This window comes from Lolium perenne, chromosome 4 (assembly GCF_019359855.2).
Source record: "Lolium perenne isolate Kyuss_39 chromosome 4, Kyuss_2.0, whole genome shotgun sequence".
Lineage (NCBI taxonomy): Eukaryota > Viridiplantae > Streptophyta > Magnoliopsida > Poales > Poaceae > Lolium > Lolium perenne.
In genome coordinates, this window is record NC_067247.2 from 237742089 (window position 1) to 237814177 (window position 72089).

Here is a 72089-nt window from a genome sequence, read left to right on the forward strand (position 1 = left end):
GCTTGCAATATGTTTTTATGTAAGTTTTGTTGTACCGGTTCATACTTGTGTTTGCTTCAAACAACCTTGCTAGCCTAAGCCTTGTATTGAGAGGGATTACTTCTCGTGCATCCAAAATCCTTGAGCCAAAAACTATGCCATTTGTGTCCACCATACCTACCTACTACATGGTATTTCTGTGCCAATCCAAAGGAAATTGCTTGAGTGCTACCTTGAAAATTCCATTCTTTGTCTTTGCAATATATAGCTCATGGGAAAAATAGCTTAAAAACTATTGTGGTATTGAATATGTCGCTTATGTATCTTATTTCTTATAAGTTGCTTGTTGAGCGGTAACCATGTTCCTGGGGATGCCATCAACTATTTCACCTTTGTTGAATATCATGTGAGTTGCTATGCATATTCGTCTTGTCTGGAGTAAGGGTGATTTATCATGATCAAATGGTTTGAGTATGCATATTGTTAGAGAAGAACATTGGGCCGCTAACTAAAGCCATGATCCATGGTGGAAGTTTCAGTTTGGACAACAATCCTCAATCTCTTATGAGAATATTATCTGTTGTTGAATGTGTAGGAATTCGTTGCATACAAAACAAAAAATTTCCTACCGCGAGAACGCAATCCAAGCCAAGATGCAATCTAGAAGATGGGAGCAACGAGGGGATGAACGAGACTAACCCTTGAAGATTTCCAAAGCCTATAAGAGTAGGCTCTTATTGCTGCGGTAGACGATCACTTGCCGCTTGCAAAAGCGCGTAGAAGATCTTGATCACGGTGCCACGATCGGGCAGCACCTCCGTACTCGGTCACACGTTCGGTGTTGATGACGACGTCCTTCTCCCTGTTCCAGCGGGCAGCGGAAGTAGTAGATCCTCCTCGGAATCCCGGCAGCACGACGGCGTGGTGGCGGTGTCGATGGAGATCTCCGGCGGAGCTTCGCTAAGCATATGCGGGAGAAGTAGTGGAGGAGGGGTGCTAGGGTTTGGGGAGAGGGGGTGCCATGGGCGCCGGCCTCAAGGGGGCAGGGGTGGTGCGGCCAAGCCATGGGCTGCCCCCTCCCTCTCCTCCTCATTATATAGGTGGAACCCCAAGGGTTTGCCCAAAGTCTTCGAATAAGACCCCAACAGAAAAACTGCCTTATGGACGAAACCTAGAGGGACAGGGACTCTCCCCTTCCCCCTTTTCTTGGCCGGCCAAGGAGGTGGAGTCCACCATGGACTCCACCCTCCCACTTGGTTGGCTGGTTAGGGTTTGTGGAGTCCCTCCGGGACTCCTCCTTCCATAGTAATTTATTTCCGGATAATTCTAGAAACCACCTTCCATAAATTCACCGGATCATTTCCAAACTTGGAAAGTGACTTCCTATATATGAATCTTATTCTCCGGACCATTCCGGAACTCCTCGTGATGTCCTGGATCCCATCCGAGACTCCGAACAAAACTTCGAACTCCATTCCATATTCCATATCTACTTAAACGACATCAAACCTTAAGTGTGTCACCCTACGGTTCGCGAACTATGTAGACATGGTTGAGACTTCTCTCCGACCAATAACCAATAGCGGGATCTGGAGATCCATAATGGCTCCCACATATTCAACGATGACTTTAGTGATCGAATGAAGCATGCACATACGATACCAATTCCCTTTGTCACGCGATATTTTACTTGTCTGAGGTTTGATCATCGGTATTACTCTATACCTTGTTCAACCTCGTCTCCTGACAAGTACTCTTTACTCGTACCGTGGTATGTGGTCTCTTATGAACTTATTCATATGCTTGCAAGACATTAGACGACATTCCACCGAGAGGGCCCAGAGTATATCTATCCGTCATCGGGATGGACAAATCCCACTGTTGATCCATATGCCTCAACTCATACTTTCCGGATACTTAATCCCACCTTTATAACCACCCATTTACGCAGTGGCGTTTGATGTAATCGAAGTACCTTTCCGGTATAAGTGATTTATATGATCTCATGGTCATAAGGACTAGGTAACTATGTATCGAAAGCTTATAGCAAATAACTTAATGACGTGATCTTATGCTACGCTTAATTGGGTGTGTCCATTATATCATTCACATAATGACATAACCTTGTTATTAATAACATCCAATGTTCATGATCATGAAACGATGATCATCTATTAATCAACAAGCTAGTTATACAAGAGGCTTACTAGGGACTCCTTGTTTGTTCACATAACACACATGTATCAATGTTTCGGTTAATACAATTATAGCATGGTATGTAAACATTATCATAAACTCAAAGATATTATAATAACCATTTTATTATTGCCTCTTGGGCATATCTCCAACAGAATGCTTATGCATTAAAGAGGCTTACTAGGGACTCATTATGCTCAGGTTCATAAACTTTATCAAGTTATATTGTCCTCCCACTCAAAATTTTTGCTAGAAACAATTTCTTGGAAATAAGAAACATTGACAAACACTTTTGTCTTTGTCTCCATAGTGGGAAGAATTCCCAATCAATTCTCTGGGATAACCAACAAAGACATTCATCCGATTTTGGTTGTAAACTTATTTACTTATGCTATGCATACCAAAATTTAAGAAAGGACTATTAGGGTTCATACCCATGCCATAACTCGTATGGTGTCATTTCTACGGATCATGATGATGCTCTATTCAGTGTAAAAGCGGTAGTCACTAAAGCATAATCCACAAAAATATAATGGCGTCATAATATTTTATCTCATCATTAATCCAACAAGGTTTGGATACATCTCTCGGATACTATATCATCATTATGATACTCCAAGAAATGTGAGTAGTAGAACAATTTCATGACTCTCTTAGATGTTTGCTAAAACTCGTAATTCAAATATTTTCACCATGATCCAATCATAGATATTTGACTTTTCTATTACGATGATTTCCACTTCATGCTAAAATTTATTTGAATACATTCAAATGTTTCAAACTTCTTCCTTATTGAATATATCCACATATATACTCAATTCATTGTTGAAAGTTTTCATGAAGTAGAAGAATCTCCCGCACACAACTATGCCCAGTGAACCACATATATCATTATGTATGTTTTCACTACGTTAGTTGCCCGTTCAACTCTTGGCCTATGAACGGTATTTCAGTCATTACCTTTTAGAAAAGATTTTGCAAGCGCCAAACGATTCAACAAATGACTCCAAAAATCCATTTTCATGGAGTTCCTTCATGCGTTCCTTTCTAATATAACCTAAATGGCGGTTCCACAAATAAGTGGAATTCAAATCATTTGCCTTATGGCATTTTAGCGTCAGTATTATGTGTGTGTGTTTCACCATTCAGATTTATAATAACTTATCCATCGTATAAGGAGTAATGTCATAATTTGAACAACTCATTGTTTTCATTTGACCAGAGCAAAATAACAATTATTAAGTTCTTTATTATAAATTCTAAGGGCTAGATATAATGCCAACGACGAACATAATAACACTTTATTTTTGTTCCAGACGTACATTCCTATCATATTCCTTGTCAGTCACTTAGGCCATTGTATTCTTGTATTTGTTTTGTATGACACTTCATACCAACCAATATGGTACAAATACCCAAGAATTTCATTGTGAGACCTAACTAGGAATACAACCATAACATGTATATCATTTATATACACCTGAGCTAGACATTCTAGTCTTTTCTTTCTTTCTGCCAATAATCTTTTGTAGTTTCTCTTTTAGCTTTCCTCATTATTCAGAAAAACACATCAACTTCAATAACTTCTTGGTTTGTTGGTCAAATACCAATAACCTTGAGGTTCTTACTTTGAAGTTGATCATCATATGTCAAGTGTTCCGGATTTCACTATTAGTAACCTTGTAATATGATGAACAATTTCACTCGTAATTTTATCCATTGTATCATGATGACTTTCTGAGACCATGTCTGTACATGCTAGGCTCATAAAGTTTTCACCTTGGTATTCGCATGTGCAAATCTGGCTTGCACTCGTTGTATGCACACGTAGAATCTATAACACCCGATCATCACGTGATGCTTCGATACGACGAGTCTTAGCAACGGTGCATACTAAGGATGATAACTTCATGGATATGCGAATATTGTTAGTGCCCCAATAGTTGGAGGATTGGGACGCCTTGCGTCTTCAACCTTCGTACATTCCCATAAAACTTATGAGTTTATGTAGTCTCACCAAATTATATTCTATCATCTTGCAATAAGGTCTTAGATATCACATATATCTCATACCTTGATTATTTCTGAAAACTAAATTTTCAGCTCCTTACTTTTCAAACAGATTTGAACTTCGAGTTTCACGGGGACAAGATAACTTTATGTACTAATTGAAACCATAGCTCTTTGAATCAACAATGTGAGGTTTACTAAAAGTTTGCAATAGGACTTAATCACTTCTTGATTCTTTAACAATACGGTACCAGTCCGTAAAGTTTTTTGTCAGATTTTAATAGTATTTCTATCTCAATAACAAGACTAGCGCATGGTAGAAAACGGATGCCAATACTACAAAATTAATTCAAAATACTACTTAGACTAAGTTCATGATAATTAGTTCATGTTTTAATCTAATTACTAATGAACTCCCACTTAATACAACATCCCTCATAGTTGTTAAGTGGTACACGATCCACATCCACTACACCAAAAACCGATCATCGCGTGAGATGATGTAGCTTCAATGGTGAACATCAACATGTTGATCATATCATCCATATGACTCGTGTTCAACCTTTCGGTTTTCGTTATCCCGAGGCCATGTCTCGTACATGCTAGGCTCGTCAAGCAAACCCAAGTATTCGCGTGTGCAACATGGCTTACACCCGTTGTATATGAACGTTGAATCTATCACATCCGATCATCACGAGATGCTTTGAAACGACGAACTTTGGCAACGGTGCATACGAGGGGAGAACACTTTATTATCTTGATATTAATGTGAGGGATCATCTTATAATGCTACCGTCGCGTTCTAAGCAAAATAAGATGCATAAAGGATTAACATCACATGCAATTCATATGTGATATGATATGGCCCTTTTGTCTTTGCGCCTTTGATCTTCATCTCCAAAACACGGACATGATCTCCATCATCAACGGGCATGATCTCCATCATCGTCGGCGTAGCGTCAAGGTCCATGGCGCCGTCTTCATGGTTGTTCACCTCATGTAGCAACTATTACAACTACTTTGAAATACTACTCAACATGAAAATTAAAGACAACCATAAGGCTCCTGCCGGTTGCCACAATACAATAATGATCATCTCATACATATTCATCATCACATTATGGCCATATCACATCACCAAACCCTGCAAAAACAAGTTAGACGTCTCTAATTTGGTTTGCATATTTTACGTGGTTTAGGGTTTTTGAAAGATCTAATCTACCTACGAACATGAACCACAACGGTGATACTAGTGTTGTCAATAGAAGAGTAAATTGAATCTTCACTATAGTAGGAGAGACAGACACCCGCAAAGCCTCTTATGCAATACAAGTTGCATGTCGAACGAGGAACAAGTCTCATGAACGCGGTCATGTAAAGTTAGTCCGAGCCGCTTCATCCCACTATGCCACAAAGATGCAAAGTACTCAAACTAAAGACAACAAGAGCATCAACGCCCACAAAAACATTGTGTTCTACTCGTGCAACCATCTATGCATAGACACGGCTTTGATACCACTGTAGGGATTCGTTGCATAGAAAACAAAAAAAATTCCTACCGCGAGAACGCAATCCAAGCCAAGATGCAATCTAGAAGATGGGAGCAACGAGGGGATGAACGAGACTAACCCTTGAAGATTTCCAAAGCCTATAAGAGTAGGCTCTTATTGCTGCGGTAGACGATCACTTGCCGCTTGCAAAAGCGCGTAGAAGATCTTGATCACGGTGCCACGATCGGGCAACACCTCCGTACTCGGTCACACGTTCGATGTTGATGACGACGTCCTTCTCCCCGTTCCAGCGGGCAGCGGAAGTAGCAGATCCTCCTCGGAATCTCGGCAGCATGACGGCGTGGTGGCGGTGTCGATGGAGATATCCGGCGGAGCTTCTCTAAGCATATGCGGGAGAAGTAGTGGAGGAGGGGTGCTAGGGTTTGGGGAGAGGGGGTGCCATGGGCGCCGGCCTCAAGGGGGCAGAGGTGGTGTGGTCAAGCCATGGGCTGCCCCCTCCCTCTCCTCCTCATTATATAGGTGGAACCCCAAGGGTTTGCCCAAAGTCTTCGAATAAGACCCCAACAGAAAAACTGCCTTATGGACGAAACCTAGAGGGACAGGGACTCTCCCCTTCCCCCTTTTCTTGGCCGGCCAAGGAGGTGGAGTCCACCATGGACTCCACCCTCCCACTTGGTTGGCTGGTTAGGGTTTGTGGAGTCCCTCCGGGACTCCTTCTTCCATAGTAATTTATTTCCGGATAATTCTAGAAACCACCTTCCATAAATTCACCGGATCATTTCCAAACTTGGAAAGTGACTTCCTATATATGAATCTTATTCTCCGGACCATTCCGGAACTCCTCGTGATGTCCTGGATCCCATCCGAGACTCCGAACAAAACTTCGAACTCCATTCCATATTCCATATCTACTTAAACGACATCAAACCTTAAGTGTGTCACCCTACGGTTCGCGAACTATGTAGACATGGTTGAGACTTCTCTCCGACCAATAACCAATAGCGGGATCTAGAGATCCATAATGGCTCCCACATATTCAACGATGACTTTAGTGATCGAATGAACCATTCACATACGATACCAATTCCCTTTGTCACGCGATATTTTACTTGTCCGAGGTTTGATCATCGGTATCACTCTATACCTTGTTCAACCTCGTCTCCTGACAAGTACTCTTTACTCGTACCGTGGTATGTGGTCTCTTATGAACTTATTCATATGCTTGCAAGACATTAGACGACATTCCACCGAGAGGGCCCAGAGTATATCTATCCGTCATCGGGATGGACAAATCCCACTGTTGATCCATATGCCTCAACTCATACTTTCCGGATACTTAATCCCACCTTTATAACCACCCATTTACGCAGTGGCGTTTGATGTAATCGAAGTACCTTTCCGGTATAAGTGATTTATATGATCTCATGGTCATAAGAACTAGGTAACTATGTATCGAAAGCTTATAGCAAATAACTTAATGACGTGATCTTATGCTACGCTTAATTGGGTGTGTCCATTATATCATTCACATAATGACATAACCTTGTTATTAATAACATCCAATGTTCATGATCATGAAACGATGATCATCTATTAATCAACAAGCTAGTTATACAAGAGGCTTACTAGGGACTCCTTGTTTGTTCACATAACACACATGTATCAATGTTTCGGTTAATACAATTATAGCATGGTATGTAAACATTATCATAAACTCAAAGATATTATAATAACCATTTTATTATTGCCTCTTGGGCATATCTCCAACAGTCTCCCACTTGCACTAGAGTCAATAATCTAGTTTACATTTGTAAAGATATAACACCTTGGCCTTCCGGTGCTTTATCATGTTTTGCTCACGAGAGAGGTTTCAGTCAACGGACCTGACATGCTCAGAACCGTATGTATTTTGTAATTCATTTGCGTCTCAACGCATCACTCATTTCCAAATGAGTCGGCATTAAATATGTTTGGTCTTCTGGTGGAACCTTAATTCCGCGGTCTGAAATATGTCACTAATATTGCCACACACAATATAGCTTCAAAGTTCTGACTCTGTCGGAACTACACCAAGTTCTAAAAGAACCTCTTGACTTAACATTCTTTGTCATTGTCAAAACAATGACATACTCTGCCTTCTTTTGTAGAATCCGTCACAATATTTAGAACTCTTCTAAATCTAGCATAGACAACTTCTAGCTCATTGTGCTACCTTTTAAACAACACTTAGTCTAATTTGAAATTGAAATTTTATTTTCATATGTGACAAAACAAATATCGGTGCAACACTTTACAGCGATTTGTTTGTCTTTTCTTCATACAAAAACTATATATATATATTCTTGGTTCTTCTTAAATACTCAAGAATATTCTTACTGTTTTTCAATGATCATCACATGAATCATTCTGGTATATGCTCCTAACTTTTTAGAGCATAGGACATCTGATTTTGTACATATTATTCGTGATCTAAAATCACTCATGTGTTTTTACTCATCGAGTGTCAGATACACTTAAGTCTTGTTAAAACTTCACATGATAAGAACATTTTCTTAATATTTCTATATTGAACTATTTCAATATCCATTCTATGTACTTTGACTTAAACATATTATGTGTTTCAATCTATCTTCATAGATCTTGACACAAAATTTGTTTCAGTCCATATCCTTTCATTGAAGTTTAATTTCTCAATGAAACCTTTTAATCAAGTATATAATTACATCATTTATAACCAACTATATGTCGTCTACATAAGTATTATAAATATGTCTCAGCGCTCCCACTTAATTTCTTGCAAATGCAAGCCTCTTCATCGTATCTGATGAAATCAAAAATTATTTGACTATTTTATCCGGTGAAGATTCCAACTCCACGATACTCACTTCATCAAATTGAAGTTTGTATATCTATCTAGTATTCCACGGATCAGCAAGACTCTTGGTTGTATCTTGTATACACCTTTAATACACACTTCTGATAAGTAATGTATTTTGCCATCCTACTAACATATCTCATAAAAGAAATATGTAGTGATTACTAGAATAATCCATATAGACTATAAGCATTGCTACGGAAGATCTAATCTTGTCGTAGTCAACTCTTTGAACTTTGTCGTAAACAACTTTTCGACAAGTCAAGCTTCTTCAATGATATTTCATCCAAGTCCATAAATTTTATAGATGCATTTACTTTCAAAAAGTATTCATCTATCTTGGATTTCATGGCGTATAGCCATTTTAACGGAGTCAGGGCCCATCATAACTTCTTTGTTTGTAGTTGGTTTATCATTGTTCAAAATCAATCCTTTGTCCACAAATCATTTATTTGATCACAAAGTAAACCATACCTACAAGGTTCAATATGTACTTCGATCTCCATGGCTAAAACACTTTGTAGTCATGGGAGCCATGATCGTCGTGGCCGCTTCCGGAACCAATTCCGATGCTGCGCTACTCTGATCATTATGCTCAGGTTCATAAACTTTATCAAGTTATATTGTCCTCCCACTCAAAATTTTTGCTAGAAACAATTTCTTGGAAATAAGAAACATTGACAAACACTTTTGTCTTTGTCTCCATAGTGGGAAGAATTCCCAATCAATTCTCTGGGATAACCAACAAAGACATTCATCCGATTTTGGTTGTAAACTTATTTACTTATGCTATGCATACCAAAATTTAAGAAAGGACTATTAGGGTTCATACCCATGCCATAACTCGTATGGTGTCATTTCTACGGATCATGATGATGCTCTATTCAGTGTAAAAGCGGTAGTCACTAAAGCATAATCCACAAAAATATAATGGCGTCATAATATTTTATCTCATCATTAATCCAACAAGGTTTGGATACATCTCTCGGATACTATATCATCATTATGATACTCCAAGAAATGTGAGTAGTAGAACAATTTCATGACTCTCTTAGATGTTTGCTAAAACTCGTAATTCAAATATTTTCACCATGATCCAATCATAGATATTTGACTTTTCTATTACGATGATTTCCACTTCATGCTAAAATTTATTTGAATACATTCAAATGTTTCAAACTTCTTCCTTATTGAATATATCCACATATATACTCAATTCATTGTTGAAAGTTTTCATGAAGTAGAAGAATCTCCCGCACACAACTATGCCCAGTGAACCACATATATCATTATGTATGTTTTCACTACGTTAGTTGCCCGTTCAACTCTTGGCCTATGAACGGTATTTCAGTCATTACCTTTTAGAAAAGATTTTGCAAGCGCCAAACGATTCAACAAATGACTCCAAAAATCCATTTTCATGGAGTTCCTTCATGCGTTCCTTTCTAATATAACCTAAATGGCGGTTCCACAAATAAGTGGAATTCAAATCATTTGCCTTATGGCATTTTAGCGTCAGTATTATGTGTGTGTGTTTCACCATTCAGATTTATAATAACTTATCCATCGTATAAGGAGTAATGTCATAATTTGAACAACTCATTGTTTTCATTTGACCAGAGCAAAATAACAATTATTAAGTTCTTTATTATAAATTCTAAGGGCTAGATATAATGCCAACGACGAACATAATAACACTTTATTTTTGTTCCAGACGTGCATTCCTATCATATTCCTTGTCAGTCACTTAGGCCATTGTATTCTTGTATTTGTTTTGTATGACACTTCATACCAACCAATATGGTACAAATACCCAAGAATTTCATTGTGAGACCTAACTAGGAATACAACCATAACATGTATATCATTTATATACACCTGAGCTAGACATTCTAGTCTTTTCTTTCTTTCTGCCAATAATCTTTTGTAGTTTCTCTTTTAGCTTTCCTCATTATTCAGAAAAACACATCAACTTCAATAACTTCTTGGTTTGTTGGTCAAATACCAATAACCTTGAGGTTCTTACTTTGAAGTTGATCATCATATGTCAAGTGTTCCGGATTTCACTATTAGTAACCTTGTAATATGATGAACAATTTCACTCGTAATTTTATCCATTGTATCATGATGACTTTCTGAGACCATGTCTGTACATGCTAGGCTCATAAAGTTTTCACCTTGGTATTCGCATGTGCAAATCTGGCTTGCACTCGTTGTATGCACACGTAGAATCTATAACACCCGATCATCACGTGATGCTTCGATACGACGAGTCTTAGCAACGGTGCATACTAAGGATGATAACTTCATGGATATGCGAATATTGTTAGTGCCCCAATAGTTGGAGGATTGGGACGCCTTGCGTCTTCAACCTTCGTACATTCCCATAAAACTTATGAGTTTATGTAGTCTCACCAAATTATATTCTATCATCTTGCAATAAGGTCTTAGATATCACATATATCTCATACCTTGATTATTTCTGAAAACTAAATTTTCAGCTCCTTACTTTTCAAACAGATTTGAACTTCGAGTTTCACGGGGACAAGATAACTTTATGTACTAATTGAAACCATAGCTCTTTGAATCAACAATGTGAGGTTTACTAAAAGTTTGCAATAGGACTTAATCACTTCTTGATTCTTTAACAATACGGTACCAGTCCGTAAAGTTTTTTGTCAGATTTTAATAGTATTTCTATCTCAATAACAAGACTAGCGCATGGTAGAAAACGGATGCCAATACTACAAAATTAATTCAAAATACTACTTAGACTAAGTTCATGATAATTAGTTCATGTTTTAATCTAATTACTAATGAACTCCCACTTAATACAACATCCCTCATAGTTGTTAAGTGGTACACGATCCACATCCACTACACCAAAAACCGATCATCGCGTGAGATGATGTAGCTTCAATGGTGAACATCAACATGTTGATCATATCATCCATATGACTCGTGTTCAACCTTTCGGTTTCTGTTATCCCGAGGCCATGTCTGTACATGCTAGGCTCGTCAAGCAAACCCAAGTATTCCGCGTGTGCAACATGGCTTACACCCGTTGTATATGAACGTTGAATCTATCACATCCGATCATCACGAGATGCTTTGAAACGACGAACTTTGGCAACGGTGCATACGAGGGGAGAACACTTTATTATCTTGATATTAATGTGAGGGATCATCTTATAATGCTACCGTCGCGTTCTAAGCAAAATAAGATGCATAAAGGATTAACATCACATGCAATTCATATGTGATATGATATGGCCCTTTTGTCTTTGCGCCTTTGATCTTCATCTCCAAAACACGGACATGATCTCCATCATCAACGGGCATGATCTCCATCATCGTCGGCGTAGCGTCAAGGTCCATGGCGCCGTCTTCATGGTTGTTCACCTCATGTAGCAACTATTACAACTACTTTGAAATACTACTCAACATGAAAATTAAAGACAACCATAAGGCTCCTGCCGGTTGCCACAATACAATAATGATCATCTCATACATATTCATCATCACATTATGGCCATATCACATCACCAAACCCTGCAAAAACAAGTTAGACGTCTCTAATTTGGTTTGCATATTTTACGTGGTTTAGGGTTTTCGAGAAAGATCTAATCTACCTACGAACATGAACCACAACGGTGATACTAGTGTTGTCAATAGAAGAGTAAATTGAATCTTCACTATAGTAGGAGAGACAGACACCCGCAAAGCCTCTTATGCAATACAAGTTGCATGTCGAACGAGGAACAAGTCTCATGAACGCGGTCATGTAAAGTTAGTCCGAGCCGCTTCATCCCACTATGCCACAAAGATGCAAAGTACTCAAACTAAAGACAACAAGAGCATCAACGCCCACAAAAACATTGTGTTCTACTCGTGCAACCATCTATGCATAGACACGGCTTTGATACCACTGTAGGGATTCGTTGCATAGAAAACAAAAAAAATTCCTACCGCGAGAACGCAATCCAAGCCAAGATGCAATCTAGAAGATGGGAGCAACGAGGGGATGAACGAGACTAACCCTTGAAGATTTCCAAAGCCTATAAGAGTAGGCTCTTATTGCTGCGGTAGACGATCACTTGCCGCTTGCAAAAGCGCGTAGAAGATCTTGATCACGGTGCCACGATCGGGCAACACCTCCGTACTCGGTCACACGTTCGATGTTGATGACGACGTCCTTCTCCCCGTTCCAGCGGGCAGCGGAAGTAGCAGATCCTCCTCGGAATCTCGGCAGCATGACGGCGTGGTGGCGGTGTCGATGGAGATATCCGGCGGAGCTTCTCTAAGCATATGCGGGAGAAGTAGTGGAGGAGGGGTGCTAGGGTTTGGGGAGAGGGGGTGCCATGGGCGCCGGCCTCAAGGGGGCAGAGGTGGTGTGGTCAAGCCATGGGCTGCCCCCTCCCTCTCCTCCTCATTATATAGGTGGAACCCCAAGGGTTTGCCCAAAGTCTTCGAATAAGACCCCAACAGAAAAACTGCCTTATGGACGAAACCTAGAGGGACAGGGACTCTCCCCTTCCCCCTTTTCTTGGCCGGCCAAGGAGGTGGAGTCCACCATGGACTCCACCCTCCCACTTGGTTGGCTGGTTAGGGTTTGTGGAGTCCCTCCGGGACTCCTTCTTCCATAGTAATTTATTTCCGGATAATTCTAGAAACCACCTTCCATAAATTCACCGGATCATTTCCAAACTTGGAAAGTGACTTCCTATATATGAATCTTATTCTCCGGACCATTCCGGAACTCCTCGTGATGTCCTGGATCCCATCCGAGACTCCGAACAAAACTTCGAACTCCATTCCATATTCCATATCTACTTAAACGACATCAAACCTTAAGTGTGTCACCCTACGGTTCGCGAACTATGTAGACATGGTTGAGACTTCTCTCCGACCAATAACCAATAGCGGGATCTAGAGATCCATAATGGCTCCCACATATTCAACGATGACTTTAGTGATCGAATGAACCATTCACATACGATACCAATTCCCTTTGTCACGCGATATTTTACTTGTCCGAGGTTTGATCATCGGTATCACTCTATACCTTGTTCAACCTCGTCTCCTGACAAGTACTCTTTACTCGTACCGTGGTATGTGGTCTCTTATGAACTTATTCATATGCTTGCAAGACATTAGACGACATTCCACCGAGAGGGCCCAGAGTATATCTATCCGTCATCGGGATGGACAAATCCCACTGTTGATCCATATGCCTCAACTCATACTTTCCGGATACTTAATCCCACCTTTATAACCACCCATTTACGCAGTGGCGTTTGATGTAATCGAAGTACCTTTCCGGTATAAGTGATTTATATGATCTCATGGTCATAAGGACTAGGTAACTATGTATCGAAAGCTTATAGCAAATAACTTAATGACGTGATCTTATGCTACGCTTAATTGGGTGTGTCCATTATATCATTCACATAATGACATAACCTTGTTATTAATAACATCCAATGTTCATGATCATGAAACGATGATCATCTATTAATCAACAAGCTAGTTATACAAGAGGCTTACTAGGGACTCCTTGTTTGTTCACATAACACACATGTATCAATGTTTCGGTTAATACAATTATAGCATGGTATGTAAACATTATCATAAACTCAAAGATATTATAATAACCATTTTATTATTGCCTCTTGGGCATATCTCCAACAGAATGCTTATGCATTAAAGAGGAGTCCATTATTTGTTGTCTATGTTGTCCCGGTATGGATGTCTAAGTTGAGAATAATCAAAAGTGAGAAATCCAATGCGAACTTTCTCCTTAGACCTTTGTGCAGGCGGCATAGAGGTACCCCTTTGTTATACTTGGTTGAAACATATGCTATGCAATGATAATCCATGTAAATCCAAGCTAATTAGGACAAGGTGCGGGCACTATTGGTATTCTATGCATGAGGCTTGCAACTTATAGGATGTCTTATACATAACATATATGAATTATTACTACCATTGACAAAATTGTTTCTATGTTTTCAAAATAAAAGCTCTAGCACAAATATAGCAATCCATGCTTCCCTCTGCGAAGGGCCATTCTTTTACTTTTATGTTGAGTCAGTTTACCTACTTCTTTCTGTCTTAGAAGCAAACACTTGTGTCAACTGTGTGCATTGATTCTTACATACTTGCTTATTTGCATTCATCATATTACTTTGTGTTGACAATTATCCATAAGATAAACATGTTGAAGTTGAAAGCAACTGCTGAAACTTATATCTTCCTTTGTGTTGCTTCAAAACTTTCTACTAAGAATCTATTGCTTTATGAGTTAACTCCTATGCAAGTCGTATTGATGCTTGTCTTGAAAGTACTATTCATGAAAAGTCTTTGCTATATGATTCAGTTGTTTATTCATTGTCTTTACCATTGCTTCGAATCACTTCATTCATCTCATATGCTTTACAATAGTATTGATCAAGATTATGATAGCATGTCACTTCAGAAATTATCCTTGTTATCGTTTACTTACTCGAGGGCGAGTAGGAACTAAGCTTGGGGATGCTTGATACGTCTCAAACGTATCTATAATTTCTTATGTTCCATGCTACTTTTATGATGATACTCACATGTTTTATACACACTTTATTTCATTATTATGCATTTTCCGGCACTAACCTATTGACGGGATGCCGAAGAGCCAGTTGTTGTTTTCCGCTGTTTTTGGTTTCAGAAATCCTACAAAGGAAATATTCTCGGAATTGGACGAAATCAACGCCTAGGGTCTTATTTTTCCACGAAGCTTCCAGAAGACCGAAGGGGATACGAAGTGGGGCCACAAGGGCCCGTACCCATAGGGCTGCGCGACCAGCATGGGGCCCGTGCCGGCCTATGGTGTGGGCCCCTCGTCAGCCCACCGACGCTGCCCTTCCGCCTACTTATAGCCTTCGTCGCGAAAACCCCTGTACCGAGAGCCACGATACGGAAAACCTTCCAGAGACGCCGCCGCCGCCAATCCCATCTCGGGGGATTCAGGAGATCACCTCCGGCACCCTGCCGGAGAGGGGAATCATCTCCCGGAGGACTCTTCATCGCCATGATCGCCTCCGGACTGATGTGTGAGTAGTTCACCCCTGGACTATGGGTCCATAGCAGTAGCTAGATGGTTATCTTCTCCTCATTGTGCCATCATGTTTAGATCTTGTGAGCTGCCTATCATGATCAAGATCATCTATTTGTAATGCTACATGTTGCGTTTGTTGGGATCCGATGAATATGGAATACTATGTCAAGTTGATTATCAATCTATCATATATGTGTTGTTTATGATCTTGCATGCTCTCCGTTGCTAGTAGAGGCTCTGGCCAAGTTGATAATTGTGACTCCAAGAGGGAGTATTTATGCTCGATAGTGGGTTCATGCCTCCATTAAATGCAGGACGATGTGAGAAAGTTCTAAGGTTGTGGATGTGGTGTTGCCACTAGGGATAAAACATCGATGCTTTGTCTAAGGATATTTGTGTTGATTACATTACGCACCATACTTAATGCAATTGTCTGTTGTTTGCAACTTAATACTGGAAGGGGTGCGGATGCTAACCCGAAGGTGGACTTTTTAGGCATAGATGCATGCTGGATAGCGGTATATGTACTTTGTCGTAATGCCCGATTGAATCTCACACTACTCATCATGATATGTATGTGCATTGTTATGCCTTCTTTATTTGTCAATTGCCCAACTGTAATTTGTTCACCCAACATGCTTTATCTTATTGGAGAGACACCACTAGTGAACTGTGGACCCCGGTCCATTCTTTTACATCTGAAATACAATCTACTGCAAACATTGTTCTTTACTGTTCTTTGCAAACAAATATCATTTTCCACACCATACATTTAATCCTTTGTTTACAGCAAGCCGGTGAGATTGACAACCTCACTGTTAAGTTGGGGCAAAGTATTTGGATTGTGTTGTGCAGGTTCCACGTTGGCGTCGGAATCCCTGGTGTTGCGCCGCACTACACTCCATCACCAACAACCTTCATGTGTTCCTTGACTCCTACTGGTTCGATAAACCTTGGTTTCTTACTGAGGGAAACTTGCTGCCGTACGCATCACACCTTCCACTTGGGGTTCCCAACGGGCGTGTGCTTTACGCGTCAACATGGCGCGGCTGCCTGTTCTACGCGCGCACTGGCGGGCGGCGGGTGGGCTTCTGCGCCGCCTTCAATGGCATCGTATCCCGCGCGCGGCCGCCCTTAATAACCGTCGCCGTTCAACCCCTTGGCTCCTCCTCCACAGCCGCAACCCTGGGCGCCTCCTCCACCACCGCCACAGCCGTATCCCTGGGCGCTTCCACCGCCGCCACAGCCGCAGCCCTGGGCGCCTCCACCTCCAGCACCGCCGGCGCGCCAGGTGTACGCTCCCCCGGATGGCAACTGGCCGTGGGTGATACCGGAGCTCATCGTGCTCGATAGTGACGATGAGCAGAAGTAGGCGTTAGGTTTTTTTTTTCATGTTTTAACTATGTAAATTATGTTTCATGTTTTAAAAAAATGATTCGGCCAAAAAATGTGTCGTGTCGCTGGAGCCACCCCCCGACGCAAACGGACGCGCGGTCGATTTCGACCATTTCGGCCGACGCAAACGGACGCGCGTGGGGCATCTCCAGCGGCGCGACGCAAACGAACGTTGAGCGACCATTTGTGTCCGCCGTGACCGGAAATGCGTCTGGCACTACCTCCAGCGGCGCGACGCATAGTGACCGGGCCTTCCGCGGAGACACAAAACTGGCCCAAATATGCGCCAGGTTTGCGTCTCTGCGGACGCTGAGCGGACGCGCAAAGTGTCCGCTCGGTCCTCGCACGGGCCCGCCTGACAGGGACACAACTACTTCGTCTTCTGCGGCATTACTTGCGGCCGGCGCGCTGCAGCCTTTGCAGGGCCACGTTAATGGCGTGTCTCGGCTTCCGCGAGCGTGCGCAGGTAGGCGGCGTTGCAGTGGCAGGCCATTGAAGGCGAGATGGTGTCCGAGTCTCTTAAAGGGACGCTGACGACGGCTATTTCCCCGACCAAACCATTGGCACATCCCACACTATCCACCCCACCGACGCCATGGGGAAGAAAATGTTGGACGTTCCGCAAGACCAAGAACGACCACGAGTCTAGTGGCTCGCGGTCCGGCAAGAAGGCACGGGTCGGCCGGTACATCCGCGTCAACTTCGCGCGGCAGCTATGGGAGGAAAACCTGCCGGTACCATGGCCGGACGCGAACTTGCCGGGAGGGGGCTGGTACCTCAACTCGAGGCGCATGCCGGTTCCCCCATGCCGCGCGAGGGCCGAGAGCGGCGGGACGAGGTGCGCCGCCGCCGAGCGATCTTGCCGCCGGATCTACGGGAGGATCCGGCGTACGCGCTGAACTCCTACAGCTGGATTTCATTCGGGTCGTGGGAGTTCGACGCGCGCCGCCGCGCTGGCTACCTCGGCGACGTAGACTACTTCGAGCGCGAGATCGCCGCAAAAGAAGAAGTGAACGATCAGGAGGACGCCGACGAGGACGAGGACGAGGACGAGGACGTGAACATGGCACACTACGACCACGACGACGGCGGGCCGGCGTGGGATCCGGAGACCCAGCCACCAGACATTTCCGAGGAGGAGGCCATTGTCATGGCACTAGCCAACAACGAGCAGGACGAGCTCAACGAGCTCGCTTTGTGGGACGGGCTCGCAATCCAGCTCCGCGAGTCAGCGCTCGCGCAGGGGATGCCGACGACTCCTCCGCCCACGCCGACGCGTTCCAACGACCGTGCTCCGCCTGCTACTTCGGCGTGGGATCCCTGGCCACAGCCTCCTGCCCATGGCGGTACCTCCTCCACCGCCGGCGTACAAGCTTCCATGGCCGACGCCGAAGTTCATTGACCTCTTCAGCGACAACGACCAGTAGGCAGCACCTACTTTTAGCACGCCTTTATGGCTTTTTTATGTTCTTTTACTAATGTAAATTATGGCTTCATGAATGAAAAAAAATGCGTCGTGCCATTGGAGCCACGTTTGGCGCAAACGAACACTCGGACGATTTTGACCATTTAAACCGACGCAAACGAACGCGACGCGTCTATTTGGACATTCGAAATGGGTCGCGCCGACCGGAGTAAAACATGCGAGCGCTGCTACCATCTGGCTGGCCTTGTGCGAGGGTGGCCGTGATTCATGGTCACATCGGCAGCAGTGTGCGTGAGCAGCCCGACAAATCAGGGATAGGGTATTTAAATCGGGGCAGGGCCAGGGCCAGTGGACAACTGTCAGCTGGGCTGGACGCCACCATCTCATCAAGCTAGACAGGGTCGATGGAATCGCTCCACTTGGCGGGCAACACATGTCCCAAGTACCATTGGTTGCCTCCCTGCAGCCAGTGGGGACACAGCCAAGACCAGCTGCAGCCTGCAGGTCTCCTCTCCATCACCCGGACCCGGCGGCCGTCTCTCTCTCTGGTCCATGGATCTGCTTCCGCAAATAGCAACAATTTGGTCCAGTTTAAAGAGCAAAACGAGCTCTTTGGCCAACAGCCGGACCTACCCGTACGAGAAGCCAATACAATAGCAATATACACCACGATCACATCTTGGTACAAGAGACGCTCTGGCCTAGTACCGGCCTCAGGTTTTTCGGTACACTTGTAAAATAAAATGGGGCAATCATCGTTCGTACAACGGCTCATGCCGCGGCCTGTTCACTTCCAAATCAATGCTATCCTCCAATCCGTACAGCTCTTCACCCAAACCTAATCGTTTGCTGCATAATTTCTTATTACTTGTGGACCTCCTGTGGATCTATTTATACTGTTGGTAATGATTATTAATAGATCAGCGGAAATTTCGTAAAAAAGAAGCTAGTCATTCGATGTTATATCACTCGTTGTACATACATCATGATTGTTGCAATACTAAACAGTTTATGGATGGGTTCAACGAAAAATCAGACATACATCTTGCAGAACCGTATATGGATCGAACTATATTGCAAACATAGAGATGTGCAACACATCCATGTTGGTTGGGAAATGCCACACAACAGTATTGTCGACACTGTTGTTGTCGTGATCACCCATGGTGATGAAGAGCACGTAGTCATGCCACGGTCCAGAGTCAAAGTGGACGAACAATCAATGATGATGTAGTCAAACGTGGGTCCAAGCCGACGAAGTATGGGGCCCATGTGAGAAACTCTATGACAGGCTCTATATCGCTAGAAAAATAAATCTCGGTAGGGTTTTAGATTTCTTCGCACGGAAATTCATTCAGAATATTCCGTTACCTTTGATACAACAGACAACAAACAAACAAAATCCACAATTGTACAAAACATTTATTGTGTTGTGGTGGTTGGCCACTCTTATTTAGGTCAACATGTCATGGGTTCAGCTCCGAAGTTTCCCATCTTTCTTCTCATAAATCGGTTATAACAGAAAAATTTGCTAAAAGTATAGCAATGCTAATTTTCAAACACATGTCTCCTTGGACGGGAAAGATGGACATACCATCACACAAACATGGAAGATATGAACAAATGATAGGAGTATGCACCTTTTATCCATCAGATAAATTTATTACTTTTTCACACTCAAACAAATTTCATCAATTTAGGGCCCCTAATGTGCCATGCACGGTTGCATAGGCTCCACTTGCACCGGGGACACTCCCAAAAAATCTTATCCTCCATCTCTCGTATAGGATCTCTAGCGACGGAGGAGGAGTGTCCATAAACCATTCTTTGTCCCACTCACCTAGTGGCAGGGGCGTAGCTTAGTGTAAGCCAGGGGGGCCACCGCCCCCCAGCTTTTTAGCAAACTATGAAGGGATCCTATTTTGGAGCAGCTTGGAAGAAAAAATTAGAGTTTTGCCCCCCAAATCCTCATATTTTGCATTTCGCCCCCTGCACTTTCTCCCAAGCTGCCGGCCGGTCCGCCCTATTGTTCGACAGCACCGAGTGCTGCACCGGCCAGCCCGATGGCACGCCCAGCACACCGGCTTCTTCGACAAAATGCTGAGCTGGACAAGTTGTCAACGGTCTGCAACGGCTAGATTTCAAGTGGACCTATAAATAACCCTTCTCCTACCTTAGAACGGTTAGGCACTACACTACAACTGGTCTTGAGCTTTCTCTCATACTCCATTGATAGAAACACCAAAAGCCTCAGATCTTCCTCCTCCTCCACCCAAACTCAAATCCCTCCGGGGAAAAACTAGAGGAGGTCTCAATCTATAGTTCCACCAAGCCAAATCATGTTCCCCCTTGTATTCATCAAGATACATGCTCTCTAGGGTTTCTTGAAAACCCTAGGTGGGCAAAAGCGTCCGGAAGCATCCGGGCTGTGGATTTGCTCCTGACAAGATTGTGAAGGTTTGGAGGCTGCCTCAAAGTCTACCACAAGTGAAAAAGAGCTATTCCTTCGTGGGATATGCTCAGGAGAAGAAGGTGAGCCTTCGTGGCGCTGGGGAATCCTTCGTGGGAACCCCACCTCTCCAAACGTGACGTACCTTCTTGCAAAGGAAGGGAACACAGGAATAAATCTCCGTCTCCGCGTGCTAACGGTTATCTCTAACCGAACTCTTTACTTGTGATATATATGCCTGTGAGAGCCTTCGTGCTCGAGTTACTTGTATCATCATATAGGGTGCCTCACCTAGTTTGCATTAGGCTCACCTTTATATTCCGTAAAGCCTAACTTGCAAAGAAATAATTAAAACTTGTAGTAACCTATTCACCCCCCTCTAGGTTTACCATCTCTGAACTTTCAGCGTGCTAAGCAAGCTCATGGAGAATGTGCTGCAGCTATGGGACTAATTATATCCTTCCAAATGTTCTTTTCTATTTGGTGACTCATGCCCAATTATTGTAAAAGAAGAAGTGAGGTTGCATTTAGATGTCCCATCATTGGTCTTTGAGGAGAACTATTTGTGGATAACAACACCTGATGGCCGCATGACCAGATGGAAGTTACATAATCTTCAAGCACAGCTCACAAAACGCATACTGGTGTGGGCGATGGTAATCTTGCACAAGTTGGACGAGAAGTTTTTATTAAAGCAGTAGCTCAGATCCTCCCTATATATATTATGGAAGTGTTTAAATTGCCGTTCTCAGTTTGTGACGAACTTAACAAAGCTAGCCCATGACTTTTATTGAGGAGCTAAGGATGGAAAAAGGAAGAGTCATTGGCGTGCCTCGGAGAAGTTGCAGAAACCGAAATGTCAAGGTGGTCTTCGCTTTAGGAATTTCCGTATGTTTAACCAAGAACTTCTTGCAAGACAAGCATGTCAGTTTCTTACTAAAATCTGATAGTTTGTGTGCGCTGGTTTTAAAAGCCAAATAATATCCTAATGGGAGACCGGAAGATACTGTTTTTAGCGGGAATGCATCTTCAACATGGAATACAATTTCTTATGGTCTTGAACTTCTAAAGAAACGTTTGATTTGGAGAGTATGTAATGGGCATAGTATACGTATATGGAGGGATCCATGGATCCCAACACATGTATCTTATATATTGGGGTCGACCAAAGGAAGGTGCAGATTAAGGATTGTCTCAGAACTTACTGATCAATTTGGGTCATGGCGCGCGTATAGTTTTGTTGAACCAATACTTTATATTGATGGACATTGTTGAAATTATGAGATTGAACAAGATTGTCTGTTGATCAACTTGCTTGGGTATGTGAGAAGCACGACTTATTCATTGTGAAGAGTGATTATCGTTTCACTATGGAAGTAATTTGGAGACCATCCATTGAATCCACAAGCTCGACTTCCGAGGGTACAAAGAAAATCTGGGATTTAATATGGGAAAAGAAACATACCACTAAAAGTACAACATTTTGCATGACCTCTTGCTACAAATTCACTTCCTACTTGGCGGAACAAGTGCCGTCGAACTTTGGAGGTTACCTGATCAATTCCCTTTGTTTAGTATGGAGGTTGAGGAAAATTTCCACCCCTTTATTCGATGTCCGCTATTGATCCAACTATGCCTATATGGCAGAGGTGTGGCGTCTTCCACCCATAGAGAAAATTGTGAATACATGGATCGAGTAGAAGTTGGGTCCTCAATCTAATAAGGGACTCTTCAAGCAATGAAATATGTATGATCTTGCTAATCCTATGGCGTATCTGTAATGTCCGCAATGAAGTTGTCCATGATAAACCGTTGCTACCATGAGCTATCTCGTCGTTTTTTAGTGAGCTATCTGGAGTCCTAATAAATATCAAGTGTCATGCAACCGTGGATATCATGAATGGCAACTATATCTTAGATCAGGATGAGCAACATTTTCATGAGCATGTATACAATATTAGTAAACCACCTGTGCATTGGTCGCCTCCACTAGTTGGGTGGTGTAAGCTCAATGTTGACGGACCATTCGATCCTACAGGAGATGCATGAGCAGGGATGATTGCACGAGATCATGGTGGTAACATTATCTTCTCGGCGTGTTTACAACTTCAGTCATGCAGAGATCCATTGGGTTCAGAATTACATACGATCATGGAAGGTTTATCGCTTAGCATGAATTGGTGTAACTTGCCTATCTTAGTTGAAACTAACTATCTTGAGATGGCGAAGATGTTGAGGTCTGAAGGTGTGGATCGGTCCGTTCACGCACCAATGGTAGAAGAGATCAAGTCTCTACTGAAAGTCCATCAGACTTATGTTACTCATGTTAATCATAGTGAGAATAGCTCTAGTCATTTTTTAGCCAGTAATGCTAGAACTTCTCGTACCGCTTTATGGCTTTACTCTGGCACAGATGGTTTAGCAAGTTTGTGCTACCAAGGTTGTAATCCCTGATTTGAGTAATATAAGTTTCAGTTCGCAAAAAAAGGATTTAGCTGTGCTTTAAAAGAATATACTGTATATGTGTTCCATGTTAAAAAAATCCTGGAAAAAAATCGGTCCGTTGCCGAACACAAATACTTCTGAGTTGGGCCGACGAGTGCTGGATTTCACGCAGCAACCTATTCGGACGTGATCCCGGTAACCCAACAGGCCCGGAAGTGTAGCATTGTTGTGGAGGGCTCCCGAACGGGCCCTAAGCCTAATTATCTAAGCCACCGGCGCTCGCGCCGCCGCCAGCAGGTCGCCTCGCCAGCGCCGGAGACGGAGAGGCTACCGAGATTTACTCCTTCTCCAGCGCCGCGCGAAATTGAGCCTGCAGCCGCCCCGCAGGCGTTCCCCCACGCCTGGAGTTGCAATCGTCGGAGTTAATAAGCAGCGGCTTGCCTCTGCCGGCGGAGGTGTCGGTGCTCACGAGCGACAGGTCGCGTGGCGCACGAATACTACGGTACAGTCGTCAGAATTTATACTGTTTTTAGCTTTGACTCCGACGTGATTTGGCACTAGTTCTATGCTGTAACATTTCAACTCGCTGATTATCTATGTTCTGCCGCTGATTGGGTTCATGTGTATGTTCTGTCCCAGGAGGTGCAGCGTAAGATAAATCATGCTACTGAATTCGCGGCCGTTTTGTCGCTCCTCATTTACCTGCGTGCACAACCACGGGGATGCTAGCAATGCTTCTAGTAAGAAAACTTTCTGGAAAGGCTGTTTCAAAGTTCGATAAGGTTGTTGTGCTGAAACCGCCTAAGAGGCCATCAGGATCTACCGCCGGTACAGCGTTGGGTTCTACTAGTAAGATAGGCGACATCGAAAAGTTTGCTCGGCTGGTCCAGAGCTGTGCTGATGTTTGGTCTCTGAAGAAGCTCCATGCTCGTGTTTTGGCTCATGGATTTGGCTGGGATGTGGCACTTGGCTCTAAGATTCTTGGCTCCTATGCACATTTAGGAGCCTTGCCAGATTCAAGGCTTGTTTTTCAGAGGACTGTAAATGATGATCTTGCACTATGGAATTCTGCCATGGTCGATTATTTCAGAGCTGGTTACTTGGAAGAAGTTATTGCTTTGTACAGGAGATTGAAGTTGCATCGGGTTTGTTTGGATGGAAAAACTATTACCTTTGGTTTGAAGAGCTGCACCGAGCTCAGGAATTTGTTTCTGGGACAAGGATTGCATGTAGATTCTCTGAAGCTTGGCCTGAGTGCGGATAAATTTGTAGGTTCCTCCCTCATTGGGTTGTACTCCAAGCTTGGGAAGATGGATGATTCACACAAAGTGTTCGAAGACATCTCCGACAAGGATATTGTTGCTTACACTTCGATGATCTCTGGTTATTCTGATGTTGTGGATTCGATTGCGTGGAGTGCATTCGAAATTGCCGGTGATATGATAAGGAATGGCCTGGAAGTAAACCGTGTGACACTGGTAAGCTTATTGCAAGTTGCTGGGAATTTGGAAGCAATCCGAGAGGGTAAATCAGTGCACTGTTATTCCATAAGGAGAGGAATTGGTGTCTCAGATGAAGTCCTAGAGACAAGCCTTGTTGACATGTATGCTCGATGTGAAGCTTATGATTTGGCATCTGCCCTCTTGAAGAATTCAAACGGATCGGTGGCTTCATGGAATGCTGTGCTTTCTGGTCTGATCAGAACTCAACAGAGTTGGGATGCAATCCAGCATTTTTCTGTAATGCTGCATGACCATAAAGTAACTCCAGATTCAGTAACCTTTGCAAGTGTTCTTTCTGCCTGTGCTGAGCTATGCTATTCTGGCTATGCAGCTAGTATTCATGCCTACTTGATGAAAAGAACTATACCTATGGATCTCGTTTTGACCACTGCTCTTATTGAGGTGTACTCCAAGTGCAAAAGAGTTGCAAGATCAAGGCATCTCTTTGATCAACTGACGGTTAAAGACACAGTCTCCTATAACGCGATGCTATATGGTTATCTGCAAAACGGCATGGCAGACGAGGCCACCGCATTACTCAATCACATGATGAAGGAATGCATGGCACCAAATTCTGCAACTGTTCTTTGCCTGGTTGCAGCTTTTGCTGATCAAAGAGATTTAGTTAGAGGGATGTGGATTCACGGGGTCGCAATTAGACATGGCTTTTCTTCAGATATGGGTATTGCAAATCAAATTCTACATATGTATTCAATCTGTAGAGAAATAGTCGCGGCAAAGATTGTATTTGATTCATTGGAAAAGAGAAACTTGGTTTCATGGACAGCCATGATGAAGGGATTCTTATCATTGGGCCAAGGAGATGAGGTGGTTCGCTTATACCAATTAATGCAACAACATGGGGAGAAGCCTGACTCCATCACTCTTACCTATGCAGTTCAGGCCGTTTCTCAGCTTGGGCATCTGAAGGGTGTAAAACAAATACATTGTTTTGTTTACCATGCCTTTATTGAGAAAGATGCAATTATCGCAAATTCTTTGATAACTGCATATGCTAAATGTGGAAGGTTGGATTTATCAGAAGCTTTGTTCTATAGTTTGGAGCACAAAAACCTAGATTCATGGAATACAATGATCAGTGCTTATGGGATGCATGGATATTATATTAAGGTTCTTGAAATGTTTAAGAAGATGGTAGAGAAAAAAATTAAGCCTGATGAGCTATCATTCTCTTCTGTGCTTTCTGCCTGCAGCCATGCTGGTCTTGTTAAAGAGGGTTGGTCTATTTTTCAGTCAATGACCTCAGTGTATTCAGTTCATCCCCAAGAAGAGCATTATGGTTGCATTGTTGACTTATTGGGTCGGGCAGGGCATTTAGAAGAAGGATACAAGTTTCTAAAGCTATCCTTGTTAACTGATAAATCCAGCATATATCTTGCTCTACTCTCTGCTTGCAGAACTCACGGAAATACACTGCTTGGACATATTATTAGCAAAGAGATCCTTGAGCATGGACCACATAACCCAGGTACTTATGCTTTGATTTCAGATGTGTATGCTCAGGAAGGACAGTGGAATGAATCTGCTAATTTACGGGCCAGCACTAACGGAAGTGGTTTAAAGAAACTTCCTGGTTCCAGTTTGATGGAATCAGTGTAGGAAGCAATCAACCTGGGCAGAAAAAGGTGCATCAGGAATTCAGGATTGCACGTTGCTGTTAATGTTTTTGCCTCTCTGACCGTTTGGTTTGTAAACAGACAGAAGAGTTATGTTATATGTTGTAAAGTCAATCTTTTTAACCTTGTATTACCACTTCGGTCACTTTTTATGCTGGATTAGAAGGTGCCAGGGTTTCTCAAAAGAAGGTTTATAGATTTTGGTCAAAGTCAAACAATGTAAAGATTGACCAGGTTTATAAAAAAACTATTAACATCATCAATGTCAAATCAGTATCATTAAATACATAATGAAATGCAATTTCATATTATATTTGCATAGTATTAGAGTTCTCAATAGTCTTTTCTACAAGGTTGGTCAAAGTTAACATTACTTGAGTATTCAGGAAAAAATATGCATGTTGTTTTTGCGAACGGAGTTAGTATAAGATATCTAAGCGTGAATTTAGATTCCAGTTGTATTTCTTCTCTTTATGTGAATTTTTGTGTGGTTTACCCATTTCTTCTGTATAAGCTGTTAATGACATTTTCCGTATTGAGTGTTCATTGTTAGATGTAGTAACACGGAAACTGAAACTACATAATTGTATAGATTGCATGTCACATTACCTTCCCTTAACCCATTTTTGCTAGTTTGAAGATATGCTCTGTTATCTGATATGCACTGGGGTCTGGCAGGATGTCTTCATTGTGCCATTAGCATTGAAAAGGGTTATTACTGTAGTGGCAGGGGCAAAAGGGTTAAAATGAAATGGTATTAGTTCAACCAAGAAGCATGTCATACTTCAATTAGTCACTTTTTCTGGGTAAGCTATTAATATAATTTTTGTATAACAATCAATTGTAGTAGTAACGAAATTGAAACGGTACGGTCATGTTATATATACTTTTTAACTGTATAGGCTGCAAACAAGAATGATCAGCTTTCATATCTTCTTTGCTATCTCGTGACAACCTGCAACTTCCTTTCCTTGATGCTCATTTGCTCAATCCATTTTAGTACTTTCAAGGTATGCTATGTTATCCGATAGCGCCTGCTGATGTTTCACATGCCATCATCATTGAGAAATTGGAACCTACTATTAATTCAATTAAGAAACATGTCATACATCAATTGATCGATCAAAACTTAACCACAAACCTATTCTTTCCTGGGTTAAACTTTTGGGAATTGTGTATTTCCTTCCATGCAGGTTTGTTTAAGAATTTGCAAGAGTAACCTATTCTTAGTGAGGCGAGTCACAATAAGGCACAGCAATTTGCATTTACTTTAATAACCACAATCTGTGTAGCCTTTGGTCAGTTGTGGGCTTGTCATACTTGCTCAGAGTATTGCTGATTTTCTTATCGAATTCCGCTAGTACCCTTGTGTGCAACTTGGATGATGCATTAAAGCTTCACAATGTCAACTCAGTGACACACGGAATTCTCAAATAATACCAGTCTTCCTTCCGAGCCTACTGCATTACACCCATGCATTGTGAATTTTCTGTGCTATTTTCACATCGTCACTTGTCCAGGATCAGGTTGTTGCATTAACATTCAAGTTTGGATACAAGCAGCATTCCTGAATCCTCACAGGCATATGTGGTTATCCAAGAGCTTAGGTAAAGTATTATTAGTTCAATTGATCTCTAGTATACCTTATTGCTGAGTTTTCTTCCCTATATTCCTTGCAGCGTACGGCTTAAAAGAGGCGCGACATTTGTTTTGTAACTCAACTTCTCATGTTATTGCAGAAGTGGCACGCCTGAAGTCAAACAGGAAAGAATAGCAGGAATCTACTTTATGGAGATCCTAAGAGGCTTACACTATAGGGTACTGATCTTATATTACATTGCCGAAATGCTACTTCCTGTATTAGTATTTTTTCCTTTCTAAACTGTACCTTCTCATAGGGAGTGCAAGCCTGAATCCAGCATTCTCTGTTGATTCTTTCAGAAGCAGTTTTTTCCTGCCACATCGTTGAATGCTGATTTTCGTTGCTACACCAGTCAATGGAGACATGACTTCTGTCCAGATTACCAAAGCCTCGGATGGCTCAAGCAGAACGTCCCTAGAGTCTTAATCATGGCTTTAACTGCAACATAAGCTGTCGATTTTGGTAAGGTACTAAAGCACTTCCCTCCTGTTAGCACCATATAAGCATTTCCCTCCCGTTGCCACTCTACAGCTTGGTACAGAAATCGTTAGCTCTAGTTTTGGATGGAATCCTGCTTATGTTTATATCCCTTTCTCCTCCATTGTGTGTACTGGTAAAATGCTGGACCATGCATCAATCTTGAACAATATCATGGGGGCATTTGACCGCAGGTGACATTCACACATCCGAAGGTTCTGCTACAATTGATTAGACGAAATCAAGACTTATTTCTTTCTCAAAAGGTGAGAATTGATACTACATGAAAATGATGTTTGAACCAAGTTTACTCGTCCAAATCTCTTATCTACATGTTTTGTTCTCCCCACCAGTAGATTCTAGCTACTCATAGTGGTAACGCTTGTCTTTTCATGCTTAGCATTTTCGCATATATGGAGCAGCAGACTCATATATTGCAAATAATTGCATGACTCTGCTGGCATTCAGAAGAATGGTATCTTGAAAGTTTCAAAAAAAAAAAAAGTGAATACATACACATGCTATCCACATATCTGCAGAGTTGTGCTAGATAATATGTTATTCCCTCCATTCCATAATTCTTGTCATGATTGTAGTTAAAGTTTGAACTAAAACAAACGACAGGAATTATGGAACGGAGGGAGTACTATATTGTAGGCTACACAAAAATCGTGGCTTTGGATAGACAAAAAATAACTCATCTTTCCTTACAAAACATTTGTCTTTTTTGTGCATATCACATATGAAAAGATATTTGGATGAAACTTTGGTTGTACAAACTATACGCTTGTCAGTTTTCTTATCAGAATATTTGGAGACCTAATTAGAATCAACTTTTCAAAATAAAATAAATAGAAAGCGAGATCAGTGGAGCTTGGGGGCTACAAATGATTTCAAAGATTGATGGACTAATTATTAAACAAATAGCAAAGGAACATAGTATTGGGGCAACTCATCTTAAAATGAATTGGAGTACATAGTTCAGATATATGAAAATGATGAACATTTATGTGTTATTACGGCTGGCTTGCGCACCAGTAGAGCTTTTGGGATGTTAGCTGCCATTTCTAAGACACAGACACTTCTGTAGATGGTGAGCTTCTGACCGCCTCTAGGCAGAGGCTGGACTTGGCGTGCAAGATGATCCCAAACACCTCGCTCATGTCCAGTGTCTCCGGGCCTGCCCCGGCCGGAATCGCCCAGTCAAAGTGGTACAAGAGGTTAGCCAGCACGAGCTCGATGGTGTTGGTGGCGAACAGGGCTCCGGGGCACTGCCTACGGCCTGCTCCAAACGGGATGAACTCCATCTGTGCCCCCTGCTTGTACTCCACGCTGGTGGCGCCTGTCTCCTCGAACCTCTCCGGCCTGAACTCCTCCGCGTCCTCCCCCCAGTGTGCCGGGTCCCTCCCTACCGCAAAGGCGTTTATGGTGACATGGGTGCCCTTTGGTATGGCGTAGCCCATGACCTCGCAATTTTGCAGGCTCGCCCGGTGGATCAGCGCCGCGGCGGGGTGCAGCCTTAGCGTCTCCTTGATAACCATCCTGAGGTAGCGGAGGTCGCGGAGGTCTGCATTCGTGACCGTGGATCTGCCCTTTCCCAGCCTCTCTTGGACTTCGAGTTTTGCCCTTGCCATCGTTTGCGGGTTGTGGATGAGCTCCGCCATGGCCCATTCTAATGTAGCAGCCGTGGTGTCGGTACCAGCTCCAAATATGTCCTGGAATCATGATACTGATATATATTCTGGGAGCTTCAATAGATATTCCAAAGTGGGAAATGCTCATCTGATCCCGAGCATAGCTGCTCCTGGAACGATGACCAATCACATCGCGTAGATCCTTGTATTTTTCTTTGTATCTGAGATAGCTGTGTGACATTTGGTACAGTGGCATGGCTCATGTCTGCCAAGAAATAAATGTAGGAGAGCGGAGATGCCGTCTCTCACGCCGTCAGCCTAAAGTTCATCTCATTCTTAGTCCCTGCCGCTGCCAATCACTTCAGCTACTCCCGTCTAGTAAGCCATACTCTCAAGCGCTCGTCGGCCCGTGCTATCTCATTCTCAGCCGGTATAAGTTTAGCCACAGGTCAAAAACAATTGCGCCGCATGTTAACACCGGTAGCCGGTTGGCAAAGCTGGAGTCGCCGACGGTCTGGGAGGCCTGCCGCTAGCTACCTGGTGCTCCCTTGCGTGTTGGGGTCCGCTCCAAGCTGGTTCTTGAGCTGAAGTGTTCTGTTGTGGTCTCCTGCACCTGGACAGATTGGAGCAAGAGCAGCTCGTTGAGGATGGATTTTATGGAGTCGATCGAGGTTAGATCGAAGCCTGCCATGGCAAATTCTGGGCACGCCCGACTGCTCTTGGAGGAGGATGAAAACGCTTGTTTGAGCCCCACTCGAATCTGCAGACCCAGGGTTGACTCTGCTGCCACCACAATCTCCTCCACGACAGCGGCCGTATGCACGCCGCACCATCCTGTCCAGTTCCATGGGAGCCAAGCTCTCTCCGGCGGTTTCGCAATCCGGGATCTTGCTACAGAATCGTCAGACAAGCTCCTAGAACATCTGCCCGAAACCAACCGCATAGCAAAATTGCAGCGCACATCAAGATACCTGGCTACTGGATTCAGAGGCAAATACATCTGCTTTCCCTCCCTCCGCGGCGTTCTCCAGATCGCCTCCTCCGCCAGCCGGAGCTAGGGGAACTTTCCCCTGTCGCTCCGATTCATTCTATGCAGAAAACCGACCATGGGACCCCGCCTCCACTAAGAATCCAGATTCTGTACCACGGGTCCATCATCCCAGCTCACTTGTACCACCCGAACAGATCAATCACGTCTATGCCCCGCTCCACTGTAGCCCATCGTAACCTACGCGTATCGTCCTGTCCCTCCCCTTTTCTCAGGGATGTATCTGACATTTTCTATGCCTGTAGGCACACATCTCCACAAGAATGGACGGTCCAAAAAACGTGTGCAGTTGAGCCCGGGACCAGAAACACCTCGTCCTTCCAAAGTGATACTATGAGGAATTGAGGAAGGGTTCGCTTACGAAGATGAGGGCGCCGATGATCTCCGACGTCAGGGGTAAGCGGAGAGTGTCTTCCTTCTGCAGCCTGAGGAGCACATCGAGCAGGTCTTCGTCGTCTCTTATGGCAGCGGTGCTTGGTTTCTTCTGCTTGCGCTCCTCGATGATGTCTCCTAGGATTCTGTGCACCCGGGTGTTGTGGATATACTTCATAGGTATACCATCGACATGGTCCGATTCCGGCAAGCCCGGGTGGCCCACCGATGGTGGTGATGGCATATGGTCCACCGGGCAGCCCAGTTGTTGTTGATCAAGATGGAAGATGTCCAACCCAGGAACAAGGAGTCGGATCCGAACCGCCCTACGAAGGTAGCCGGATCCGAGCCGCCCTACAGAGGTACCCGGATCCTAACCGCCCTAGGAAGGTAGCCGGATCCGAACCGCCTTACAGAGGTACCCGGATCCGAACCGACCTACAGAGGTACCCGGATCCGAAGAGGTCTATGCCAGGAGTCAGATCCGTGAAGGCCCATGAGGAACCCGGATCCAGTACGACGTAGATGGAAGGCGGATCCTTGACGTACACGGCAAGACATTGTACCGTAGTTAGGCAACCTGTAATCCGGTAGGACTCTCCATGTAAACCCTAGATCCGTGCGCCTATATAAGCCGGATCCCGGGAGCCCTGAGGGGAGATCTCGAGCTAGAAGCGAGAGAACCACAACTCATTGTAACTACGCGAAAGCGCCCAGATAATTCCAGACAAGCAGCAGTAGGCCCTGTCATCGTGCAGGTGTTCCGAAGCTGGGTAAATCGCGTACCACCGTCCCGAGAGCACTCCGCCCTATGGCCCCTACTTCTTCTCCCCCTCGTGAGGATCCCTCCTCCGAGGTACCGTCGATTAGGCAACGACAGTTGGCGCCCACCGTGGGCCCTGCGGCGTCTGGAGGCCGGAACCGGGCGGGTTCCACATCTTCATCTGCGAGACCGTTGATTTCGACGGAAACGCACTGGTAAGTAATGAAGCTACGACCGCCACCGAGCAGGACGGAGCTGCAAAGATCCGATCCGAGTCGCTGGAGCTTTCCACGGAAGAATCCGCCTTAGACCTGGAAATTTCAAATTCTGGTTTTGGTAGCCGGATCCGCGCCTACGTTTTTGGTAGTCGGATCCGCACCTACGTTTTTGGTAGTCGGATCCGCACCTACGTTTTTGGTTGCCCGGATCCGCGCCTACGTTTTTGGTAGTCGGATCCGCGCCTATATTTTTGGTTGCCAGATCCGCGCCTACTTTTTTGTAGTAGTCGGATCCGCACCTTTATTTTTGGTAGCCGGATTCGCACATATATTTTGGTAACCGGATACACACCTAATTATTGGTAGTCGGATCCGTACCTTTTATTTTGGTGATCGAATTCGCAGCGCACCAGCTCGATGGAAAGCAAAGCGAAAAAACCAAGGCGGAGACATACGCGCCGATGTTGCATGGAATACAGGGACCAAGGCGGAAACTTGTATTTGCCTAAACATGCAGCTTTGTTGGCTTCACTTTCCGTCATTGGTGAGATGGTCGACATGGAACCAAGGAATAATCAGTTTGCGAAAGTGAAGTAAGGCTTCACGTAAGGACCAGGGACACTGCGTGCATGGATCCGAAGCCAAAAAGCATGTGTGTTACTATTCCGGCTAAAATTGGCTTCGTTGCACGGCTCCGCGTCAGGCTTTTGCACGGATTCTTTCCGGCTTCTCTCGTGATCGGCTGTCACGGCTGAACTGATGGACGGCTATGTCTTCATATTTTTGCTACCTACGGCTTCATCTTCGTCGCGCACTATTTCAACTTCGTAATAGAGCAGCTTCATCGTCATCGTGGAATACACTTAGCCGCCTCGATTTTTATCGTGGCCGGATATGTCTTCTGCGTAAATAACGTTGACTCCGCTCCAAACAGCTAAGTCCCTATTTATATTTAATATTTTAAAATTTAATGATCATGAGATTGAGATTGGTTTACTCATGTCTGAGTCTTTTACCGCTCTCACTATTGATCATATATTTTCCACGATTTGCCTCGCGCTCGTGAAAAACTTTGTACTGTTTTTGCCGCCTAAGGCTCCAGTACGCTACAAAATTTCCGCCTTCAGGCGTTAGCTTGAGTTTTCTGGCCTACATGTTTTCTGTTGTTTATATGTGGATTCCTTAGTAGTGACATTTCGGTACTTAAAACCGGCCTCTGTTTCTGAGGTTCTTGATTGTTTCGCTATTAAGCGCTATCGCCTCAGCAGATGTTCTGTGTTTAAAGTTTGCCGTCTCGCGAAAAGTCAAGCATATAAACCAGAAGAACGGATAAACCAGCACTTGCTTAAAACATATAAATTACATTAACTGTTCAAGATAGTCGAGTTTTTTCCGCCTTGACAGTTTTATGTTGTTCAACTGCTGTATAGTTTCAGCTTTAAAACATTTGTTCAAAGGCCGTTTTTGTTCCGCCTTACATTTGTTCATTGAACATGATCAAAGAAACAATTTAATACAAATATGTCTTTTTGTGTTTATATATCAGGTACATGATGCTTGGACCTTCAACAGTCCTCGAACTAAGGTGTTTTCAAGCAGACCTAGCAATCGCGAGAAGCCCAGGGGAAGCTAGCCGGATCCATATGAGATAAGGTTAGGCGGATCCGTAGCATGCACAGCTGGAAAAGCAACTTGAGTCTTGATTCCGCTATGCTTAGCCGGAACCAACCCTCGGGGGCTGCGATTTTGATCTTAAGTGAAAAGTGTGTTTCCTTTCGAGTATTAGTGCTGGAAATTTCCGCCTAGATGCTTGGGATTTACACTATTCCTTGGTCACATATAAAGATAAAGCTACTCTAAGAGCTCCAAGCCGGATTTTCAAGTAATTTCACCTTGGCGCTCGGGGGCTACATCGATGAAGTTCTCTTTGGAGCAACTAACCGAAAAATTTCCACCTTAACGCTTGGGGGCTAAGTTTCTGAGCATCGAGTCTCCTTGGAGCAAGCCGACTCAACGCTCGGGGGCTACATACATATGGTTATGTCAAGAAAAATTTCAAAGATGGCGAAAATCTGGCTAACTAGTCGGATCCACACCTAATTTTTGGTAGTCGGATTCGCACCTCAATTTTTGGTAGCCGGATCTGCACCTAATTTTTTGGTAGCCGGATCCGCACCTCAATTTTTGGTAGCCGGATCCGCACCTAATTTTTTGTTAGTCGGATCCGCACCTATATTTTTGGGTAGTCGGATCCACACCTATATTTTGGCTAGTCAGATCCGAACCTACATTTGGCTAGTCGGATCCATACCGAAGATTACGTTGGATGGTGTCTTCGAAGAATCTGACCTTTGGATCATGAAGTTTCCGACCAATACTTGGTTGGAGATATGAAGTTTGGAGTCCTTCAAGATTCTCTATTATTCATTCCAGCCAAAGGATGAAGATACATGCGCAAGCTGAGCTGGATGGAAGAACGGTGAATCTTGAAGAACTCCGGGGGCTACTGTTGTGGATATACTTCATAGGTATACCATCGACATGGTCCGATTCCGGCAAGCCCGGGTGGCCCACCGATGGTGGTGATGGCATATGGTCCACCGGGCAGACCAGTTGTTGTTGATCAAGATGGAAGATGTCCAACCCAGGAACAAGGAGTCGGATCCGAACCGCCCTACGAAGGTAGCCGGATCCGAGCCGCCCTACAGAGGTACCCGGATCCTAACCGCCCTAGGAAGGTAGCCGGATCCGAACCGCCCTACAGAGGTACCCGGATCCGAACCGACCTACAGAGGTACCCGGATCCGAAGAGGTCTATGCCAGGAGTCAGATCCGTGAAGGCCCATGAGGAACCCGGATCCAGTACGACGTAGATGGAAGGCGGATCCTTGACGTACACGGCAAGACATTGTACCGTAGTTAGGCAACCTGTAATCCGGTAGGACTCTCCATGTAAACCCTAGATCCGTGCGCCTATATAAGCCGGATCCCGGGAGCCCTGAGGGGAGATCTCGAGCTAGAAGCGAGAGAACCACAACTCATTGTAACTACGCGAAAGCGCCCAGATAATTCCAGACAAGCAGCAGTAGGCCCTGTCATCGTGTAGGTGTTCCGAATCTGGATAAATCGCGTACCACCGTCCCGAGAGCACTCCGCCCTAGCCCCTACTTGTTCTCCCCCTCGTGAGGATCCCTCCTCCGAGGTACCGTCGATTAGGCAACGACACCGGGCGTGGCTCCTCCTCATGTCGCGTTCGTTGCCGCTCAGCCACCGCACCAGCCGAGACGATGGGAACAGGTCCACCAGGCTGAACCCTCCCAGAAGCATAGTCATCCTGTCGAGCTCCCGGAGGTACTCCTCCTGCTGCGGGCACTTGCCACCGAACGCCGCCCTCGCGATGACATTGCTCGTCAGCTTGGCCAGTGCCTCGCCGAGGTTGAAGACCGAAGACGCGGCGGCAGCGACGGACTCGATGAGGTACGTCACCTCGTCCTGCTTGATGGACTCGATACGCCACACCTGCCTCGTGCTGAGAAGCTCGACGATGCAAACCTTGCGCATCTGCCGCCAGTGCTCGCCGTAGGGCGCGAAGAGGAGGCCTTTGCCACCGGAGCTGACGATGTCCAGCGTGGGGCCGCTCGGACGGGTCGCCATGGCCAGATCGTTTGTCTTCAGCACCTCCATGGCAGCCTCAGGGGTGGACGCGATCACGGTGGGCACCTCGCCGAGGTGGTGGAGGCTGCCGATGACGGGAAGGTTCCATGGACCTGGGGGAAGCTTGGCTCCGGTGTCCTTACCACCCAGAGCCTGCCTCAGAACCAGCGAGAAGAGAATCGTGGCTAAGGCGATCAAGCCGAAGCTGCCGTAAGAGAGCTGGTCCATGTCCATGGCCTCTGACTGCCGAGCTTGGTCTCCAGTCAAACTACGGCTGGGCTAGCTGGATGAAGGCAAGGAATTTTATCTTATACAGTATTGCAAAGTGTAGATGCAGACGCTGGGTTAAAGTAATGCAAGAAACGGAACAAGTCGCTCTCTGGCTGCCAATACACCTCGGGAAATCCATACAGATATATAGACAGAAATGACAACAACGGCGGCTGAAAATCCAACACGCGGCGCATTTGACACTTACAAACTTGTGGTACTTTCAATAATGCTTATAAATTTAGTGGATCAAATACGATTTTGCTAGTAAACTGAGATTTACCTTAGAGCTCAATAGAATCTGCAGCCGTTGAAATCGCGCCAAGATTTGTGCATCGTCTTCTACCTTGCACACACCGAGCGGGAGGAGGGAGGAGGGAGCGTGTGGGCGAACGTCCGCCGAGCCGGAGCTGTTGACGGCGCGGCTGGCCGTGGCGGGGACGACGACGATGAGGATGAACTTTAGGGTGCGGGGTGCCAGCGCCGGAGAAGAAGAGGGCGGGGCTTAGAGGGATGGCCGGGGCGGCGGTGGACCAGCGGAGGGGGGGGGGGGGGGGGGGAGGGGGGAGCTTGGGGGCAGCGAGGTGTGTGGCAGCACACCGGCCGCGAGCGGGGTGGATGGCGGTCTGGCCGGCGGTGGTTGCTTGGGAAGCCGGAGTTAGAGAAGACAGATCCGATCAAATATAAAATATAAAGCATCTACAATTTTAACGAATATACTACGAAGAATACATCAATACATCTTACACTAAATCTACTAATACCGATCTTAAATGTTAATATTTTTATGAGTGTGACTATTTTTGAATCGACTAAGAAATAACTTCGTTCTCAATGATTCACCAAATCTTAATTGCAAGTTATATTGCAACTCATGACTAACCTAAATCACGATGCAAATCAAATAACGTAAGACAAAGCTAGTTCTCAAGCAAATCCCTATTTCTATATTATTTTATATACGAGTTGGTGATGGTGGTACATTATTTGAAACTTCCGGACCATCCGATTTTAGCTCGATGTCTCCGCTAAAAACCCATCCGTCCAGTCCACTTTGTTAGCGCGAAAAAGCACGGTGTCAATCATCCCTATTCTTTCCTTTCTTACGCTGACATAACAATCAAAATCTTCCCTAGCCATCACGGTACGAAAAAATAATCAGAAGCCATCATTTATAACATTATATCAACGACGTGTTTAAAAAAAGCTATATCAACGACGATATCAATCACCCATTCTTTCCTTAAACATCGGGACCCTTTCATCTTACTACCTAAGAGCATCTACAACAGTTAGATGTCAAGAATGACTTCTTACATGGTGACCGACAGGAAGAAACATACATGGAGATATCACCAGATTTTGGTACCTCACAAACCACATGAAAGGTATGCAGGCTGAAGAGATCCCGATTCTTGCAGTCTATGTGGATGATATTATCATCGCTGGAGATGACCAGGAGGAAATAAAGAGATTGAATGAGTGTTTGAGCAACGAGTTTGAGGTGAAATATTTGGGCAACCTTAAATACTTCCTTGGCATAGAAATGGCCCGGACAGAGAAGGAAATATCTTTGTGTCAAAGAAAATACACCTTGGGCCTCTTGAGTGACATGGGCATGATGGGATGTCGTGCAACCCCTGCCCCAGTTGAACAAAATCACCAAGTGATCCAGTGAATAATGATTAATGAAGATTATCAAAAATTAGCTGGGAGGCTATTATACTTGTGTCATACTAGACTTGATGTTACATATGTCATGGTTGTTGTGAGCAGATACATGCATGAGCCAAGAAGTGGACATCTTGATATAGTGCACAAAATCTTAAAATACCTGAAGGGGACACCGGGAAAGGGGTTGTGGTTTGCAAAGAGCGACATCTTGAGATGGATGGCTATAGTGATTCTTATTGGGCTGATTATTAAGATGATAGAAAATCAACGTTGGGCTATTGTGAGTTTGTCGGAGGAAATTTGATCTCATGGAGAAGCAAGAAAACAAATAGTTGTGTCTAGATCAACGGCAGAAGTTGAATATAGAGCTTTATCTCAAGGGGTGAGTGAGATGCCCTAGGTAAAGTAGCTTCTGAGTGAGTTAAAACTTCAGAAAGGGATCCTTGAGAGTGTGGTGTGACAATCCGTCAGCCATAAAGTACCTTCTGAGTGAGTTAAAACTTCCGAGAAGGGACCCTTGAGAGTGTGGTGTGACAATCAATCAGCCATAAGTATTGCAAATAATCTAGTTCAATATGATAGGAAAAAACATGTGAAAATTAATCGTTTCTTCATCAAGGAGAAACTCGATGCTGGGATGATCAACCTTACTCATGTCAGCTATGGACAGCAGATTGGAGATTGTTTGACAAAGGGGCTGGAGACAAAGGACTGTAACTTGGCATGTGACAAGATGGGGGGATTGATAGGTATCTACCACGCATCTTGAGAGGGACACTGAACAAATTTCTGGCCCAAGAGGCCCAAACCCATGTGACCTATAAAAGGAAGGGGTTGATGGAGACCAAAACCTAACACGACTGAACAAGTTTCAGTGATGTTTGAGAGCGAATAGAGAAGAGCCTCTCTTGTAAGCACAATCTTAAAGGATAACAATCAATTGATGGAGTTTTTTTTTTTCGAAATTGGGACGGAGCATATATAGTCCCATCCTCTATATCAATTGATGCACACAATTGCTTTATGGCATAATTTCATAGGTTCAGAGTATTATTACATCTCAAAGTATTACATATGAATTGATGGAGTACATAATTGAAAGATATGAAAGGATGGACACTATACTTTTATGTATTATTACGGTTTGCCCAACTAGTAAAGGTTGTGGGATGTTAGCTGCCATTTCTAAGACACGCACACTAGTGCTTCTGTAGAGTGCGAGCTTCTGACCGCCTCCGCGCAGAGGCTGGACTTGGGGCGCAAGACGATCCCAAACACCTCGCTCATGTCCAGCGCGTCCGGGCCCGCCCCATACGGAACTGCCCAGTCGAAGTGGTACAAGAGGTTAGCCAGCACGAGCTCGATGGTGGTGGTGGCGAACAGGGCTCCTGGGCACTGCCTACGGCCCGCTCCAAACGGGATGAACTCCATCTGCGTCCCCTGCTTGTACTCTACGCTGCTGGCGCCGCTCTCCTCGAACCGCTCCGGCAAGAACTCGGCCGCGTCCTTCCCCCAGTGCGTCGGGTCCCTCCCTACCGCGAAGGCGTTTATCGTGAAAGTGGTGCCCTTGGGTATGTCGTAGCCCATGACCTGGCAATTCTGCTGGCTCGACCGGTGGATGAGCGCCGAGGCGGGGTGAAGCCTTAGCGTCTCCTTGATAACCATACGGAGGTAGCGGAGGTCGCCGAGGTCTGCGCTCGTGACCGTGGATCTCCCCTTTCCCAGCCTCTCTCGGACTTCGAGTTTCGCCCTTGCCATCACATGCGGGTTGCGGATGAGCTCTGCCATGGCCCATTCTAACGTAACAGCCGTGGTGTCGGTAGCAGCTCCAAATATGTCCTGGAATCATGATACAGATATATATTCTGGGAGCTTCAATGGATGTTCCAAGGTGATACTATGAGAGGAAGGGTTCGCTTACGAAGATGACGGCGCCGATGATCTCCGACGTCAGGGGTAAGCGGAGAGTGTCTTCCTTCTGCAGCCTGAGGAGCACATCGAGCAGGTCTTCGTCGTCTCTTTTGGCAGCGGTGCTTGGTTTCTTCTGCTTGCGCTCCTCGATGATGTCTCCCAGGATTCTGTGCACCCGGGCGTGGCTCCTCCTCATGTCGCGCTCGTTGCCGCTCAGCCACCGCACCAGCAGAGACGACGGGAACAGGTCCACCAGGCTGAAGCCTCCCAGGAGATTAGTCATCCTTTCGAGCTCCCGGAGGTACTCCTCCTGCTGCGGGCACTTGCTGCCGAACGCCGCCCTCGCGATGACGTTGCTCGTCAGCTTGGCCAGCGCCTCGCCGAGTTTGACGACCGAAGGCGCAGCAGCGACGGACCCGACGAGGTACGCCACCTCGTCCTGAATGATGGACGCGATACGCCACACCTGCCTCGTGCTGAGAAGCTCCACCACGCATACCTTGCGCATTTGCCGCCAGTGCTCGCCGTAGGGCGCGAAGATGAGGCCTTTGCCGCCGGAGCTGATAGCGTCCACCGTGGGGCCGCTCGGACGGATCGCCAAGGCCAGGTCGTTCGTCTTCAGTACCTCCATGGCAGCCTCGGGAGTGGATGCGATAACCGTGGAAACCTCGCCGAGCTTGAGCAGCATCAGCGGGCCGTGCCGGCGCGACAGGCTGAGCAAGGCGCGGTGCGCCAGCAGCTTCGTGCTGGCGAGGTGGTGGAGGCTGCCGATGACGGGAAGGTTCCATGGACCTGGGGGAAGCTTGACTCCGGTGTCCTTACCACCCAGAGCCAGCCTTAGAACCAGCGAGAAGAGTATCGTGGCTATGGCGATCGAGCCGAAGCTTCCGTAAGAGAGCTGCTCCATGTCCATGGCGACTGGATGACGAGCTTGACCCAGTCAAATTAACTACGTGCTGTTTGCTGGATGCTGGCAATGAAATTTACGTGTTATTATATTTATAGTGAGGTTTACGGAGTAGATGCCAAGATGCAGATGCTCTCAACTTGACATATTATATAATTTCAAAAACAAATTGACATATTATATGGAGGAGGGCCTATTCTAGATATAACTTGTGTCCGTTTTAATTTGTTTGCGTCGAACACGGACATAAACATGGCTTCTCTTTTTAACGTGTATATGTCCCCAAACGCAGCGTCCATTTTAATTTTGGCCAGCATGCTGCGTTAAAGTCATGAAACGGAACAAGTTGCTCTCAGCTGACATATATTGTCAAGCCTCGTGTTTAGACCTTGTACCGGCTTCTTGTGGTTTCTTCTCGAATATATGATGAAAGGCATGCTATGCGTGTGCATTTGACTCCACCAGAGGACTTGTCACTACACGATCTGGATAGTCTTTACTCTCTGCCGAGCTTGTACTTCCTTCCGTTCACAATTATCCGGCATTTACGTTTAGTTAAAGTTTATAAAGTTTGACTAAAAACTTAGAAATAATATTAATACCTAAAATATAAAATTAGCACCATTAGAATCATTAGAATCATTAAAATATATTTTATATTATATAATATGCAATTATAGATGTTATTTTTTTGTTAGATCTTTGCTCAAACTTTATTTTTTTACTTTAACTAAAACACAGGGTAAATAAAAACAGAGAGTATAAAACTCAACTCCCTATCCGCCAAGCAAACTAGATTCCTATAATTTTGAGCAGTTAAATGATGGCTGAACTATAGCCGAACCCCTATATTTAAATCCCTAGAAAAGATAGGATTAATTTTTAAACCTCTAACACATACATATGGAATTATTGCATGGCATAAGATCAGTAATTCAAATGATTCAAATTCAACAACTAGCACCTACTTAACAATAAATTACAAATACTTCCGAATCTCGAACATATCAAATTCAAAGATGCATTTAGATTATCCAAAAGCAGCCACATCCATCAAGTTTGATCCCAAAATAAACACAACATATCATGTTTATATGTTCTGAACATCACCAACATTACCAAATGGCCACCATCACCACCTCATACTCCTCCTTGCTCGCCACCATCACCACCACCTCGGCCACTATCACCACCACCACCTCGGCCACCTTCACCACCACGAGAGTCCAATGATTGTGCAATGATCTTGGCATGAGTGAGCTCCCAATAGTCCTTAGCCGTTGCATCCATGGAGTTTGGGTTCATGAACATGATAGAGCGATCGGCCTCCTCTTTCACGATTTCCAACTTCTCGAACCCAAGTGCAAGGCTTTGCTCATCCATCTACTTCTCCTTTGCTAATATTTGCTCTTCTAGTGAAATCCTTCGTTCTTCGCCTGCAAACTTGGAATTCTACTTCTTGTCCTCCAAAAATTTGAGCTTGGCCCAACTTGCGACTTTTCCCTCTTTGTGTCTGGCTGCCAATGCTTTCTTGCTCTCAATGATGGCATTGAAATCCTCCTTGTAGGCATCGATACCCCCTCTTCTTTCTTGATCTCAGATTTCTGTTTTACCTCGGTTGCGTCTGGTTCGACATTTCGTCGATCACCTCACGGTCGGCAACTTGGACGTAAACAGTGGCGGAAAGCTTGCAAGCTTCCAAACGTGAACGTGTCGCCTTGTGAACTGCCGACCTCGATGTACCCTTCACTGTCGAGCGTGAAGCCTTCCTTTTCTTCGCATTGGCGTCCACCTCGGTAAGAGCCATCATGGCCTCTGCCGGCTTCCGTGACCGCGGACCGCTGAGCACCGGAGCTAGGCGGGTGAAAAACCTTCACCAATGTTGCACAGGCCTTACTGCCCTTACTGTCAGCCTTGGCCACGCCCCCACCTTCGGCACCACGTAGGCATTCCCCATCCTCTTCTGAAACAAATATGGAGACACGTGTGTGGGTCCATTCCGGGGGTGCCGAGCCTGCGGGTGTGACACCCCAAATTTTTGGTTTTCTCATTTTTTTCCAAACAAAACAATTTGCTCTCATTCCAAATTGCCATTTGGTTTTTCTTATGCTTCCTTAATTCTCAAACCTTGGCAAAGTTGAAATGTTGGATATGATGTTCACATACATTTTTAGACTATGACAGGTGGTGATCCACTGAATATTTTCCCACCCCAAAATATTATAGAATGATTTTCATTTTCTATTAGAATAAAAACCATAAACCCTAGCTTTACAAAGGAACCCTACTTTCTGCAAGAACACACCAAAAATTAGGGAGAGATCCCTAATACCTCGAGACACCAAATATCCAAAATATCCAATGGTCATTTTGGACCAACCTCAAGTTTTTGAAGCGTTTCATTTCTGCCTTTCTAAAATTCTTTTCCAAAATGGTTTACCAAATATTTTATTATTGAGATCCAATGCCCAAAGTAGATGCCCACATAGTATGCCCATCTCCTTCTAAAACCTTGGATCAAATGCATGTCAAAACCCTCACTATAAGGCCAAACTCATTTTATGCGGTTTCCAAAAATAGAAAACATTTGAATTCTCAGCCATTTCTTTTATTATGGCTACCTATGATTTTTAGATGCACCTTTGGATTCTCTACAACATACCGAACCCCAAGTCCAATCTCTTTTAAAAATTTCCTTCAAAACCTTCCAAAACCTTTTGCCATGTTTTTAATTTTCAAACTTGCACCATTACCAAGTTCTAATTTTGGAAAAATATTAGTTAGATAAAATGTTACATTTGATGTTGGGCATCAACTGCTAAAATCCTCATTTCAAAATCTTATCATTTGCATCTTAAAACGCTTCCATGTCTGTTTCTGCAGATTTGAACTTTTAATTTTCTGCATTACCATGCTACAAATTTGAAAAAATTCCAGTTTGAAAAAAGTCGGAAGTTGAATTTGCCGTACGTGGGATTTTGAATCACTCCAATCCGAGCTTCGTAGCCTCCACAAAAGCCCTATAACATTCGTGGCGTGACCCCAGGTGGTCACCGCCAGTGACAACAAGCCGGCGGCACCGCCCCTGAAAGGTCGTCGTCATTGTCCATGCCTCCCGTGGCTCGCCACCAGGTCTCTTCAGCGCGGAACAAAATACACCACACCTTCCATCAGCATCTCTCTCGCCCCTCCCACTCCACTGACGCTGCCTCATTGGCCGGCGCGCCACACGACAAAGTAACTCACTTTGACATATCCGGCCAACACACGAAGGACACGCGCTGTCCACCCCCCTAACGACACGCCACCTCTCATCTAGTCCAACGCCTGCCTTCCACCCCACGTGCCTCAGCTGGATGTGCTAGTCCGCAAGTGCCACCGAGCACAGTCCTCCCTATAAAAGAACACCACCCCTCAACCTGAGAGCTCTCCTAGACCACCTCTCCACCCCTATTGACCCCTTCCCAAACCCTGGAACCAAGCTGGGACCACATCACCGCCGGCGAGATCTTTCTGCCGCACCAGCTCCTACTAAATTGACACACCACAAAGCCCCATCCCCCAAGCCGATACCTACCTTAGAAACCCCACATCACCATGAATTTGTAGCCACTCGCCGGCCCATTCCATTCATGGAAACAATGGCAACGACCAACACCTGAGCCGTCACCGTTGGTCGAGCACTGCCGCCTCGCCTCTAGACCCTTCCCTCCTCCGTTCCTCCTTAGAAGTTCCTCGTCGAGCCAAGCCTCTTCGTCACCTCTCTTCATCCCAATCCTCGCGGATGTGTTGCCATGACCTCGCTGGAGCTTCGCCATACTCGCGCCGAGGACATTGACATGGCAAAGAAGAAGGGTATCAGTTCAGTGTAATAAGTGGTGGGCCCCTGCGTTAGATTTTTAATATTTTCCAACCATTATTCTAAGAAAATTAATCGAATGATTTTAAAACCAGATTTTAAGTCAAACTTTGAACTGGTATATTTCCTAAAATACTTGTTCAAATAATTTGATTCTTTTTTGCATTAGTTTTGTATTGAAAAGCTCTTTCAAATACCACAGGTTCCGTTACTTTTTAGATTTTATTTGCTACCTTAGTTAAGCAATGGCTAATAAGGGTATGAACACATGTAATAAATGATGTGTAGAACTAAAGCAACGCTTCATCTTTGAAATTGAGCTAGAGCACTAACCTAACCAGGAAGGCAAGCATCAACCCATTCTCCACCCTTTTAACAACATTTAAAATGTTTTACTTATGTTCAGGCATTTATTTTATCGCAGTGCATTTTGTATGCCATGTTGCATGGTGATAGCACCTGCTAAACAACTAGTTCCCGTGGTTGCTTGGTTTTTTCCATCCTCAAATATTGTTTGGTTCATCCCTACCAATATTTCATGATATGAGCATTTGCCTTTATTTGGTTCTCCCACTTCATCTTTGTCGAGGCTAGGTGCGAGCGAATGTCGGCCCATGATCCTTGGGGTTGTATGCATTTGTCTTAATGCTTTTTTTTTGTTTTCTTCCCCTCACGGAGCTTGATAACTATTTGGATTTATTATGTGCTTACCGACGGACACTTGTCCACCGGACTTTGGGGACTACATGCCCCTACTGCCCACTTCCTAGTCAACGGTCAGAATATAACCGCCAAAGACTTGCGCATGAGGGAAGGGGATGCCTAACAGACTTACAATATGCTAACAACAATTATACCCACTATAGTCAACTATGCCAATGAGATTCAGTTGTACTGTTTTATTATGCTGGTGGGCACCAGCTTTGACTGGGATAATGTTATCCCTGCTATGTTGCTTTTATTCCATCGTTCTTACTATACATGTTAGTGCAATTATTGTCACTTGTATTATTGCATCAATTATATGGAGTGGAATTAATATTGACTAATAAAGATAATCATCTCCATTGACTAGATTAACTGATAGTGCCACCACCAAGACACCCCGCAATATCAACTGTTGTCTTTGGGAAACCATATCTTAGTATTCGTACTAAAGTATTCTTTGATGCCATGCAGTTTCCAAACTTAGTTGGTAACCAAGATAGTGCGTCCGGGGATAAGATCTTGGGAAGGTCCCGGAGCTAGGCAACCCTCCCATAGCGTGGAGGGCATGACGGTTTTCAGTTCTGCATGTCTAGTTTTGATAGTGGCTAGGGGGAGTGTCTTGGTAGGGGCAAAAGTGTGTAAGTGAAACCTGCTTAGTTATGATTTTCGGCTTGCAACTGTGAGTGACGACTGAGTGGATGAAGATTAGATGGGAGATATCTACATCCTCTCGAGAGTGTAATCTAGAATAGCCTTGCCCCTATGATAAAGGACGTGTTTGCATAGAGTCACACTATAAGTTTGATCCTGTCGAGTATGGAGAAACTATTAAAAATTACCCAAGATAAGTCATTTTTGAGCCATGTGGCTAGTTGCTGAAACCTCATATTTATATGTTGGTATCTTGATATGTTGTGTTGATGTTGAGATAGAGAATACCGGCTCTCAGGTTCTCTAATCTCATATCCAAAGTTAAGGAGGTAAGCTAAGTCCAACTGTTAAGCTTGCACTCACATTCAAATATTGTACTTATGCCATGCCATATAACTAGCTATTATTTTGTTGATGTCTTGCGAGTACATTCAAACGTACTCATCCTTGCTGATTTTTAACATACGCAGAGTCTATGGCTCCAACACCATAGTACATCCTCTACGTGAACTAGGATCAGTATCCCAGAAAGAACCCTATCGGTCATAGAAGTCTTCCGCTTCTGCCTAATAAAAGTCTGCGTTATCGCTTCCAGAACTCTGATCGAGACCAAGGTTCACTCATAAGTAATGTGAATATTGTTGTATGCTCATGTTGAACAATGGTTAAGCCTCAACGGCTCTGTAATAATAAACCTATTCGTAATTTGATGTCATAGCAATATATTATCCTTGTCTTTATTTGTTGAGTTGTTCCATTGCACATGTTTCCGGGGCTGAATGGGGGATGTCTCGATCACTTGGATCGGAGCATCAAAAATCTTGGTATCAAAGCCTGACTGTTTGTAGGGTACCCTTAGTACAATGGAAGCCACGGGATAGAGAGTCCTAGTTTACTTTGATGCATATAGGCTATTTGAATGTCCAAGGATGTCGCTTAGAGGAAGGGGGATGAATAGGCGGCTTATAAAACTTTTACTTGAGGGCTTGAACAAGTGCGGAATAAAACTATGTTTTACTTGTCAATCACAAAGCCTACAAACTAGGGTTTTCCTATGTGTACCAACAACCTATGCTAAGCAAGATAATCAACAAGGTGATAGCAATCTATATATAGAACATCAAGCACGAAGGATATCACAATGTAAAGCGCAGAGGTAAAGGAGTTAGGATTGAGAAGTAACCGATGCACGAGTAGACGACGATGTATCCCGAAGTTCACACCCTTGCGGGTGCTACTCTCCGTTGGAGCGGTGTGGAGGCACAAGACACTCCAATATGCCACTAAGGCCAATGTATTCTCCTCGAGCCTTTCACAACAAAGTGAAAGCCTCGATCCACTAAGCAACCCTTGAGGTTGGTCACTGGACCCGTACAAGCTTGGGACAAGCGCCCAAGTATCAAGTTTGAGGAAAAATCCACAAAACAGGAGGCTCTCAAGTACAAGGCCACAAAGGCTACAACACGCCACACACGGCTACAAGGCCACAAAGGCTCCAACGCCCTATAAGCGCAACAAGACCACAAAGTCCACCACACCACAAAGACGACAAAGCCACAAATGCAACAAGACCAGAAAGGCTATTACGCCACAAAGGCGACAAGGCCATGAAGACTACAACAACACTAAGGTCTACAAGCCGTCCAGGGTTCCAAGAACCCAAGAGGTAATACTCACGAACTCCCACGAGACCTAAACCCTGTAGAGAACCCAAACCGATGCACCTAATGCAATGGAAAGAACACCACTAAGATGCCCAAGTCCTTCACTCCCAAATTCCAACAAAGCTACAAAAGCTATTGGGGAAATAAGCGAAGAAGAAGAAAATAGTAGGAGGAACACAAAATTACTCCAAGATCTAGATTTAGCAAGATCCCCTCACACGGAGAGGGATTCGATTGGTGAAGTAGTAGATCTAGATCTCCTCTCTCTTTTCCCTAAAAAAGATGCAAGAAATATAGGAGGAATCAAGAGGACGGAGAAGATCTTCTAGGTCAACAATGGAGGATAGAGAATAGAGGAAGAAGAGCTATGGGAAAGAGGTGGAAGAAGGGTATATATAGGGGGCTCCAAAATATAGCTGTTGGGGGCAGAAAAATGGCCAGAAACGCGCCCGACCGGTAGTACCTCTTGCAAAACCGGTAGTACCTCTCGCGCAGAAAAACAGACAGGAAAACATGCAAAAGAGCGACCCTAAACGGTACTACGAGGTTTGGAACCGGTACTACCGTTCAAAGAAAATATCACAGAAAAATAGGTTGAGATAAGAGAGCTGGCGTCGGGCGAGCTGGTGTGGCTGTGCAATGCGAGCAGCGGGCGCATCGGATTAGCGAGCAAGTTAACGCAGCAGCAAGCTGCGTGCGATGCACATGCGCAAAGGGGCGGCTAGCCGCACGTGCGTGCGGAGATGGGAAGCTACACGACCGAACGGTCGAGCGACTCGTGGGTGGGCGAGCGATGGCGCTGGCAGCGGCTGGGCGAGCAAAGCGCGGCCTGGGAGCAAGCATGGTGCGGCGATGAGCTAGGCCAGGCTTGGGTGGAGGCAGTCCAAGGTGGCGCGAGAGTGTGCTGGGTGGTAGAGCTAGGCCGCGGCCTGGCACAGGAGTTGGGCTGGCTGGGGGTGTGGGCGGTGACCTAGTGGCTTTGTGTGGCCGCACGTGGAGGTGGGCCGGCGAGGAAGAAACGGGCCAGCCGGTACTACCGGCTCGGGTACCGGCCAGGTACCGGATGGGCTCCAGGGCTTATAGTACCCCTGCCGGTACTGGGCCGGTAGCCCAAGCGGTAGTACCGTTGCCCCTTTTTCTTTTTCTATCCAAATAAGATGCAACTATAAAATCCATAACTTGAGTTTTGGGAACTTCGATTGAGGTGAAACCAACTTTGTTGGAAAGACGACCACAAGAGCTACCTACACATAAGGTGAAAAACATGGAAACAAGTGAAGGATGATTTTCTATGAATTTATAGGTGCAACCTCTCAATACGGTAAACCGAGAAAATCATCCAACTCAAAAACTCAACATGTGATGCATTTGGAATCCGTTTTCAATGAGCTAGAGATTGTCATGAGAATGAACACAAGCTCTAAAACATCTTATGGATAAGAACAACATTTACCAAGAAACACGATGCAATGCATGCAAGGGTTTGAGATCTTTCCGAACGATGCAACCAAGTGATGGATTCAAGAGTGCTCTTGATAGAGCGGCCAACTATCCAATAAAAAACAAACCTTAACCTTGCGCATTCCACTCGAGCCGGAAAGCTCATTCTTCATCCCTCTTCATCATTGCACATGCCACCGTCTTCATCCAACTTCTTCAACATACACACCACCATCTTCAACCATCTTCTACACCGTGTTCATCTCTCTTCAGCACTGTCTTCATACATCTTCTACATTGCACTTGATCTTCTTAATCTTGCAACCTTGAGACCAACATATGGCTCAAGCATTGCCTATCACTACAAGAAAAGTTGCCATGGCCGACGAAGTTGAAGTCGCGCCGTGGTTGCTGATGCGCCATGGCCGACGATTTTTGGTCTCGTTCACGCCATCTCGTTCAACGCTCTCCGATCATGCCGTTTACGATGCAGGATCATGGGTCCCGCATGTCATCCTCTATGAACGAAAATTCTTTCTTTTCTTGGATATTTTTGACCCCCTGATTTCTGGCTACTTCCTTATTCTTTTGATCACATGCCGCCTCTCAAACGGTGATACCGCTGCTACAAAATGGGACCCACATGTCATCCTCTATGTGCAATCAAGTTTCTTTTCTTGGAGTTATTTTTGGCACCTCATATTTTCTCACTTGCCTTTTTCTTTCGATCCCGTGCCGCCTCTCAAACGGTGATACCGCTGCTGCTAAATGGGACCCGCATTTCATCCTCTATGTGCAATCAAGTTTTTTTTCTTGGAGTTATTTTTGGCACCTAATATTTGGTCACTTGCCTTTTACTTTTGATCCCGTGCTGCCTCTCAAACGGTGATACCGCTGCTGCTAAATGGGACCCGCATTTCATCCTCTATGTACTATAAAACTTTCTTTTCTTGGATTTTTTTGGCACCTGATATTTGGTCACTTGACTTTTTCTTTCAATCCCGTGCCGCCTCTCAAACGGTGATACTGCTGCTGCTAAATGGGACCCTCATGTCATCCTCTATGTACAATAAAGTTTCTTTTCTTGGATTATTTTTGGCTCCCGATATTTGGTCACTTGACTTTTTCTTTCGATCTCATGCCGCCGTTGAAACGTTGAGTAAGCTGCTGGCTCATGGGTCCCACATGTCATTCTCTACAAACAATAAAAGTTTCCTTTCTTGGAGTTATTTTTGACCCCTAATTTCTGGCTACTTTCTTTTTCTTTTGATCCCCTGCCGCCTTTAAAACGTTGAGGATGCTCCTACCTCATGGGTCCCGCATGTCATCCTCTCAGAACGATAAATGTTTCTTTTCATGGATATTTTTACCAACTGATTTTTGGTTTATTTTTTCTTTCGATCCCCTGCCGCCTTTAAAACGTTGACAACCCTGCTGGCTCATGGGTCCCCGATGTCAGCTTCCCCATACAAGAAACATGTGATATCTTGATTATTTTGCAGACAATAAACAATGAGTAACAGTACACCTACGGGATGTTTTCTACAGAATAACATCTACGCGCAATCATCACGGAAGCCAAAATATTTGCACCAATTAGCTACACTCACATATCCCGTAAGGAGGTTTCCGTAACAAACAGCCCGTATGTGTAGCTTTATTGATAAACATTGTATTTCGCTCTGAGATATTGCAAACAGATAAATTAAATCTTTATTTTTACATAAACAAACCTATATGTTAAATCTCCTTGTTTTTTGGTTTTGCGATACATAGGACTTTCCTTTTTTTTGATAAAAATCCAAACTTTCCTGTTTTGGAGTGGGCTGAAATTGTATGAGTCAAAAGGCCCAGCAGGATAGTTCGAAGGCCCAGATGTCCAGATGCAGCCCAATTGAAATCTTTCTTTTCTTGGATTTTTTTCACCCCCTGATTTCTGGCTACTTCATTTTTCTTTTGTTCCTGTGCTACCTTGGAAACGTTGAGACCGCTGCTGCAAAATGGGACTCGCATGTCATCCTCTATGTACAATAAAGTTTCTTTTCTTGGATTTTTTTGGCTCCTGATATTTGGTCACTTGCCTTTTTCTTTCGATCTCATGCGACTTTGAAACGTTGAGGAAGCTGCTGGCTCATGGGTCCCGCATGTCATCCTCTATGAACAATAAAAGTTTCCTTTGCTGGATTTATTTTTACCCCTAATTTCTGGCTATTTGCCTTTTTTTTTCTTTTGATCTCCTGCCCCATTTGAAACAATGATGACGCAGCTGGCAGTTCGGTCCCACATGTCATCCTCTATGAATAATAAATGTTTCCTTTGATGGATTTATTATTGACCCTAATTAATTTCTGGCTATTTCCTTTTTTTCTTTTGATCCCTTGCCGCCTTGGAATAGTTGAGGATGCTGCTGCCTCATGGTTCCTGCATGTCATCCTCTCAGAAAGGTAAATGTTTATTTTCTTGGATTTTGTTCACCATTTGATTTTTTGGCTTATTTTTTCTTTCGATCTCCTGCCGCCTTAATATGTTGAGGACGCTGCTGTCTCACGGGTCCCACATGTCAGCCTCTATGAAAAATAAACGTTGAGAATGCTGCTGCCTCATGGGTCCCGCATGTCATCCTCTTAGAACGATAAATGTTTCTTTTCCTGGATTTTTTACCAACTGATTTTTGGTTTATCTTTTCTTTCGATCCCCTGCCGCCTTTAAAACGTTGACGACGCTGTTGGCTCATGGGTCCCTAATGTCAGCCTCCCCTTACTGCAAATCCATATTCTGCAAAGTTGTATTTCTAGATAGCTAAGGTGGATTCGAATCTGTCGTGGTTTAGGCAGCTCAGGTAAGCCTTCTTGCACTGATTAATGGAAGTAGCGTATAGCAAGGTCAAGACATGTGGCTCGGTGTAATGAATCTATTTGAATCATGTTGTGGGTTCAATCTGATAGTTCTGTAACAGGTCATCCAAAATATAAATTAAGTTTTTTTCTAAAATGGAAATGCAAATTAAGATGAACACAAACATTAGTTATCATAATAGCTGATCATACATACATACTTGCTAAGAGCAAAAGCTTGCCAGAGTTTTACCACCCATACAATTAATTAGCAGTTCAGATAAGATAACCTTATATAAGTATAACTACAAATGCATTTGCTAAGGGCTCATGGGACAACAGAACTAGACAACCACGAACTTCATGACCAGCATGTCACAGCGGCATTGAAAGATCTTGACCTTCAACTTTGATCCAATGCAAAGTTTGGCACCGTCAATGAACTTTTTCCACCTAGAAGTAACAACCAAGCGGCCATCTTTGGGACAGACGGAGTACCGTCCCTCCACGGTGAGACCTTGACTCTTCATGACGAGGGATATCTTGCCCCTTCAGCCAGCATTGAGATCCTTGGAGATACTTTTAGGAAAATTCTGATTCAAAGCAAGAGATACCACCAAAAATTAGTCAATGGCACCAATGCACTGAACCATGTGAGACTTTGAGCAGAGAAGACATCAAGATAAGAGCAGTTATGCTGTCATATACTCACGAACATAGCCTTCAGATGCGTTCTGGTCACCACACGGGTGGCCACAGCAATGAGCTGAGACCTCAGTGATCTGGCTGGGGCAGGTGCAGGAGCATGGGCTGGTACACGAGCTGGTGCTGATGCAGGAGACTGCTGGGCAGGTGCAGTAAACGACGCCTCTAGAGAAACCGGTGCTGATGCAGGAGACTATTGGGCAGGTGCAGTTAACGGTTCCTCTAGAGGAACCAGTGCTGATGCAGGAGCCTGCTGGGAAGGTGTAGTATATGGGGACTCTACATGAACCGATGCTGATGTAGGGGCCTGCTGGGTAGATGCAGTAAACGGAGCTGGTAAATGAACCGGTGCTGATGCTGATGTAGGAGAGTGGGAAGCCGGTGCCGGTGCTGGTGTGGGTGCCCTTTGTGACATCCTCTCATGTTCCATCAGGGGATCTGCAGCTTTGGTCATGTTAAACCCAGCAAGCTAGAACATAGAGAATGGTTTAGAATAACTGCTCGGAATGCAGTAATCAAAGGGTATGAGTACAAAAAGGTGGTTATGACCGATTCGATAGAAAAGAGGGAATAGTGTGCACTTTTCGTTGGGGATTCCCTGGAATAAAACGTCGCGTCTTCCTTCAATTCCTTATGCGGGATATCCAATCAATTAGAATTCAGGTTAAAGAGGGTCTTTCTCCTCGTCGTATCCTTTATATGGAAATCCATTATATTTTTGGAAGTGTCTCTGATGTCTACGGGTGCTTCTATTCTTGTAGACAGTGTTGGGCCTCCAAGAGCAGAGGTTTGTAGAACAGCAGCAAGTTTCCCTTAAGTGGATCACCCAAGGTTTATCGATCTCAGGGAGGAAGAGGTCAAAGATATCCCTCTCATGCAACCCTGCAACCACAAAGCAAGAAGTCTCTTGTGTCCCCAACACACCTAATAGGTGCACTAGTTCGGCGAAGAGATAGTGAAATACAGGTGGTATGAATAAGTATGAGCAGTAGTAACGGCGCCAGAAAAGTGCTTTGCTGTCCAGGACTGGCGTGTGGTTGATGGTGGTAATATTGCGAACAATACAGATGCAGTAGAACAGTAAACAAGCAGCGATAGCAGTATTTAGGAACAAGGCCTAGGGATCATACTTTCACTAGTGGACACTCTCAACATTGATCACATAACAGAATAAATAGATAGATGCTAGACTCTACACCCTCTTGTTGGATGATGAACACCACGGATTACACGAACCCTCAATGCCGGAGTTAACAAGCTCCACAATATTCGATGTTCATATTTAAATAACCTTAGAGTGCATGACAGATCAACATAACCAAACCAAGTACTAACATAGCATGCACACTGTCACCTTCACGCTACGAAAGGAGGCATAGATCACATCAATACCATCATAGCAATAGTTAACTTCATAATCTACAAGAGATCACAATCATAGCCTACGCCAAGTACTACACGATGCACACACTGTCACCATTACACCGTGCAGGAGGAATAAACTACTTTAATAACATCACTAGAGTAGCACATAGATGAATAGTGATACAAAACTCATATGAATCTCAATCATGTAAGGCAGCTCATGAGATCATTGTATTGAAGTACATAGGAGAGAGATTAACCACATAGCTACCGGTATAGCCCTTAGCCTCGATGGAGAACTACTCCCTCCTCATGGGAGACAGCAGCGGTGATGAAGATGGCGGTGGAGATGGCAGCGGTGTCGATGGAGAAGCCTTCCGGGGGCACTTCCCCGTCCCGGCGGCGTGCCAGAACAGAGACTCCTGTCCCCCAGATCTTGGCTTCGCGATGGCGGCGGCTCTGGAAGGTTTCTCGTACCGTGGCTTTTTCGTATCGAAGATTTAGGTCAGGGACCTTTTTATAGGCGAAGAGGCGGAGTCGGAGGGTCGACGAGGCGGTGACACACTAGGGGGGCGCGGCCAAGGCCTGGGCCGCGCCACCCTGGCGTCTGGTGGCCCAGTGGCCCCCCTCTGGCCTCTCTCGGGTGTTCTGGAAGCTTCGCGTGATCCTAAGATGCTGGGCGTTGATTTCGTCCGATTCCGAGAATATTTCCTTACTAGGATTTCTGAAACCAAAAACAGCAGAAAACAGGAACTGGCCCTTCGGCATCTCGTCAATAGGTTAGTTCCGGAAAACGCATAAGTATGACATAAAGTATGCATAAAACATGTAGATATCATCAATAATGTGGCATGGAACATAAGAAATTATCGATACGTCGGAGACGTATCAGCATCCCCAAGCTTAGTTTCTGCTCGTCCCGAGCAGGTAAACGATAACAAAGATAATTTCTGGAGTGACATGCCATCATAACCTTGATCATACTATTGTAAGCATATGTAATGAATGCAGCGATCCAAACAATGATAAATGACATGAGTAAACAAATGAATCATAAAGCAAAGACTTTTCATGAATAGTACTTCAAGACAAGCATCAATAAGTCTTGCATAAGAGTTAACTCATAAAGCAATAATTCAAAGTCAAGGTATTTGAAGCAACACAAAGGAAGATGAAGTTTCAGCGGTTGCTTTCAACTTGTAACATGTATATCTCATGGATAATTGTCAATGCAAAGTAATATAACAAGTGCAATATGCAAGTATGCAGGAATCAATGCACAGTTCACACAAGTGTTTGCTTCTTGAGGTGGAGAGAAATAGGTGAACTGACTCAACATAAAAGTAAAAGAAAGGTCCTTCAAAGAGGAAAGCATCGATTGCTATATTTGTGCTAGAGCTTTGGTTTTGAAAACAAGAAACAATTTTGTCAACGGTAGTAATAAAGCATATGCATCATGTAAATTATATCCTACAAGTTGCAAGCCTCATGCATAGTATACTAATAGTGCCCGCACCTTGTCCTAATTAGCTCGGATTACCTGGATTATCACCGCAATACATATGTTTTAACCAAGTGTCACAAAGGGGTACCTCTATGCCGCCTGTACAAAGGTCTAAGGAGAAAGCTCGCATTGGATTTCTCGCTTTTGATTATTCTCAACTTAGACATCCATACCGGGACAACATAGACAACAGATAATGGACTCCTCTTTAATGCATAAGCATTTAGCAACAATTAATATTCTCATATGAGATTGAGGATATTTGTCCAAAACTGAAACTTCCACCGTGGATCATGGCTTTAGTTAGCGACCCGATGTTCTTCTCTAACATTATGCATGCTCAAACCATTCTAGCGGTAAATCTCCCTTACTTCAGACAAGACGGACATGCATAGCAACTCACATGATATTCAACAAAGAGTAGTTGATGGCGTCCCCAGGAACATGGTTATCGCACAACAAGCAACTTAATAAGAGATAAAGTGCATAAGTACATATTAAATACCACAATAGTTTTTAGGCTATTTGTCCCATGAGCTATATATTGCAAAGGTAAAGGATAGAAATTTAAAGGTAGCACTCAAGCAATTTACTTTGGAATGGCGGAGAAATACCATGTAGTAGGTAGGTATGGTGGACACAAATGGCATAGTGGTTGGCTCAAGGATTTTGGATGCATGAGAAGTATTCCCTCTCGATACAAGGTTTAGGCTAGCAAGGTTATTTGAAACAAACACAAGGATGAACCGGTGCAGCAAAACTCACATAAAAGACATATCGTAAACATTATAAGACTCTACACCGTCTTCCTTGTTGTTCAAAACACTTTACTAGAAATTATCTAAACCTTAGAGAGACCAATTATGCAAACCAAATTTTAGCAAGCTCTATGTATTTCTTCATTAATAGGTGCAAAGTATATGATGCAAGAGCTTAAACATGAGCACAACAATTGCCAAGTATCACATTATCCAAGACATTTTACCAATTACTACATGTATCATTTCCCGTTTCCAACTATATAACAATTAATGAAGCAGTTTCAACCTTCGCCATGAAAATTAAAAGCTAAGAACACATGTGTTCATATGAACCAGCGGAGCGTGTCTCTCTCCCACACAAGCATTTATTCAAACAAAAACAAAAACAAAAGCACACAGACGCTCCAAGTAAAGTACATAAGATGTGATCGAATAAAAATATAGTTTTAAGAGAAGGAACCTGATAATTTGTCGATGAAGAAGGGGATGCCTTGGGCATCCCCAAGCTTAGATGCTTGAGTCTTCTTGAAATATGCAGGGATGAACCACCGGGGCATCCCCAAGCTTAGACTTTTCACCCTTCTTGATCGTAGTATATCATCCTCCTCTCTTGACCCTTGAAAATTTCCTCCACACCAAACTCAAATCAAACTCATTAGAGGGTTAGTGCATAATCAAAAATTCACATGTTCAGAGGTGACACAATCATTCTTAACACTTCTGGACATTGCCCAAAGCTACTGGAAATCATTGGAACAAAGAAATCCATTCAACATAGCAAAAGAGGCAATGCGAAATAAAAGGCAGAATCTGTCAAAACAGAACAGTCTGTAAAGACGAATTTCTAAGAGGCACCAGACTTGCTCAAATGAAAATGCTCAAATTGAATGAAAGTTGCGTACGTATCTGAGGGTCACTCACGTAAATTGGCATAATTTTATGAGTTGCCTACAGAGAATTAGGCCCAGATTCGTGACAGCAAGAAATCTGTTTCTGCGCAGTAATCCAAATCTAGTATGAACCTTACTATCAAAGACTTTACTTGGCACAACAATGCAACAAAACTAAGATAAGGAGAGGTTGCTACAGAAGTAACAACTTCCAAGACTCAAATATAAAACAAAATTACTGTAGCAAAATAAACACATGGGTTATCTCCCAAGAAGTTCTTTCTTTATAGCCATTAAGATGGGCTCAGCAGTTTTAATGATGCACTCGCAAGAAACAGTATTTGAAGCAAAAAAGAGCATCAAGAGGCAAATTCAAAACACATTTAAGCCTAACATGCTTCCTATGAAAAGGAATCTTGTAAATAAACAAGTTCATGAAGAGCAAAGTAACAAGCATAGGAATATAGAACAAGTGTAGCTTCAAAAATTTCAGCATATAGAGAGGTGTTTTAGTAACATGAAAATTTCTACGACCATATTTTCCTCTCTCATAATAACTTTCAGTAGCATCATGAACAAACTCAACAATATAACTATCACATGAAGCATTCTTATCATGAGTCTCATGCATAAAATTATTACTCTCCACATAAGCATAATCAATTTTATTAGTAATAGTGGGAGCAAATTCAACAAAGTAGCTATCATTATTATTCTCATCATCAAATATAGGAGGCATATTGTAATCATAATCAAATTTATCCTCCATAACAGGCGGCACCAAAAGGCTACTATCATTATAATCATCATAAATAGGAGGCAAAGTATCATCAAAGTAAATTTTCTCCTCAATGCTTGGGGGACTAAAAAGATCATGCTCATCAAAGCCAGCTTCCCCAAGCTTAGAATTTTCCATAGCATTAGCAACAATAGTGTTCAAAGCATTCATATTAATAACATTCCCATTAGCATGCATATAAAGTTCCATGGGTTTTTTAATTCTCTCTTCAAACACATCATGTCCTAATTCAAGATAAAGTTCATAAAGATCTCTCATATTTTTGTTGTTTTCCATTATGCCTAACTAGTGATAAACAAGAAACAAAAAGATACAATTGCAGGATCTAAAGGAAATAGCTTCGAGCACACACACAATGGCGCCAGAAAAGTACTTAGTTACCTGAAACCGGAGTATGAGTGCCTTTTACCTTTCCTCCCCGGCAACGGCGCCAGAAAAGTGCTTGCTGGCGCGTGGTTGACGAGGGAGGAAATGATGTAGCTTTCCTTCGTTCCCCGGCAACGGCGCCAGAAAAGTGCTTGATGTCTACGGGTACTTCTATTCTTGTAGACAGTGTTGGGCCTCCAAGAGCAGAGGTTTGTAGAACAGCAGCAAGTTTCCCTTAAGTGGATCACCCAAGGTTTATCGATCTCAGGGAGGAAGAGGTCAAAGATATCCCTCTCATGCAACCTTGCAACCACAAAGCAAGAAGTCTCTTGTGTCCCCAACACACCTAATAGGTGCACTAGTTTGGCGAAGAGATAGTGAAATACAGGTGGTATGAATAAGTATGAGCAGTAGTAACGGCGCCAGAAAAGTGCTTTGCTGTCCAGGACTGGCGTGTGGTTGATGGTGGTAATATTGCGAACAATACAGATGCAGTAGAACAGTAAACAAGCAGCGATAGCAGTATTTAGGAACAAGGCCTAGGGATCATACTTTCACTAGTGGACACTCTCAACATTGATCACATAACAGAATAAACAGATAGATGCTAGACTCTACACCCTCTTGTTGGATGATGAACACCACTAACTGTGTAGGATTACACGAACCCTCAATGCCGGAGTTAACAAGCTCCACAATATTCGATGTTCATATTTAAATAACCTTAGAGTGCATGACAGATCAACATAACCAAACCAAGTACTAACATAGCATGCACACTGTCACCTTCACGCTACGAAAGGAGGCATAGATCACATCAATACCATCATAGCAATAGTTAACTTCATAATCTACAAGAGATCACAATCATAGCCTACGCCAAGTACTACACGATGCACACACTGTCACCATTACACCGTGCAGGAGGAATAGACTACTTTAATAACATCACTAGAGTAGCACATAGATGAATAGTGATACAAAACTCATATGAATCTCAATCATGTAAGGCAGCTCATGAGATCATTGTATTGAAGTACATAGGAGAGAGATTAACCACATAGCTACCGGTACAGCCCTTAACCTCGATGGAGAACTACTCCCTCCTCATGGGAGACAGCAGCGGTGATGAAGATGGCGGTGGAGATGGCAGCGGTGTCGATGGAGAAGCCTTCCGGGGGCACTTCCCCGTCCCAGCGGCGTGCCGGAATAGAGACTCCTGTCCCCCAGATCTTGGCTTCGCGATGGCGGCGGCTCTGGAAGGTTTCTCGTACCGTGGCTTTTTCGTATCGAAGATTTAGGTCAGGGACCTTTTTATAGGCGAAGAGGCGGAGTCGGAGGGTCGACGAGGCGGTGACACACTAGGGGGGCGCGGCCAAGGCCTGGGCCGCGCCACCCTGGCGTCTGGTGGCCCAGTGGCCCCCCTCTGGCCTCTCTCGGGTGTTCTGGAAGCTTCGCGTGATCCTAAGATGCTGGGCGTTGATTTCGTCCGATTCCGAGAATATTTCCTTACTAGGATTTCTGAAACCAAAAACAGCAGAAAACAGGAACTGGCCCTTCGGCATCTCGTCAATAGGTTAGTTCCGGAAAACACATAAATATGACATAAAGTATGCATAAAACATGTAGATATCATCAATAATGTGGCATGGAACATAAGAAATTATCGATACGTCGGAGACGTATCAGTCTCCAACTCTGTAAGCAGTTACATATATCTGCCCATTTGAGTTTCTGATCCTCAGCTCATCGCCCTTCTTCAGACCATAGTCAAAAGCAAACTTTCTCCAATCATGTCCATACAAATATGTGATGGCATGCGTCTTGTAGACATACACCTCATAGACCGTGTAGGTGTTCATAAATTTTCCATTGCCATGCATAGTGAAAGACCCTTTATGCGGACACATCTGGTTAATCATTGGACGAAGTTCACAAGGTACAGTCTGCATGTGAAAATTGATACTAATGTAAGAAGCAGGAAGACTAAAAATAAGACTTTACTATATGTCAATTCATGCTAAACCACTGAGAATACATACCTGTAACTCTGTGAAAGAGTTATTAGAAAGGTAGATAGAGCAATAGGAGGTGTTATTGTAACGCCCCACTTTTGCAAACTTGTTTATTTGTCCTTATTTCAAAAATTAGGGGGAACAAAAACTTTTTCTAAAGACTAATTAGATGAATTGCCTTGATCTGTTTGTTATGATGAATTGCCTTGATCTGTTGGTAGATGAATTATCTTGATTTGCTTGTGAGTCTTGTCTTGAGCTACCTCATAGAACAACACCCCTGGTGGTTAAACAAGCAACTCACCAAATAAAACACATGTGTGGCTTAGGAAAAATTGTTTTCCTTCTTACTACATCAAACCTCTCTCCTGATGATAACATGAGTGTGCCATCTTGATTTTCCTCTTTGTGGTACAAGATAGCTCAATCATCCTTAATTCAAAACTTGGGATCGTCTACCCCTCATCCCATCCTTCTCTTATACCCACTCATCATGGTTGATTTTGAAGCCAAGTCAACAATCTGTTTTGGTAGGCTTATTAGTTCCAGACTTTGGCAGTTGATATCTAAGCAACCACCACTGTTATTGGTGATCGCAGTGCATGGATCCCATCTATGCAACACCCTCTTCAACCTCCACGTCTTGCATGTCTCAGTCAATCCTTGCAGCTCATATATTCAACTTGATCGTGTATCCTATTCAATGATTCAACACTAGATCACTTCCTTCAATTTTACCTCTTGTTTTTATTCAAGCTTAATCTTCACAAAACCAAGAGTGAGAATGATGGGTACATTTTGTAGCCATCATCTACCCTTGAGAACACTCCTCCCTAAATTAGTTTTTCCTCCTCAAAAACCCTATTGTTTTCCTTCTCTAGTTTTGATCACAAAACTACTTCTAGTTTTACTAAATCTTTTCAAGATGTTTCTTCAAGGAAAACAAGGAACTGAAATGGGTTTTGTTTTCTCATCCCATTTCTACCTAGTACTGATTTATAAAAACATTATTTTCTATCTTGCCTTCTTTTTTAACAAAAGGCTTGTTTATGGTACCTATACCATCTCTTGTTTTCCCTCTTGCTTATTTTTACATTTGAGAAAAACTCTACTTTACTTGAGAAAGTAAGTAGAATATTTTGAACTTCTATGCTCCAACTAGTTTTCTCTCAACATCTTCAAAATTCCATTTCACTTGAGTTCATTCCCAATTGTCTCTAGACAATTGAGGTGTGTCCCATGCCTTTCAATTAAACTCTTTTTCAAATGGCAACTCTTGCACATCTTATGCACATCTCTGATCCACCACATTGTATCCCCTCCGTCCTCCAATTTTTGATCAAGTGGATGATCATTTGATACTTTCAAATCACTCCCAATTGACCTCTTAATTGAAGAGCAACTTATATTTCCTCATACCTATCTCACTCCTCTATTCTTTTCCATCATCATCTTGACTTCATGAATTGATGATTTTTGTCAATATATCCATCCTTGTGAGTATTTGGATACTTCACTCACCATCTCTCTTAATCTTGTTCTACCCTTACCTAAACCACTATCACCATCCCATCTACCTTGACATGCTCATGCATTGTTGATGTGGTCAATCTCAATCCTTCCAAAATTGAATTCAAATAAAAACTTCTAATCATCAAATATACCTTTGGGTCTATTTTTCATCTTATGTTTGTCCCAACCATAGTGGTAATAATTATCCTTGGAGTGCATATCACCCCACACTTATTTTTATCTATATGTATCTACTCCTATACTTATCATCATCCAAATCACTCATGGACATTATCTCCTCAACATCATGTCTTGGCCTATACACATTGATGTTGTGCCTCTCTCTCACATTGCTCACTTGTGCTTGGCAAGAATGGAGCCGGCCATGACAATTTCGGCCAGCCATGTTTCTCCTCACTTTCTTCCTCCACAAGCCTTGCCTCCCAACTAACCCAACAATTAAATGGACAGCCACCCACCTCCACCAATCAAAGAGGAGGCAGCCAACCCTCTCCCTCTATAAATAGAGCTTGGCCGGCCACCTCCTCCCCATTTGCTCATTTTCTACACTCACTCCTTTCTCCACTCTAGCCACTCACTCCCCTTCTTCTTCCCACGAGCTGCTGCTCCCCCTTGCTCACATGGCCGGCCATGGCCATGAAACTGGCCAAGATGCTGCTCCCCTCCTCCCTCAAGCTTCCCCTCACCATGAGAGCATCTCCCTCACTCTCTTCTCCCCTAATCTTTGATGAGTCCAACTCACTTTCTCCTTTCTCCTCTCACAAGATTGGATCTTGATGCAGGTGCATGTTGGTCCAAGCATGGAGAAGTTTGAGCTATCCTCAGATCTGAAATTCTTGAGCAAAGTTCGTCCAAAACCTTGCAGTAATTTCTGTATCTTGCTGTTTCAGATTCTGGTACGAACTTGTAAAATCCGCCAAATCTTGTGTGCAGATCCAAATCGAGTGATTCAAAGTTCCACAGATAGGTATTGAAAAGATATACAACTTGGCATTGGTATCATCCTCAAATTCGTTACGGATTTTGCATGCTAAATAAAGTTATTCAAACATGAAGAATCACTGTTTGTTAGATTTCTTCCGTTTTACAAAACCGTCTTGAGCAAACTCAACTGTGGGTGAAAGCCCTCTCCAGTACCTCCATTTTGGCGCTGGTTTCACTTCAAATGACCTCTTGAAATTGAAATGGTTCACAGATCAAGATCTGGTCAGATCTGACTTTGTCGAATTAAACCAGGAGCTTGGAAACGAATTTTTGAATGAAACCAACTGGGTAAGAAACACCTATTCTATACCTTTCAGATGCAGCTGACCTCATATTTTTATGATTTATGTACGATTTGTGGTGAATTAAACTTGTTCTGTGTGTTCTGCAGACATGGCTGTTAGCTTTTAATTCATCAAAAATCCATTTTTGAACCTAATTGAGTGATTCCAATTCTGTACGATTACTGAATGTTTTCTTAATCATCTCAAACAAGATTCAAACATTTATCTGTCCTGTAACTGTAGAAAGAAAGCAAATGGTACAGACATGCAGTAAACTTGTCAATCCATTTGTGAGAGTTTCAGAAACAATTTGAACCCAAATCTAATTGTGTATGCACCTCTGTTTAAATATCTTTCAAATGCCATTGGACTCATATTTTTAGGATTGTTCTACGATTTATGGCTTACAGATCTTGTTTTCTGTACAGTCAGATTCAAAGAAATTCCTAAAATTGTAGGTTTAATATTTTTGGGTGATTCCAATTGGGATAGTCTTGTATTAGTACTGGCTATCTAGGAAAAATATTATTAGTCTCTGTTAATACATATTGGTTGCTGTTAGTAATGTTTATGTGTGACATGCATTGTTGAAGGAAAACTTTTCGGTTTATTTAGAACCCTTGACCAACTCTTTTTAGTAGAGATGGGTGTTGGCGTCAGAAACCCACCGGCGAGTAGCGACGGGCAACACGTAGAGCCGGGAGGCTCCCAGAACTGCGGCTGGCCCTGGTCCCTCGAGCGACGGCCCGCAAAGCTCCTGGTACGCACGTCCCGATGCTGGTGCAAGGGCGTGCCACCTGACCTATACCTGGTCAGGAAGGTGATGGATTTGCTTCGCTTAGTTTCCTGCATGGCATACACGTAAACATTAAATACGAGCCTTGATCGGCTCTCAGGTTGTCCTGTGAATCGGCTCAAGGAGCCGATCCACCCATGATTCGTATGAGGTCTACGATCACATGGTGGTCCTGCTTGATCAATATAAAGCTAAAACGACCTACGACGATTTAGGGTTTTCACCGCATAATCGGAACATCCTACACGTGATTGAGCCTGGCAGCCACGCAAGATGACAATAAACCAGCCCTAGACAAGGCCTAAAAACCAACATGAAGTTGATTCCCGGAACATCTTATCTAGGGCTAGCAAACTACACCCTACGTGCTACTGGATCCTTCAACCCGTTTGCAAGGCCTAACTATGCAGATATTAAACTAATCCTTGAAGAACAAAGAGCAATCATAACAGATCGGATCTACTAAACACGGATCAAGCAAGGTGCCGCCCTTACACCTAAGATAGGTGTAAAGGCGGCTAGACGTCTAGGGATAGCATGGAGCAAAGCATATATCGTGGTAAAGCAATGCTAACCCTAACACATCTATGATAACTACGTTGCTCGCCATCAACAAGGCTTCAGCACGAGCAACGCATGAATAACGAATAAACGTATACTGCCTAGATCGCACGATGCGATCTAGGTAGCATGATGCTTACCCGGAAGAAACCCTCGAAACAAGGGGTTGGCGATGCGCCTAGATTGGTTTGTGGTGAACGTGATTGTTGTTTTTCTCAATAACCCTAGATACATATTTATAGTCCGTAGACTTTCTAACGTGGGAATAATCCCAACCGTGTACGAACCAAATTCTACCTAACCGACACGTATCCTACTATATTTACAGATACACGGGCAAATTAGCCCAAACTTCGTGTACAAGGCCGATTCATGTAAATCTTCCATGTATATTCTTCAAGCCCATCTTTAATCATGGCCCACCTCTGATCCGGTCAAATTCTGGTGATAACACATGCCCCCTGGTTTTGGAAATGATAATTCCAAAACCACTCTGCTTTTTCTTCGTGGGGTCATGTCGTGGCAGGGCAAAATCGCCGCAGTATCCTTCATCATGATGCCTTGCCTTCTCAACTTCTCCGCGTGATTTGACCGTTGTTTTTTTTTCTTTGGCACCACTTCCTCGGAAACTGCTGTGGCATTAAATCCACTATACCTCCTTTTATTTAACCACTCCGAACAGTTCGCCACTTCATCCCCTTGCTCTGTTCTGGCCATCGGCACCAAGAAACCCCAATCTCATTAGCAATGTCTTCCTCCTCATCCTCCTCCGCCTCGTCGGATCTCTCTTCCCAGTCCTTCTCCTCTTCGTCCTCCTCCACCTCGTCAGATCTCTCCTCCAATTCTTCTTCATCTCGTGAGCCGACACCGGAGTGGGGCTCGCTGGCGGCGCACGACATCCTCGCCGCAATGGAGTGGGACAACGAGGACCACGAGCCCTACGTCTGGTCCGAGGACAACAAGTCCTTGACCAGCGGCGACGACGACCTCCAGTTCCTTGCCGATGGGGAACTGGAAGCGACGAGCGAGGACGACTCGTTCTCCTGGGACGGCTACACTTCCTCCGAGGAGGAGGAAGAAGAAGACGACGACGACTCCCTCGAGGACTATCCGCCGGCGAAGCGCTTCCGCGCCGGATCGGATGATGACGACGACGACGATGACGAGGAAGAGGAAGCTCCCATAGAGGACTATGGGAGCAGCGCCGAGGAGCCCGCCGGCAGCAGCGCTGACGAGAGCTCCGATGGCGACGACAAGGGCAGCGACGGCCCGTAGAGTAGGGTCTACTAGTATAGGTCTAGTAGTAGTAGTAGCAGATTGGTCAATAGACCCTTCTTTTGTTCTTCCTCCCTTGAGCAATCGGCTCTTTCTTTGTAAGAAATCTCCTTTATTAATGAAGAAAATATTCCTCTATTAATTTTGCTTTCTCGTCAATTTTGCCGATTGCCGAACGAGGTCAATGCACAAAGAGCCGATGGCAGGGCATCGGCTTGTACCATAAACACGCTTTAAGGCCAAACTAGTTGCCTATTCACACGGTCGAACAGATCCAATCCGTGTCCACGCCATCCTCCAATCTCAAACGCGCAGATTCGACTCCTCAGCAAATCCAATGAGAGAATCATCTCAAATGCCATGGACTCTGGCTTGAAACCGATCTGTTAACCTGCTCAATTGAGCTTGTTCTATCTAGAGTCGATGGCTTTGCATCGGCTTTTTATTGTTCTAAAGTCGATGTCCGTGCATCGGCTGTACTGGTATCCATATTTCTCAAGTCGATGTCTGCGCATCGGCTGTGACTTGTATATGTAAATTTTTTTTACTGGCCGATTTTATACATCGGCCCCCATGTTTCACTGTCCATCGTCCCACATGCTTGGGAAATATTTCTTGAGGTGTTGACCATTGACGGCTACTGGGAATTTAACACCATCCAGCTGCTCGAGCATGTATGCATTGTCCTTCAACACCTGATCAACTTTATACGGACCGTGCCAATTAGGAGACCATTTGCCATATGCTTTATCCTTGGTTCCTAATGGCAACACTGCTTCCCATACTAGATCACCAACTTGAAACTCCTTTGGTCTCACCTTCTTATTGTATGCGCGAGCTACCCTGGCTTTGTTCTCTTTAATCTTCTCCAAGGACCAAAGTCTGAGTTCCGTTGCATCCTCAATAGTATCACTCATCTGGGCTGCATATTCTTCAGCTGTTAGATCATTCTGGAACGTGACACGTCTCGATCCAGCCGTAATTTCCCAAGGCAATACGGCTTCCTGCCCATAGATGAGCTGGTATGGCGAAATTTTTATAGCTCCATGGCATGACATGCGATAGGCCCACAAAGCTTCTGACAATGTTTCATGCCAAACCCTAGGGTTCTCATCAATCTTCCTCTTAATCAGCTTAATCAGGCTTTGATTGGACGCTTCAGCTTGCCCATTGGCTTGAGCATAGTATGGAGATGATCGGATCAGCTTAATTTCCATGTCATCGCAGAACTTTCTGAATTCTTTAGAGATGAAGACCGAACCTCCATCGGTCGTGATGGTTTGAGGAATCCCGAACCTATGAATGACGTGTTCCTTCACAAATTTGATAACATCTTCCGATTTTACCTTCTTCATAGGGACGGCCTCCACCCATTTGGTGAAGTAATCTGTAATGGCCAGAATCCACTCGTGGCCTTTGCTCGACGCAGGATGGATTTTGCCGATCATATCCATGCCCCAACCTCGAAATGGCCAAGGCTTGATGATGGGGTTCATTGCTGATGCGGGTACCATCTGAATCTTCCCGAACATCTGACACGCTTGGCATCCCTTGTAGTACTTGAAGCAGTCCTCAAGCCTGGTGGGCCAATAAAACCCTGATCGCCTGATCAGCCACTTCATCTTATGAGCCGATTGGTGAGTTCCACAGGCGCCTTCATGCACCTCATGTAAGAGCCGATTAGACTCAGTTGGTCCCAGGCATTTGAGTAATAACCCTTCCAACGTCCTGTAGAACATGTCGTCTCCTATAAGGACATATTTCATGGCCTTGTACCTTATCCGTTTAGGTGCCCCCCGAGCCGAATCCTTCAAGTAATTGAAGATATCGGCTCTCCAGTCATCCTGCTCCAGGAACTGCACCTGAACTTCTGACCCGTCTGGTATGTCCTTGTAGCCTGACGCCATCTGTGCGAGATCGTTGGCCTCGGTATTTTGAGATCTTGGGACCCAATTGAAGTTGATGTACCGAAATTGTGCCATCAGCTCACGACATTCCATCCAATATGGGAAGAGAGACTCACTCTCGCACTTGTATTCGTCCGTGAGCTGGGAGATCACCAGCTTCGAGTCTCCAAAAAGCTCCACCGCTTCTGCCCCGGCTTCCAAAAGCAACTCCATTCCCTTGCGTATTGCCTCATATTCAGCGACATTGTTGGTGCAAGGGGTAGACAACCTGATGGAGAAGGAATATGTTGCCCCCCGAGGTGACACGAGCAGAATGCCGATGCCACAACCATCGTCACAAGCCGATCCGTCGAAGAACATAGCCCATGCTCGTATAGATAGTGCTGCTATATTAGTATTGATCCGTTCAGCTATCAGATCGGCCAACGCTTGTCCCTTGACTGCTTTCGCAGGCTGATACCGGAGGTCGAATTCCGATAACGCAAACATCCACTTACCAAGTCGGCCTTTCAAAACAGGAGCCGACAGCATGTGCTTGACAACGTCTGACTTGCATATGACGATGATTTCTACCGTCAACAGGATATGATGAAGCTTGGTGCAGGTGAAGAATAGGCAGAGGCATAACTTCTCGACCTCAGGATACCTTGTCTCTGCATCCAACATCCTTCTGCTGAGGTAAAAAACGACCTTTTCGACACCCTCATAGAGTTACACCACCACTAAAGCAATGGACATGTCAGCTACTGACAAGTAGATGTAGAACGGCCTATCTTGCTAAGGTGGAACTAGCACAGGCGGCGTTGTTAGATACCGCTTAATCTCGTCAAACGCTCGCTGCTGTTCTGCCCCCCAGTGAAACTCGTCATCAGTTTTGATCTTCACCAACGCCATGAACGGCTCGATTCGTCCTGACAGATTAGAGATGAACCGTCGGACGAAGTTGATCTTGCCGATAAAACGTTGGAGCTCCTTCTTCGTGGTAGGCGGCTGCATGGTATGTACTGCCTCCTGACTTTTCAGGCCGATCTCAAGTCCTCGTTCATGAACCAAAAAACCTAGGAACTGACCGGCCGTCACACCAAAGGCACACTTCTTTGGATTCATTCTCAGCCCGAATTTTCGAGTTCGGTCTAGGATGCGTCGCAAATCATCCAAGTGTCCTTCCATGGAGACAGACTTGACCACCACGTCGTCGATGTAAATTTCCACCAACTTGCCGATCAGATCATGAAAAATGTAATTCATAGCTCGTTGGTATGTTGCACCGGCATTCTTCAGCCCAAAAGTCATGACCACATATTCAAACAAGCCCACCGATCCTGGTACTCTGAATGCAGTCTTGTGTATATCTTCTGGAGCCATGAAGATTTGGTTGTAGCCGGCATTGCCATCCATGAAACTCAACACCTTGTGGCCATCAGCTGCATTGATCAATGTTTCTGCCACATGCATTGGGTATTCATCCTTTGGAGTGGCTCTGTTGAGATCTCGGAAATCTATGGCCACACGCCATCGGCCATCCTTTTTCTCTACAGGTACGATACTGGAGATCCATTCAGCATACCTGCATGGCCTGATGAACCCGGCGGCCAACATTTTCTCGATCTCTTTCTTGACTTCTTCGAGAATTTCGGCCTTCATCTGACGTGCTCGTTGTTGGAATGGCCGAAATCCTTTCTTGAGAGGGAGCCGATGCTCAATGATGCTCCTGTCTAACCCAGGCATCTCTGTGTAATCCCACGCAAAGCAATCAGGGTATTCTTTCAACAGAGCTATCATCTGGCTCCTGAGATGTGGATCTAACTTTTTGCTGATGAAAGTTGGTCGTGGCTTATCCCCAGGACCAATGTCGACTTCTTCTAGCTCATCAGCCGATGTAAACCCATACCCTAGCTTTCCGTCACCTGTTAGATCGACGCTGAACACAGGCAAAACGTACGGCGAGGATAATAATATGGGCCGATTGCTGGAATCGGCCCCCATTTTGATTGCATTGCTCAATGAAGGTTTACATCTTGTTCGTGCTTCACTACGACTATGTGGCATGCTTGAGACAAGATCATCACTTTTTATTTTTTGGGGCCGATCACAAGGATCGGCCTTGCCACGTACGTCCATAGCCTTTGCTCTTGTTACATGGTCAGGCCGGTGGATAAGACCAGCCTCACCCCGTTTTTTGTCACATCGATGCGCTCACAGTCGTCCAAAGTGATGCCGGAGAGTGGCTCTTGGCCTGCCGTCTCCCAAACGTTCATGCCAGCCGTTGAGATCTCGGCTGAGTCATCTGCGTGGACGATTTCTACTTCATCTCCATCCCACTGTATTAAGCATTGATGCATCGTGGATGGAATGCAACAGTTGGTGTGGATCCAATCTCTCCCTAGCAGGATAGCGTAGGTGCTCTTGCTATCGACAATGAAGAATGTCGTAGGGATGGTTTTCCTCCCCACGGTCAGATCCACGTTCAGAACACCTTGTGCTTCTGATGCTTGGCCGTTGAAATCGCTCAGTGTGACGTTGGTCTTGATCAGATCCGAGCTAGAGCGTCCCAAACGACGTAGCATGGAGTATGGCATGATGTTGACTGCCGCTCCGGTGTCCACCAGCATCTTGTTGACAGGCTGCCCATTGATATAACCTCGTAAGTACAGGGCCTTCAGGTGTCTGTAGCTTCTTTCTCGTGGCTTCTCAAAAATAACCGGCCGTGGGCCGCAGTCAAGTTGTGCCACAGATGCCTCTTCTGTTCCAGGAGCACAAAACTCCGCTGGAAGGATGAACACCATGATCGTGCCAGCCGATGTCTCGTCATCGGCTTTCTTCTGTTTGGGGCGCCACTCTTTCTTCTGTGGTCGACCCTCTTCGTCTAGCGTTCGCTGAATTTTCGCGGCCAGATCAGGCCGCGCTTTCCTCAACGTATGCAGGTATAACCTTTCGGCTTCCTCCAAGCCATGTAGCCGCTGAACTCTACGCTTTTGGGAATGGCTGAGTCCATCAGGGCACCACCTTGGCCGGTGGTACTTATCTTCTTCTTCTTCTTCGTCATCTTCTAACTCCTCAAGATCTTCCACCCGAGAGGACTCAGCTTGCTTGTTCCGAGATGGGAGAGGTCCCAGACGCTTGAACACTGACACGTCTCCTGCGCTCTTCTTCTTGTGTCTACATTCTGGACAGTTGCCGATTGTGGGCAATCGGCTCATTCCTGAATCCCAGCAGTGTTTGAAGAAGGGACAATCCCAGTGCTTGTCCACGTCGTTCTGCTCTCTTGATTTTTCCTTGGCATGGCGCTCATATCTCTCCTCGTCGCGATCATGCCGACGATGTCTCCTGGCGTCCCTGCTAGCCAGACGATCTCTTTTGTCGTCATCGCTGTATCGCCGGCGCTGGTCGTACTGACTCACATATTTGTTGAGGAGATGATCAGAGAGAGGTCGTTGATATCGCACATTCTTCACTTCTCCCTCTGTGATGTAGCGTTTGCCATCGTGTCGGAGCCGATCGCGTGGAACGGCTTCCTCCTTGTCCTTGCCACGAGAGCGGGTGCCCTCGTCTCTGTCCTTACCAGAGTGGTGCCCAGGCCTGACCATGTTAATGCTGAACGAGAAACCTGGCTGGCACCTCCCAGGGTAAGTGCACTCCACCATGTTAACGGCGGGGAAGGGGTGCGTGTCGACTTTCATGGCTTACTGGCTGAAGATTAGACGCCCTTGCTCTATCGCCATTTGGATCTGCTGACGCCACACCCTGCAGTCGTTGGTGGTATGGGTGAACGTGTTATGCCATTTGCAGTATGGCTTTCCGTTCAACTCCTGTGCCGTGGGGATTTTGAGGCCTTCGGGTAACTTTAGCTGCTTCTCCTTGAGTAGGAGGTCGAAAATTTGCTCAGCTTTGGTCACGTCGAAGTCAAACCCTCTTGGAGGACCTTGTGGCTTAACCCACTTGTAGGACACGGGGCTTGCCCCCCGAGTCCATTCAGCCACTGCTACCTCTTGATCTCCCGCAGAGCCTTCATCTTCCTCTGTCTCAACCAGGACTACCGCACGCTTGAATTTGTCCTGGTACAACTCTGGGTGGCGCTGTTCATATAATGACAGTTT

At 44.5% G+C, this 72089-nt stretch overlaps 3 protein-coding genes and 1 long non-coding RNA gene across 5 annotated transcripts; 2 read left to right on the plus strand and 2 right to left on the minus strand.

Annotated features, from left to right (window-relative positions):
• The first annotated feature begins 23606 nt into the window (after positions 1-23606).
• On the plus strand, positions 23607-26671 carry LOC127332533 (pentatricopeptide repeat-containing protein At4g21300). Of its 2 annotated transcripts, none has more exons than XM_051358842.1 (2): positions 23607-23884; positions 24022-26671. In XM_051358842.1, exon 2 carries the CDS (start codon positions 24105-24107, stop codon positions 26502-26504), a length of 2400 nt encoding a protein of 799 aa, XP_051214802.1. In that variant the 5' UTR covers positions 23607-23884; positions 24022-24104; the 3' UTR covers positions 26505-26671. The 2 variants fall into 2 exon arrangements, with proteins under 2 accessions (XP_051214802.1, XP_051214803.1); XM_051358843.1 differs by having other exon boundaries at positions 24031-26671.
• A 1532-nt stretch (positions 26672-28203) lies between these two features.
• LOC127332536 (uncharacterized) lies at positions 28204-30596 on the plus strand. The gene is made up of 3 exons (XR_011743423.1): positions 28204-28339; positions 28420-28906; positions 29731-30596. It is a non-coding gene; the product is annotated as an uncharacterized lncRNA (long non-coding RNA).
• Positions 29511-36627, minus strand: LOC127332535 (desmethyl-deoxy-podophyllotoxin synthase). The gene is made up of 4 exons (XM_051358846.2): positions 35897-36627; positions 33692-33695; positions 31684-31840; positions 29511-30355 (listed from the first exon to the last, which is right to left on the minus strand). The coding sequence occupies exons 1-4, from the start codon at positions 36561-36563 to the stop codon at positions 29708-29710; spliced, it is 1476 nt and encodes a 491-aa protein (XP_051214806.1). The 5' UTR covers positions 36564-36627; the 3' UTR covers positions 29511-29707.
• A 2648-nt stretch (positions 36628-39275) lies between these two features.
• LOC127332534 (desmethyl-deoxy-podophyllotoxin synthase) lies at positions 39276-41166 on the minus strand. Its single transcript, XM_051358845.2, has 2 exons — positions 40195-41166; positions 39276-40112 (listed from the first exon to the last, which is right to left on the minus strand). Exons 1-2 carry the CDS (start codon positions 41095-41097, stop codon positions 39459-39461), a joined length of 1557 nt encoding a protein of 518 aa, XP_051214805.1. The 5' UTR covers positions 41098-41166; the 3' UTR covers positions 39276-39458.
• Between the last annotated feature and the right edge of the window lie 30923 nt (positions 41167-72089).

Excerpts from the sequence above, each read along its gene's own strand:
- LOC127332535 (XM_051358846.2), bottom strand. The coding sequence starts at position 36,563 with ATGGACATGGACCAGCTCTCTTACGGCAGCTTCGGCTTGATCGCCTTA. Across the intron at positions 30,356-31,683 it reads TCATCGGCGCCCTCATCTTC|GACATATTTGGAGCTGGTAC; the intron begins GTAAGCGAACCC and ends TCATGATTCCAG.
- LOC127332533 (XM_051358842.1), top strand. The coding sequence starts at position 24,105 with ATGCTAGCAATGCTTCTAGTAAGAAAACTTTCTGGAAAGGCTGTTTCA.
- LOC127332534 (XM_051358845.2), bottom strand. The coding sequence starts at position 41,097 with ATGGACATGGAGCAGCTCTCTTACGGAAGCTTCGGCTCGATCGCCATA. Across the intron at positions 40,113-40,194 it reads TCATCGGCGCCGTCATCTTC|GACATATTTGGAGCTGCTAC; the intron begins GTAAGCGAACCC and ends TCATGATTCCAG.